Genomic DNA, 72,089 nt, shown 5'->3' with positions numbered 1-72,089 from the left:
CCTATGATATCATGAATCTATAATTATTACTTGTACCACTAAGGTTGACCATCCATATCAAGTCAACATAGGTTGACTTGGTCAACAGTCTTTGGTCAATTGGACCGGACTCGGTGAGTGCACTATAGTGACTCGGCGAGTCTACGCGTTTTAACCAACTCGCAAGGATTTTCCCTTTGACTCGTCGAGTACTCCCCCGACTCGACGAGTTCCACCTGGGCCTGAATCACGGGGCCACCGCGACTCAACTCGCCGAGTCGCAAGGACAACTCGGCGAGTCCCAACTTGACTCGGTCCACCTGTCAAAACCTTTCTAACTCTCTGCGACTCACTGAGTCACCCACAACTCGGTCAGGACTACACACTGGGTGGTCTCAAGGACAATCTTCAAGCGACTCGTCGAGTCTGTTCTTCAGACTCGGCGAGTCCATGCCATGCACCAGCTAAAACTGGCTTTTGCGTCAGATCCGTTCCATACACACATAGATCTGGCCTTCCCAAGCTTATTTATCACGTAAAGTCCCAGTCTTGGTCGCCATGCAACGCATACAAGGCTCATTTTGGAGAAATAACCTCTAATATGGCAACCCTAGCTTCTAACTCAAAAGAATGGACATAAAGCTTGTCATATGGGGCCTCCTGGACCTGCTAAGGTCCAGATCTATGTTCCATATCTCCATGGGACCTTTCATACTTCCAATTTAAGCCAAATAAGGCAAGAAGAAACCCTAGATTTGACACATCAACCCAAAATATGAGGTTTAACTCTATAAGTTACCTCAAGAAGGTTCCCTTGATGAAATAGAAGCAGATCCAAGCTCCCCAACTCTTCAAGCTTGATCTTCTCCCTCCTTACTTGCAATAATACACAAAATGATGAACAAATGGCCTCCTAACACACTCACAAGGGCTCACAGTCGTATGGGTGCTCTTAGGGTTCAAGGTGGCCGCAAATGAAGGCCATAAGGTCCTTTAAATAGGGCTTACGACCGGGAAATTAGGGTTTCATTAAATAGTGCAGACTCGCCGAGTCCATCCCTTGGACTCGCCGATTCCGGATGCAAACCTCCTCCCAAAACCGCGACCTGACTCGGCGAGTTCGACCTCCAACTCGCCGAGTCCCCTCACAGAATGTCAAAAATATGAAAGTAAAGATACCTGGGGATCCAGGCTGTTACAATTCTCCCCCACTAGAATAAGACTTCGCCCTCGAAGTCCCGCTAGGCAAATAGCTCCGGATGCTGCTCCCGCATCTCACGTTCCGGCTCCCAGGTCATCTCTGATCCCTTCCGATGCTGCCACTGAACCAATACCAGGGGTACCTCCTTGTTCCTCAAAACCTTGATCTTCGGATCTCTGATGGCTACTGATCTTTCAGCATAATTCAGGCTTGCATCCACCTGAATATCCCCTAATGGAACCACCGCCAATTCGTCGGCTATACACTTCCTCAACTGCGACACATGGAAAGTGTCGTGAATCTGTCCCAACTCTGCTGGCAAGTCTAAACGGTAGGCTACCCGGCCCACCCTCGCGATCACATGGAAAGGACCAATATATCGGGGCCCCAATTTACCCCTCTTCCTGAACCGAATCACTCCTTTCCAAGGAGAGACCTTCAGGAGTACAAGATCACCAACTTGAAACTCAAGCTCGGACCGTCGTCTGTCTGCATAACTCTTCTGTCAGCTCTGAGCGATCAACAACCTCTGCCTGACCAGCTAAATTTGCTCGGTCGTCTGAAGCACGATCTCCGTTGTAACATCTCAAATTTTCAAACAAATTTTTCATTTAAAACAAAACATCATTATTCGACAAAAGGTTTATTCCAAGTTTATTTCAAAATATAACTAATAAATCTCCAGGATCTTCAACAGTGGCAGTGTGTACGTGTCACGCCGGCGCCTTTCCACGGTCATCACTAGTACCTGAAAAACATAAACACAACTAGTAAGCATAAATGCTTAGTGAGTTCCCCAGTATTCGACTTACCCACATACGCCTTCCGGCCCGGACCTTTCGGTCCACATAACATTGCCTTCCGGCCCGTAACATAATCGCCTTCCGGCCCATAATATATATCGCCTTCCAGCCCGTATTAAATTGCCTTCCGGCCCATAGTATTTTGCCTTCCGGCCCATGATAGTATAAAACATAACAGATGTAACATAATACACATAACACATAAGTCATACATCATACCGTCCTTTCTATCACATAAAGTCTCGCCTTCCGGCCCGTATAAGCATACATCACATATAAGCATACCTCACATATAAAGCATCTACCTCTCTAGACATAGCATGAATATAACACATACGACCTTCCGGTCTCACAGTCAAACCCTTCCGGGTGAAGTATAGTGAGAAGACTCACCTCGTAGTATGCAAGCTATAAACCCTTCGAGCTACTCGCACACGATCCGCTAATCCGTAGGTTCCCTATAATACCACATCCTTTGTTAATGATCTTATCAAACAAGACAACTGACCCTACTAAGTTATATACAGGTCAACGGTCAATCTTGACCGGACTCGTCGAGTGCAAAGGGTAACTCGACGAGTATAGACACCCTGACACCACTCGCCGAGTCTGAAGAACAACTCGACGAGTTCCAGTAGATCTTCAAGCTACTCGCCGAGTCTGAAGAACAACTCGGCGAGTCCTAGTGAACCTTCAAGCTACTCGCCGAGTCTGAAGAACAACTCGGCGAGTTCTAGTGAATCTTCAAGCTACTCGCCGAGTCTGATCATTGGACTCGGCGAGTCCTCGCCATGCAGTCAATCCGTTGCCTCCTGTATTTCGCATGATTTCGAAGTATATAGATATGGGGCTTCCTGGACTTTCACATATACTATTACAGGGGTTTTTAACACTTATAACAACAATATAATCTAACAAATCCTTAAATGGGTTTCCTAAACCCTAAACTCGCATACAACGTAAAAGTTACAGATTTCGATCCGAAGATTACCTGGAAACGTGTTCCCTGTGTCTCCAAACCTCCAGTACTCGATTCCTTTGATCACCACCTTGCTCCTCCTTGTCTAACAATCTCTTCAAGCCTCCTCAAGTCCTCTCTCTTGCTTCAGATGCTCACACACTCCCAGGGTGTCTTCAACCGGCCAAAAGACGCGACATGACGGCCATAAGATCGTTATATACGATCAAAAATGAAACGGCTAGGGTTCAGCTGAAACAGCGTCGACTCGCCGAGTCCCTACTTGGACTCGTCGAGTCCAGTCGCGTATCTGCGACTGCGACCAAGACCATGGCCCTACTCGGCGAGTCATGCACCTACTCGCCGAGTTCCCTCTTAAATGTGCCCAAAAATAATTTAAAGAAATACCTGAAATTCCGGGCTGTTACATCTGTGCTACCCATAACCTGCTGTCCCACCTCACCCCAACAGATGGGGGTGCGACACCTCCGCCCATACAACAGCTCAAAGGGTGGCATGCCAATGCTCGAATGATGGCTGTTGTTATACGAGAACTCTGCTAAAGGTAGATAGGTGTCCCAGCTCCCTCCGAAGTCCAACACACATGCCCGAAGCATGTCCTCGAGTGTCTGAATCGTCCGCTCACTCTGACCGTCTGTCTGGGGATGATATGCAGTACTGAAATGTAACCTAGTACCCAACTCCTCATGGAACTTCTTCCAGAACCTGGAAGTGAAACGCACGTCACGATCCGAAATAATCAAGATCGGCACCCCATGCCGAGATACTACTTCCCTCACATATAACTCGGCCAACTTCTCCGCAGAAGAGCTCTCGCTAATGGCTAGAAAATGAGCGCTCTTCGTCAGCCGATCCACGATCACCCAAATCGCATCGACTCCCCTCTCCGTTCGCGGTAACTTGGTGATGAAATCCATAGAGATTTGTTCCCACTTCCATTCGGGAATCTCTAGCGGTTGCAGCTTACCATGCGGTCGCTGGTGCTCGGCCTTGACCTGCCGACAAGTCAAGCACCTCTCGACAATCCAAGCGACATCGCTTTTCATACAGGGCCACCAGTACTCCTTCATGAGATCCAAATACATTTTCATAGCACCAGGATGAATCGAGAATTTTGATCGATGTGCTTCCTCCATCAAAATAGTGTGCGCACTGCCCACAAACAGCACCCAAATCCGACCCTGAAAAGTCATAAGCCCTCGACCATCCGTGACAAATCCTGATAGCTGACCTACAACCCGCTCCTTCTTCTGATGTTCTGGCTTTGCAGCCTCCACCTGAGCTCCTCGAATAATATCCAGAATCGGGGTCAATACCGTTAATCTCATACAAATATCTCGGATCGGGGCGCTATCCGCCCTACGGCTCAACGCGTCGGCTACCACATTAGCCTTGCCCGGGTGGTCAGGATATCACAATCGTAATCCTTCACCACATCCAACCACCTTCTCTGTCGCATATTCAGATTTGGCTGATCCATCAAGTACTTCAAGCTCTTATGGTCTGTGTATATCGTACACCGAACCCCATACAAATAGTGTCGCCAGATCTTGAGGACAAACACCACCGCCCCCAATTCCAGGTCGTGCGTGGGATATCTCGACTCATGAGGCTTTAACTGTCTCGAAGCATACGCTATCACATGACCCCTCTGCATAAGCACCGCCCCCAAACCTGATATAGAGGCATCACAGTATACCACAAAATCCTCCATCCCTTCCGGGAGTGCAAGCACTGGAGCCTCGCACAATTTCTGATGAAGCGTCTCGAATGAGGACTGCTGCTCCGGTCCCCATGAAAACGTAACACCCTTCCGGGTCATCCTAGTAAGTGGCACAGCGATCTTGGAGAAATCCTTGATAAACCTGCGATAATATCCAGCCAAACCCAGAAAACTCCTGATCTCGGTGGGCGATCTCGGCACCTCCCACCTCAACACCGCCTCAATCTTGGCCGGGTCGACCAATATCCCTTTCTGGTTAACAAGATGCCCGAGGAATTGGACCTCTCGTAACCAGAAATCACACTTGGAGAATTTGGCATACAGTCTCTCCGATCTCAAAACCCCAAGAATCTCCCTCAAATATTCCTCATGCTGATCCCTAGTCCTCGAATACACCAACATATCATCGATGAATACGATCACCGACCGATCCAGCATCGGTCGGCACACCCGGTTCATGAGATCCATGAATGCGGCTGGGGAATTGGTGAGCCCAAAAGGCATCACCACAAACTCATAATGTCCGTAACGAGTCCTGAAAGCAGTCTTTTGGATATCTTCCTCGCGAACCCTCATCTGATGATATCCCGACCTCAAATCAATCTTGGAAAACCAAGATGCCCCCTTCAACTGATCGAACAGATCGTCGATCCTAGGTAACGGATATCGGTTCTTAACCGTCAACTTGTTCAACTCCCGATAATCGATACACATCCGGTGTGAACCATCCTTTTTCTTGACGAACAAAATCGGCGCTCCCCAAGGCGAGCTTCTCGGTCGAATGAATCCCTTTCCCAACAGCTCCTGAAGCTGCGAGGATAATTCCTGTATTTTCGGGGGAGCGAGACGATAAGGCGCCTTGGCGATGGGCACCGCTCCCGGATGCAAATCGATACGAAACTCCACTTTCCTCTCCGGAGGCACACCCGATAACTCTTCGGGGAACACATCCGAAAACTCGCATACAACCGGAACGTCATCAATCGAATTGGGCCTCTCCGCGGTCACACGAGTATCCATCACATAGGCTATGAATCCATCACAGCCCTGCTGCAAACTCTGCCTTGCCCTGGCAGCCGAACAAAACGCCGACCCACACCGGGTCCCCTCACCATAAACTATGAGCACTCCCCCACTAGGGTCTCGAATCATCAACAGCTGTCTCTCGCAGTCAATGACTGCTCCAAACTTACTCAACCAATCCATGCCCACGATAACGCAGACATCCCCCATACCTATAGGGACCAAGTCTATAGGAAATTTGACCCCAAAGATCTCGAGCACGCATCCTCGAATCACCACGGTGGTGTATACCGCTTTCTCATTTGCTATAGCAACTCGCAGGGGTCGACTCATCACCTCCCGATCGATACTGATGTGCTGGCTAAAAGCCAAAGAAACAAAAGACCGACTCGCACCCGAGTCGAACAATACCAAAGCAGGCACATGATTTACAAGAAAAGTACCTACGCATATAATAATATAAGCACAATATCCCAGTATAAATGTAAATACATGAAAGAATACATACCGGCCACGATCAGGCGCCGCGCGGACCTCCTCCACAGTCAACTGGAAAGCTCTCCCACGAGCCTTCGAAGCCTCGGCCTTCACTGGCCGAACCTCGGGAACCCTGGCAGCAGGCGTAGATCCCTGGCGAAGCTGGGGGCACTCGGCCTTCCGATGTCCAGTCTGGTTGCAATGAAAGAAAACCATGAATCCCTTGGGGCAATCTCTAGCAATGTGCCCCTCCTTGCCACACTTGTAGCAAGCACCCGATCGACATGCCCCCTCGTGAACCTTGCCGCACTTCCCGCAAGTGCGGCTCTTCTGACCTCCGGATCTCGAATCAGCGGACTTGATCCGCTTGGCTGCCGACTGAGACTGAGCCGGTCGCTGATCCACCCGTTGAGACTCGGCCTCCTCCCTGGCCTGGGTCTCCAACTCAATCTCACGCTTCCTGGCATTCGCCTGAAGCTCAGCAAAAGTCTGATATGACGAGTTCGATACGAACTCCCGGATATCCCTCCTCAGCATTCCCAAATACCAACTCATCTGAGCCTGCTCCGTGGACACCTGCTCAGGGCAAAACATTGCCCTCTGATGAAACTTCCGCGTGATCACCGTAACAGAATCATTACCCTGCTTGAGGGTCAAGAACTCCTGAACCAACCGTTCCCTCTCCACCGGGGGAACATACTCGTCTCTGAACATATCAGTAAACCTCTCCCAAGTCACAGCTGAGACCTCTGCCAGAGTGAAGTTCGCCATCACGAACTTCCACCAATCCTTTGCTCCCAGGTGGATCAGGTTCAGGGCGAACCGAACCCTTAGATGCTCCGGACATGAACAAGTATAGAAGCATCCCTCGATATCATAAATCCATCTCATCGCAGCAATCGGATCCTGCGTCCCGTCAAACTCTGGTGGCTTCGTATTGCTGAACTCCCGGAACAGCAACAAGTCACCCCCCTATGGTCTGGCAGCGGCCACAGCTGCGGTAGCTGCAGCGGCGACAGCCTCAGTCAACGCGGCGTACCGCTCATCAAATGTCTCCATCAGCGTGGTCTTAATAGACCCAAAGCCCGGATCGCTGCAGCTACCTCCTAATGAATCATCTGACGAAGCTCCTCGTCAGTCACACCACTTGTACCAGGTCTATGTCGTGGTCCAGCCATAATGTCTCTGAAATACAACATAAAAATATCAGAGACTCTATCGGGCATAATCGCACTCGATAACGCAGTCCTACTCAGTCTCCGATACCCAGGGATTCTTACTTGGGCTGCCCACTGACCCGGTGTCCTTGGTAGTACGGGCCCCATACTACCAATTACACCGCGTCGGTATTCACCCCAAGTCCTCCTCCCCAAACCCCGAATCCTGAGTACTCTATTGTTGTCATACACTAGTTACCCACTCGCTCTCAAGCACCTCACAGAAGCAGGTTTCCCTAGACTAAGGCATAACAAAATCAGGCCACTCTAGTCCTAATATGTATACCTAGTCTACTAGCATGCGTATCATATCATATCATATCTCATAACACATATTGTAAGAGTATTTTGGGGATTTTACCGTTCGGGCGCTGGCTGACCGTACACACTCTTTCTTCTTTGGTTGTCTCAAAATCACTTATCAAATTTTTATTGATTTATTAATTAAAATTTTCTCAAATCCCCGTTTTGAGTTCAGTTACGCCCGAAGGTGTACCCGAATCCCTCAAACCAAGGCTCTGATACGAACTTGTTGTTGGGTTATGAGCATTCTAACACTCCTAAGTGTACATGCAACCCTAAATACCTTGGATCTATGTTTTCTCTATTATACATGCAAATATGAACATCCAAGGTATTATCCTAAACTAGCATACAAAATATCAACATAACAAGATAGAATACATACCTCTTCAATGGTGCTTGTCTTCATGAAGCTTGAGTGCTTAGTGCCCCAAGTGTGACACCTCAAATGGTTCACACAACACCATAAGCACTTGGAATAACTTAGAGAGAAATAAGAACACTTCATGAAATCGTGTAGCCCTCATACATACACATAGTGTTAGTCATAGTCACGATTTCTTGAGCCATGGGTTTCTTTTATATGGTGGCTATTAGGGTTACACCATGTAACTCATGACTTTACCCATTCCTTATGCTCCATGGATTTTAACCTCCATGGAGTATCCATGGGTCACCCCATGGACTTAGTCCAACATAAGGAATCTTGGATCACAAGCCCACATATATAAGAATGAATGATTTACACAATCAACCCATATATTTAATTAGTCTTCTTTTGATCACATAATTAATTCTAGATTAATTCTTGATCAATACTAATTAAATAATCTCATTATTCTTATTATTAATATACTAGAACTTATAATATATTAATAACCGTAAGTGTCTTATTTCTCTCATTATAGTCTATCCAAGTGCATGATGACATGCAACCCAAATGGACCATGCCGGGTCGGGTCAAGTCTTACCAATTATAGTTATCGACTTAGACATTAATCCAACAGTCTCCCACTTGGATAAGTCTAAAACTATTATTGCGTATGACTTCAGGAACCAACTAGCAATCGTAGCTCTCAAAAGCTTCTGTCGAACTCTGACCTTGTAGATGAACTCTGATCTTTGTCAACGACTTGTCCATTAGATAAGGGATCATATATTCCTCCATTCTAGATATCATATAGACTGAGACATGGATTATAATCATTCTCTCTGTCCATTTGTTGTTTCCCGATTTCCGATTTATGACGACTGACTAATTGAACAAATCAAATCAGTCCTGGCCCGGCCGAGCACTTCCATTTGTCATCATCAAATCATCGAGGGGCCCACAGATATCGCTTTTATCCCGAAGGTAAAAGGAATGGATAAACTTCGACTCATATGGCTTGTTCTACTACTTGTTGAATCATACATAAAGACACGTTTTATAGCACCGAGTTACCAAATGCGGTTTCGTGCAATCAATGTACAACCAACTCATAGTAACAACTCATATCTCTAGGTTTGAAGAATATAAGATATTATCGTCTCATGATCACTCGTGATAAAATCCATGAAGTAATTCCAATGAGCGCGGGTTGAATCCAATACTCAGAACTTATGAGCACTCATGAGTGTTGTAGCCATTTGTCCAACAACTTAGACCTCTACAAGCCAACCCATGACAGTCTTGATTCATATCTACTTCCAACATATGACCGACTGTGGATGGTTTGAATAACTTAGTCATTCCGGAAGAATAACCTAGTTTATTCGGGAAGTCAAAACATGCAAAGTGAAACACAATAATAATTGAATCCAATATGGTCTCAGAACTTATGAATATAAATAAAACTCCTTTTATTTATCACCATATGATTACACATTATTCATTGTATATTGTTTCAGCTATCAACATTATTCTTGAATTTAAAACAATAGTTGTCCCATGCTCCAAGCATGCACACTATGTTTTCTAAACAATAGTCATGCTATACACCAAGTATGCATACTATGTTTGTCTATGATCTTTACCTTGTGAACTAGATCAATTGAACATAACTTCAATGATTCTCTTTTCACACTCCCAAATCCTTACTGCAAATGCAAGAATTCCAAATTCATGTCATTTACTGAAATCTGTTAGATTCTAAACTTATATGCATCGATCCTCTTGTAATGATTATGCACAAAGTCAGAAAGACTTAACAACAATCATTACAGAGCATTCCAAAGAAGATCAAGTCCTTGGAACCATCCTTCTTGCATTAAGTTTCCTTAATCTTACACAGATTGAAAATTCTAACTTTGAAACATTTCCAGATTCCATTTTGACTATCACTTCTGAACAAGAGTTGCCTCCTTACAGATTATGTCAATATGGTCCTTCCAGAATTATCACTACACTTCCAACTGTCCTTGAGAAACCAATCTTTGGTAAACCTTAGATTGTCCTCGACAATTGTTTAATCCTTTTAGTCATATCCAGTTCTAAACATTTTCCCTTCTTAATGCCCTAGGCATTTGGAAAATTTTAGAAAGGATGAATATAGCACAAGTAATCGGTCCTATATCCGTAGCATATGGGACACGATTCATGATGTCTCACATAAAGACTAAACTAGTCTTTTGCTATAACATTTCCATTTCTATTTGCCAAGTTCTCATAATTCAGATTATGAAAAGGGATGCCGTAATCATAATCGAATTTAAGAACGCAAATAATGGACCCATATATAGAATTTCCTTATGTTGAGCCATTCCAACATGAAATTCATATATATTCTTGACTAAATGATTAAAACCTCACGATCTAAGCTTATAGATTTGAGATGAAGTATAATTTCCTCTCCCTTAATTATAGCAAAACAACTTTTTCCCAATTGAAACCTTTTGTTTTCTATAATTAACATTGCTAGCTTGCAATACTTATCATAATTATCATGCTCCCACTAACATGATGATTATTAGCATAACACGTATGCTCCCACTTGCTTTGACATGTACTCAGAAAGCTCGACTTCTAGAAATCAATACTTTATTGACTTTCTTACCAAAGTTCAGATTTCTGATACTAGATTGTTTTGATAAGACTTTATCAAAAATATACACCTTCTCTTAGATAGCTCATGGGTGTGTCAAAACAATTTTAAGAACTATGAAAAGGGATGCCGTAATCATAGTCTTGATTGTTTTGACCTTTGTTATTTCTCACAAGTCCAAGTTAGTGTGCCGGTAAACCACACACGCTCCACTAACGACTTTGAGAATGCAAATATCACAATTGCTATCTAGCTAAAATCTACTTAGTGGAAGTGTTTCCTCACCATCATTTTCATGAATCAGAGAGAAACCTTATGACACTTAGATTTATTGGTGTATGAGTTCCTACCCATATGAATTTGTCAAAACCATAATCACAAGACAAGGATAATGACAAATCCAAAACCATATGGATTGAACTCAATCTTAATTTCTTGCCTCTTGGTAGCTCAAGGGCCTACCATTGCTTCCAAGTTGTTGTGCAACACATTGAGAGCTCTAAGAACTCATATGCAAAGCCAACTTTAACTGGAATGGGCACATAATATGTCAACACGATAGGTTATAAACCTTAAGTCGTGTGCTAGTGAAGAACTTTAGGTTTCATTCTTGATTAGTTCTTGAGAATTTCAAGACCTTTAAGACTCCCACTGTCCTCTTGACCTATAAGACTCCCTTGTCAAACATCCAAGAGATAGTGTGGATTCTAATCAAGACAAACACTTCACACAATTGGCCGAAGTTGGTCTTTGTTTTATCCAAAACATCACAACTTACCAATTTCAAATGTACAAGAGTAGAAAACTTTTACTCTTACATTTGTCAAGTGTTTTAAACCTTATTTAAGACATGTCACTCAAATTACAATCTTGGAGTATGACTCCAAGACTTGTATTGGAACGAAGTATGACTCATCTTCTTGATTTAACCATTTCAACAATTTCAAGATCCCTTCTTCTTAGTCATAAGAATGCACTAAGACTTTCTTAGAGAACAAATTTTGATATGGTTTCTTAATCATTAAGATGATCACAAAGCTGATACTAAAGTACTCTCCCATCTTTTCAGATTTGAGAAACTTTTATCCTTCTGCCTCAGTTGATTCTTCTTATTCGCTCTGTCATACATTGGAACCTTTTTCCAATGTCTCAGAGTTACACTTAAGCTTGTAAGTATAATCATATTTACTGAGCTTTAGTAAACTATGACGAATAGTCTTATTAATCTTTTGTGGTGGACTTAATCAGTGCACATGACTATGTACTCGATCCCTTAGTCCATTACTTGACTCACACATCCATGTGAATAAGTAATTAGTCTTAATTTTTCCAAGACTTGAAAGTTCTCATTCATCATGCTATACAACTCGCATGATTCCAAGTTCCGGTCCAATTGAGACTTGGGTGATGAGAATCTTTCCTTACTTGGTAAATTTAGACATTACCACAAATGAAGAATCAATTTCATATTTCCACTCTTGCTATTAATGGAATCGTATAAGCAACAATTTTTCCTCAAATGCCATTGTAAGGATATTTTAAAATAAATACAATCAAAATTTTCTTTTTATTTTAAAACTATGCGGAAAAACTTATCCTTACAATCCATACGAAAACTTGTTGTTGTCTATTCCTTAGCAATATCTCATAACTCCTAAGAAGTAGCTCAAGAATCCGATCTTCAAACTACGCGATAGAAATCCATCTATGCGATCAGATTCAGCATATTCTTTCTTTAAGTTCCTTTACTTTTCTTTGATTCTTAAAACATTACCATGTGACCCAGCCACATCATGTATAAGGAATCTCAGAATAGAAACTTAACAGAGTTAGAGTAGTGGACTTTTACCTGAAGTAGAGTCAATCATATTGACTTTAACATCCTTAGGTAAATTAGGCAGCTTCGCAACTAATGACCCTTACTTTGGCAATATAAACATATGGACCCTTTGATAATGGTACACAGGACTATTACAGACTTAGCTTTTCTCTTTACCATTTGTTCAACCGAGTTGACTATGGCCGATCCCTTTCCATTGGGAAGAGAATGCTTTCCTGGATTTCCTGTGTCACCATTGTCAATGTCCATAAAGTTTCAGGAAGTTGATCTTAACAATGGATAAGATCATTAAGGGTCTTGTCATAGTCTATTTCATAGGTGTCCCAAAAGAACTCACTATGTGACTTAGAAAGTGATTGAACCACCAACTTTCTCAAGACTTTGACACCCTTCTCTCCCGGCTTGTCAAAATGTGACTACATCTCCAAGATGTGACCACACCAAGACCTTTACTTGCCAATAGGGCTTGAGTGACCTTAAACTTTTCAAGAACTTGTGGGTTAGGGAGAATAATTGGAGGAGGAGAGAGAAGTATGATATCCATGGGACATCATCTTCATTTAGGAAAGCTTGTTTCAAGAGATTTGGGAAGATCATAAATGTCTAAACCAGACATGTTTTGGGAGATATTCAAGATAGTTGATTTAAAGTCCTTAATATGACACCCAATATGAAATATTAAGGCTAGGACCTAACAGATTATTTTATAACTTAGAAGAGGTATGCCGTAATCCAAGCTATAAAACAATTTGAAGGTAGGTGAATGACGATTCACCAATTTCCACCAAGATAAACGAAATGTATTATTAGGTTTTAATTGGTTTTGAAACTCCTAGATCTTTTGAGATTCATTGAACTGTTCAATGGCATGTTTCAATCTCGAGTGTGCCCTTCAGGTTTTGTGACTGGGATGCCGAGGATCACAAAACAAGGTGTGAAGTAACCATGCAAATTACTGGGTACCCTTAAGTGTTTATCCCTCAATCGATGTGCCGGTTAACCACACACGCTCCATCGATACTATGATAAACATTAAGTTACCCTTTGCCTACCTTGTTAAATACGAGTTAGTGTGCCGGTTAACCACACGCGCTCCACTAACCGACTCAAACAAAGTGCAAAGTGTAATTTCGTGGATTAGCACCTTATTCACATTTTTCTAAGTAACTAAGATTGGGTATTATTAAAAGTTTAGTTACTTAGTATTTATCATTAATACTTTTAATGAAGGGAGAATTATAGTCATGTCAAACCCGTTCGGCTAACGACCCTCCACCAGTCAAGCGAGCGGTGGGTGAGAGTGAACACCCATTAAGTTGCCATTTTATAGGCAACAACCTTATACCCACCTTATAGACCGGCTTCGTGAATGAGGTGTACTAGCGGTAAGACCGACTTTACTCTTATACATACAAATATTATTAACTTATAATATTATAAAGTATAAGGGTTGAATTTTAACTTTTAAAATTCTAAGGGCTAACTTGGAATTAAAGTATTCATAAGAGAAAGCTTTACAAATTCCAAAACTTGAGGGCAAGTTTTGAAACTATTCAAAACTAATTAATTCCATAACTTATATGTTCAAAGTAGTTTTAATCCAAAAACTCTTCAAGTTCCATAACTTGAGGACAAATTATGGAAGACTTTAAACTAATAAAGAATTAACTTTTTCTTTATTTTATAACTTATGAAATTAATTAAGGTTACATATTTTATTTATTTATTTATTTATGAAGTGACTCTTGAACCTCCATAACTTAAGGACAAGACTCTTCATCTTTTTGTAACCTTTGCCAACTTTATGAGTTTTATGAGTCTTTAATGTGACTCTTCATGTAACTTAAGGATAAGTTACACAAACACATTTTATACTCAACTCTTAGATTAATTTGGATTGAAAACAACTTTTTCACTCAACTTTTCTATTAATCTAAGCAACTCATAAGAACAAGATAATTCAAATCAAACTTTTTCATGTAATTAGTCTAACCTTTAAACTAATACAAAACATGAATCTATTGACAATTATCTTGAAAATGGATTAGCATGAACATTACCACATTTAAAAACAAGTTTATAAGATCAAAACAACTTAGGGTAATGTTCCTAGTCCATTTCTAGCCAAAAACCTCGAAGATATGCTGTCTGGGGTCCAACTCGTCGAGTGCATGAACACAACTCGGCGAGTTGGATGCATTTTGCCTTGGACTCATCGAGTCCCTTCATGGACTCGGCGAGTCAGCTGGGCTGACAGCATCAAAACTCGATTTTTCAGCTTCTATTGCAGGTATAACAAGAAAACAAGCCTAGGCTCTGATACGAACTTGTTGTTGGGTTATGAGCATTCTAACACTCCTAAGTGTACATGCAACCCTAAATACCTTGGATCTATGTTTTCTCTATTATACATGCAAATATGAACATCCAAGGTATTATCCTAAACTAGCATACAAAATATCAACATAACAAGATAGAATACATACCTCTTCAATGGTGCTTGTCTTCATGAAGCTTGAGTGCTTAGTGCCCCAAGTGTGACACCTCAAATGGTTCACACAACACCATAAGCACTTGGAATAACTTAGAGAGAAATAAGAACACTTCATGAAATCGTGTAGCCCTCATACATACACATAGTGTTAGTCATAGTCACGATTTCTTGAGCCATGGGTTTCTTTTATATGGTGGCTATTAGGGTTACACCATGTAACTCATGACTTTACCCATTCCTTATGCTCCATGGATTTTAACCTCCATGGAGTATCCATGGGTCACCCCATGGACTTAGTCCAACATAAGGAATCTTGGATCACAAGCCCACATATATAAGAATGAATGATTTACACAATCAACCCATATATTTAATTAGTCTTCTTTTGATCACTTAATTAATTCTAGATTAATTCTTGATCAATACTAATTAAATAATCTCATTATTCTTATTATTAATATACTAGAACTTATAATATATTAATAACCGTAAGTGTCTTATTTCTCTCATTATAGTCTATCAAAGTGCATGATGCCATGCAACCCAAATGGACCATGCCGGGTCGGGTCAAGTCTTACCAATTATAGTTATGGACTTAGACATTAATCCAACACTTGTAACGTCATAAATTTCAAAACCAAAAATTTTTCATTTTTACAATCATCAAAACATTGAGTAATAAGTTTAGGTTCCAATGTAACAATTTAGTCATGACCGATTACATAACAAAAGATCACAAAATGGTTTCCCCGAGTGTGTGTACGATCACGCCGGCGCCTTCCCACGGTCCTCGCTAGTACCTGAAACACATAACACAACAACTGTAAGCATAAATGCTTAGTGAGTTCCCCAAAATACAACCTACGCACGTACGCCTTTCCAGGCCTTGACCTTCCGGTCCATGTGTCTCAGGGGACTTCCGTCCCGACTGGGTAAACCTTTCGGTCCTACCCACGTCAACCTTACAGTCCATATGACCACGCCTTCCGGCCCATAACATGTTGCCTTCCGGCCCAAATCAAGCATATCATACTTGGCACATATAACGAATAACTTAACACACATAAGGCATATATATCATGTCATATTCGACCTTCCGGTCACACAGTCAAACCCTTTCGGGTACAGTATAGTGAGAAGACTCACATCGTATGCCTCGCTAATCGTGAACCCTGGAATCACTCGTACTCGACCCCTCGAGCTGTAATCCTCCTATGATATCATGAATCTATAATTATTACTTGTACCACTAAGGTTGACCATCCATATCAAGTCAACATAGGTTGACTTGGTCAACAGTCTTTGGTCAATTGGACCGGACTCGGTGAGTGCACTATAATGACTCGGCGAGTCTACGTGTTTTAACCAACTCGCAAGGATTTTCCCTTTGACTCGTCGAGTACTCCCCCGACTCGACGAGTTCCACCTGGGCCTGAATCACGGGGCCACCGCGACTCAACTCGCCGAGTCGCAAGGACAACTCGGCGAGTCCCAACTTGACTCGGTCCACCTGTCAAAACCTTTCTAACTCTCTGCGACTCACTGAGTCACCCACAACTCGGTCAGGACTACACACTGGGTGGTCTCAAGGACAATCTTCAAGCGACTCGTCGAGTCTGTTCTTCAGACTCGGCGAGTCCATGCCATGCACCAGCTAAAACTGGCTTTTGCGGTCAGATCCGTTCCATACACACATAGATCTGGCCTTCCCAAGCTTATTTATCACGTAAAGTCCCAGTCTTGGTCGCCATGCAACGCATACAAGGCTCATTTTGGAGAAATAACCTCTAATATGGCAACCCTAGCTTCTAACTCAAAAGAATGGACATAAAGCTTGTCATATGGGGCCTCCTGGACCTGCTAAGGTCCAGATCTATGTTCCATATCTCCATGGGACCTTTCATACTTCCAATTTAAGCCAAATAAGGCAAGAAGAAACCCTAGATTTGACACATCAACCCAAAATACGAGGTTTAACTCTATAAGTTACCTCAAGAAGGTTCCCTTGATGAAATAGAAGCAGATCCAAGCTCCCCAACTCTTCAAGCTTAATCTTCTCCCTCCTTACTTGCAATAATACACAAAATGATGAACAAATGGCCTCCTAACACACTCACAAGGGCTCACAGTCGTATGGGTGCTCTTAGGGTTCAAGGTGGCCGCAAATGAAGGCCATAAGGTCCTTTAAATAGGGCTTAGGACCGGGAAATTAGGGTTTCATTAAACAGTGCGGACTCGCTGAGTCCATCCCTTGGACTCGCCGAGTCCGGACGCGAACCTCCGCCCAAAACCGCGACCCGACTCGGCGAGTTCGACCTCCAACTCGCCAAGTCCCCTCACAGAATGTCAAAACTATGAAAGTAAAGATACATGGGGATCCGGGCTGTTACAAGATGCTTGAGAGAACTTTGCGGTGATCTTCCACCAGTGTTTATAATTATGTTTGTGTTTGTAAAACTGCTAATAAGATATGGGATACTTTGAAAGAAAAGTATCAAGGATGTGATAAGACTAGACAAAGTTTTATTAAGATATGTCTGGTTGAATTAGGTGAATTCAAACGGTAGGAGATGGATACCATTGAAATGTACTATGATCGTCTGAATGAATTAGTCTTCAAGTGCAGTCGTTATGGAGTTAATCGCTCAACTATGTAGTACAATCTTACTTTCTTGATGGGACTTTGAAAGGAATGTAGGAACATAAGTTTGATGATAAAGACGCAACAAAGCTTAAACAACTTTTCACTTGGTGATCTTTATAATGTTCTGAAAGCCCATGGGAGTGAGATTAACGAGATTGCTGAAGAAGGAAAACTAAGTTTGGGCGGTCCTCTCGCACTGGTTCGAAAGACTCTGGAAAAGAAACTGAAATCGAATCTACTGGTGTTGATGATTCTGATAATGAAGGTTTTATCATGAACTCGGATAACAAAGTTGTGGCGTATTATTCGAATAATAAAGTCAATAAATTTTACAAAAAGCCATTCAATCTGAAGTTTAAAGGAAATGATTTCATGGGAAACTCATTTGGGAAGAATGTGAGAGAGGAAACGAAGTCGGAGAAGAAAGAGAGAAGAGAAGAAGAAATTAAATGGTGATTCTGGTTTTGATTGTCATTACTGCAATGGTGCGAACCATATGGCAATCGATTTTATGTTGAGGAAGACAGAAGAGAAGAAGGAAAAAGTAAAGGACGAAGCCTATTATGTTGAAAGGCTAGAATAAGTGAGAACTAGGATGAAGGGGATGTCTCTAGTTGCAAAAGGAAGTGGTGAAGGGGATCATACTTACCAAATCTCGTAATCTGGATCAGATGATGAGGAAATGTGAAACCCCATACATGGAGCCATGTATGCAAATTTTGAAGATGGAAGTGAGGATGAGGAAAAGGTGACAGGAAGGTGCTTCATTTCTACTGGTGCTAACAAGCCTCCAATCACTTTGAAGGTACGTTCTCTTCTCGAATACTTTGATATTCCTTTCAGTTCATATGATGCCATTTTATATGACTTCGATGATACTCTATCTTAACTTAATGACATACTTATTTCTATTAGTAGTGAAGCTGAGAAATCAAAATCTCAACTGCTAGAATCTCATAAAAGGTTGGAGTCGAAGAGAAGTACAATAGATAATCTAGAATTGCAGTTAAAGAATGTTACTTGTGATAGGGATAATTTGATATTGGATAATTATACTTTGTTAAACAACATAAAATCTATTGTAATTCGGCCAAAAGATCGTATGCTAAGTTGACTTCTTTCCATCATTCATCTGACATAAGTAAGGAACAAAATAGGAAACTTTTTCTCTATTTGACATTCGAAAGGGAGAAAATAGATTCAAAGTCCTATGACTATGAGAAGAAGATTTCTGAGTTTGATAAGGTTCCAAATGATTTATATGCATATGGTATTGTTAAAATAGATGAATGTTTGGATGCTAAGGATTTGGTTCCTATTGTGAATGAGACCATGACCAAAACTAAACAAATAAAGATTTTGAAAAAGATTGAGAATTCAACATCTGGCTCTCAACACAATTTTGTGACAACCTGAAATTTCCATTATGTACGAACATTATCAAGTCAATAGAAGTAAGAACTGTTGCAGTAAATTTTCAGACTTTTCCGTATAAGTTTGAGTATTTCAGGGTTTACACTTACGGAGATATCAGGAGAGTGGATGCACTAGGGTTTTGTGCAACTCTGTTATTCCAAAACTCTATTATATTAGAGTTCATTTCGAGAATAAAGTACTTTCTGCCAAAAATCTCAGGACTATATATAGAATTCTGAGCCATATCCATTCATTAGTTACATTCCAACTAGAGAAAAGCCATTTTCTCTCTCACGGATCTTCGGGTTTTCATCCCAAATCGTGAGTACCTCTTTCTAGTTGTATTATATGACTTATAATGTGTTTAATAACATAGATTTCAAAACAAAACAGCAAGATTCAAGAGTTTACCGTCCAAGAACACCTTGGGGAGTAAACTCTTTTATAAGGGTTAATTGATGCCTAGTCCTTTCCCCGTGATATGTAACTACCTTAGACTTGTATATTAGTGTATATAAGACTAGAAATCATCCATGAACACCAAGAGTAAGGTGTTCACAGCCCAAGAAGTTCTTGGATCGTGAACTCCAAACTCAAGGGCCAAAAGGTGCCTTAATCACTCCTAAAGCCTTGGACACAAGCATATATAAGTTCCTAGTTAATTTAGGGACTTGGAATTACCAAAAACCCATCCCCATGAGAGATTACGACCATAATCTCTAAGGGAAATGGTCCCAGGGCCGTGAACTCCTCAAAGGAGTATATTAATGCCCTAAACCCTTCCAAGTATTAAACCACTAAGTGGAATTGCTTCTAGGGATCATGTAACACTTCAAATCACCAAATGACATTAAGCTTAGGAGTTTACAGCCGTAAAATAAAGAGTTTATGACCGTAAACTCCTTGTGTAAGGTTTATTGGAGAGTAAACTCATATATGGGGTCCTTTGGAACCCAAAACCCATTAGCCTTGTCCCACAACAACTTAGATACAACCCTTAGGGCTTATAACACTTATATAAAGTGTTTATAATGTTCTAGGGTGTCTTAACATTTTCAATTAGTAGTTTAAGACTAATTGGGTGCATATATGTGTGATTATATGTTCATTAGGATCATAGTGTGTGTACAAGTCCTCACTTGACACCTAACAATCCTACACCGTTCAGTTCATCCAAACCACCATCTTCAGGTGAGTTCATACCCCTTAATCAATGTTTTAAATGATTTTAAATGCTTTAATGGAGGGGGGATACAAGTAGAAAACAGTATGTAATTAAATCACTCATATGTGTTTTATAACTATGTTTTCATCCAGCAGATTTCACATACTTCAAAATGTGATGCATGAAATGGTTTTCTATCTTAAAATACTTTGTTATCAAATGTATTAGTTTTTGAAATGTTAATTAAAATGACATCAATTCATTGTTAATTGTTGTTCAAAACTCTTAGATGTCTTACAAAAACCATTGTTACCTTCTTGAACAAAACTATATCCATACACTTATGTTCTTATATATGTATTGATGTTATAGTTTTCATCCTTCATTCAGTTCCCACACTCTTGTGTAGCAAGGGTGTATAAACCTGCTTGGACAACCAATTACCTTCCATTTAACAATTATAGGGATAGTTAGAAGATACAAAAAATTATTCCTATTACAAGGAAGTACATCAGAGTCAGTTCATTCATGAGTCTGTACTATACATTACATGTTACATGACTACACTTACATGAGTACGCTTACATGGATACACTTACATGAGTACCTTACATGAATACATTATATGAGTACCTTTACGTAGATACGTTTACCTGTATACACTTACATGAATACTTGTATCTCGATTCACAAGGATGATTTATTAGTACCTTCTGTGTAAATTGTCCTGCTTATCCCAGTTCAACGGGATATCTAGACGGGACTAACCATTCTGAATCCCAGTTGTTAGCACCAGTGGTTGATGAACATCTACGAATGCCTACGGTTATTACTTATACCAGGAGTACCTTTACGGGACTAACTATTCCTTAGGCCTACTGTTCGCTACAGAGGTTGATGAACATCTACGGATGCCTATGGTTAATACTTATATTAGGAATACTTTTACGGGACTAACCCTTCCTCCCACCTGCTGTAGCTACATAGGAAAATTGAACAATCTACGGATGTTCAAAGGTTATACATTTCGCTAATCGCGATGTCGTGTTAATCCTAATACAAAAGGATAACAATTACATTAGTACATTTTCCTGTTACTTTATTTTGTGATACATTCAAATAAACGATGAGTTAGACTAAGTACTTTTAGTAATAGTCAAAAGAAAGGAAAAACTATCATTTTCACTTACAAAACCTTCGGGTCTTGGTAGAAGACTACATTTCATAATGGTAGGAAATAAGGGATTTTTTAGTGTTTTAATTTCTTACATCAATTGATTCATTCAAAGATTTACAAGGCATTCATAACAGTTTTCCAAAACAAGGCAATGACACTTAAATACTTATGAATTCACCAGCTTTAGGCTAATACTCGTTTTCAAAATAACTTGTATTCTCAGGTCACTAGTAGACATGTACGATGGCCAGGTTTTGAGAAGACGGAGCACAAACAAGACTCGTCTTTTATTTTGATTGTATATTTTGGTGTCTTATTACATTGAAAGAACACACATGTATTAAAACTTTACTTTTAATACAATGGATGATGTTGTTGCTTGTTTACTACTTTACACTGTTGTGATACTGTACATGACGTCCTCCACCCCGGAATGCTTCCGCCGTTATTCATTTTGGGGTGTGACAGATTGGTATCAAAGCATTGTTTATAGTGAATATAGTATATCAACCCATAAAAGATATAGTAACTATAAATACATTGGGATTAAAACACTCTATCTAAGAGTCATACTTTTAAATAATAAAATATTTAAGTAAGTATATGTGCCTGCATTCATACTAAAACCAGTGTCACAATGACAAGAACAAAAGTATTACGATTGTTGAATATCACAAGTAAGCCTGTGGATATATGGTCAGTCTTGGGAATGGCATAGCCTGATCAACTATGCTAGTCCAAGGAGCAATTAGCATATGCCCAAGAATGGTTGTGATGTGGCAACAAGTGTAAAAACTTACCAACACCTCCATAAAGAAATACCATAGGAGTAATTGGTCTTACTGTAATTAACTTAGCCAGTTCGTCTATTTACCTATTTCTTATATCCCTTTTCTCGCGTAGATTTTAATGGCTGGATTTCACCATGGCGACCCGTACTTCCCAAACCAAGGCAACGCTGGATGACTAGAGGAAGAACCAGAAGATGATCACCCAATCCCTTCGGATGATCATCATGCTGATTGTTTTTCTGAAAGTTCTGACTCGGAGCCTGAAGTCAACAACCTACCCCCAGCTGCTCAAAACCCAAACCTGAACCCCCGTCCCGCATTTCAAGGATCCACACCTCTGTGGGCCACTAACTTGAGTACATGGAGTCAGCAACAGGGTCAACCTATCCCCTACAATGGAGACAGAAGCTTCTACAACCTCACTGAGGGAGGTTCAGCTGATAGGGTCCTACCCATCATGGTGTTGGGTTTTAAGCATTCTAACACTCCTAAGTGTACATGCAACCCTAAATACCTTGGATCTATGTTTTCTCTATTATACATGCAAATTAGAACATCCAAGGTATTATCCTAATCTAGCATACAAAACAATGAGTGTAACAGGATAGAATACATACCTCTTTGATGTAGAAAGTCTTCATGAAGCTTGAGTGCCTAGCCCCAATAGTGTGGAAGCCTCAAATGTAATCACAATCATCAAAAACAATTAGAATAACTTGAGAGGGTTCTACATTTCATGAAATCGGCTAGCCCTCTTCTTCACTTTCTAGTGTGATTCTAGTGGCCGATTTTTGTCAAGAATAAGATCTTTATATAGTGTTACAATTAGGGTAAATCCTTAATTGTCATGGCTTTCCATTTCCTTGGATCCATGGGTTCAAATACACCATGGAGCATCCATGGACCATCCTATGGGTTTTAGCCCAACTTGATTATCCATGGAGCATTAGCCCACTATATAAGTATGGATGATTTACACAATCAACCCATATATTTAATTAGTCTTCTTTTGATCACTTAATTAATCCTAGATTAATTCTTGATCAATACTAATTAAATAATCTTATTATTCTTATTATTAATATACTAGAACTTATAATATATTAATAACCATAAGTGTCTTATTTATCTCATTATAGTCTATCCAAGTGCATGATGGTATGCAAGCCAAATGGACCATGTCGGGTCGGGTCAAGTCTTACCAATTATAGTTATGGACTTAGACATTAATCCAACAGTCTCCCACTTGGATAAGTCTAAAACTATTATTGCGTATAACTTCAGGAACCAACTGGCAATCGTAGCTCTCAAAAGCTTCTGTCGAACTCTGACCTTGTAGATGAACTCTGACCTTGTCAATGACTTGCCCATTAGATAAGGGATCATATAATCCTCTGTTCTCATGATATCATCCGGACAAATACATGGAACAACGTCGTACTTATTGTCCAGCAGTTTGTTTCCCGATTTTCGATTTGTTTGACAAAGAACTTAATCGAACACATCAATTCAGTTCTGACCGGCTGGTACATAGGTCACAACAAAATCATCGAGGGGCCTAGATATCGCTTCTATTTCTAGAAGGAACAAATAAACTTCGACTCATATGCTTGTTCTACTACTTGTGGAATTGTACACAAAGGCACGTTTTATAACATCAAGTTACTGATGCGTTTACGTGCAATCAATGCACAACCAACTCATAGGTAACAACTCATATCTCTAGGTTTGAAAATTTATATGATATTACCGTCTCACGATCACTCGAGATAAATTCCATGAAGTGATACAAGTGAGCGTGGGTTTATGCCAATACTCATAACTTATGAGCACTCATGAATGTTGTAGCAACCATTGCTATGTCTAAACACATTTAGCCATCTACAAACCCGATTCATGACAGTCTTGATTCATACCTACTTCCAACATATGAACGACTGTGGAGTGTTTAAATAACTTAGTCATTCAGAAAGAATAACCTAGCTATTTTGGAAGTCAAAACATGGAAAGTGAAACACAATAATAATCGAATCTAATATGGTCTCAGAACCCTTTTGAATATAAATAAAACCACCTTTTATTTATCACCATATTGATTACACATTATTCAATGTTTCAAATAATCAACTTAAGACTTGAATAAAAACAACATCCGTCCCATGCACCTAGCATGCACACTTTGTTTTTCTAAACAATAGTTATGCCATACCCTAAGTATGCACACTATGTTTGTCTATGATCCTTACATTGTGATGTAGATCAATTGAACATGATTCCAATGATACTCATTTCACAATCCCAAATCCTTATTGTAAATGTGAGAATCCCCGATTCCTATCATTTACCAAAAAAAAAACTGTTAGAATTTAAACTTTTATGCAATGTTCCTCTTGTAATGATTATTCACAAAGTCACCAAAACCTTGTCACTAGTCATTACAGAGTATTCCAAAGAAGGTCAACTTCTATGGAACGAAAGTCTCATATTCAAAGTACATTGCTTTGAACATCCTTCTTGCATTAAGGTTTTCTAATCTTACATAGATTGAATAACTTCCATCTATGGCGACATTTCCATAATCCCATTTTGAATATCACTTCCGAACAAGAGTTACTTCTTTTCAGAAAATGTCAATATGGTCCTCCTAAAATTAACACTATACTTTCAAATGTCCTTGAGCAACCAATCTTTGGCAAACCTCAGATTTTCCTCGATAATTGCTTAATCACTTTAGTCATATCCAGTTCTAGACTTTTCCCATCTAAATGCCCTGAGCATTTGGAAAATTTAGAAAGGGTGAATATTATAGCACATGAAATAGATCCTATATCCGAAGCATATGGGATACGATTCATGATGTTTGACATAAAGGCATGATACTAGACCAGTCTTTTGCTACAATATTTTTATTTGCCATGTTTTTCAAAATTTAACTATGAAGAGGGATGCCGTAATCATAATCGAATTTGAAAACGCAATATATATAGAATTTCTTCAGGTTGAACCATTCCAACACAAAATTCATATATATTCTTGACTAAAGACAATTAAAATCTCAATCTAAGCTTTAGAAGTGAAATGAAGTATAATTTCCTCTCCCTTAATTATAGCAAAACAACTTTTCAACCCCTGCAACTTCACGGATTGAAACTTTGTTTTCTATAATTAACATTGCTAGCTTGCAATACTAATCATAATAATCATGCTCCCACTAACATGATGATTATCAGCATAACATTTATGCTCCCACTAGCTCTGACATATTTTCAGAAATCTGCTGGACTTCTGAAATTTAGATTCATACATCCTTTCTTAGATAGCTCACATGTGTGTCTAAACAATTTTCAGAACTATGAAAAGAGATGCCGTAATCATAGTCTCAATTGCTTAGGCATTTGCCATTTCTCACAAGTCCATGTTAGCGTGCCGGTTAACCACACGCGCTCCACTAACGACTTTTGAAAATGCAAATAACACAATTGCTATCTAAGTAAAATCTACTTAGTGAAAGTGTTTCCTCACCATCATTTTCATGAATCGGAGAGAAACCTTATGACACTTATATTTTATAGTGTATGAGTTCCTATCCATGCGAATTTGTCAAAACCATAATCACAAGACAAGGTTAGTGACAAATTCAAACTCATATGGATTGAACTTGTTCAATCTTAATTTCTTGTCACCTTGGTAGCACAAGGCCCACCAATGCTTCCAAGTTGAACTCTGATAACTCACATGCAAATTCAACTTATTTGAAGTAGGTACAGAAATAAGAATTATGTCAACACGATAGGTTGCAAACCTTAAGTCGTGTGCTAGTGATAAATTACAGGTTTCACTCTTGATTAAATCTTGAAACTCGTTCAGGATCTTTAAGGCTCCCATTGTCCCCTTGACATATAAGTTTCCCCAGTCAAGAATCATTCCTTGAAAAAACAAATATTCAAGGGATAGTGCGGATTCTTATCAAGACTAACACTTCACACAATTGGTCTTAGTTGGTCTTTGTCTCATCCAAGACATCACAACTTACCAATCTCAAATGTACAAGAGTAGAAAACATTTTACACTACATTTGATAAGTGTTTTAAACCTTACTTTATGTCACTCAATGTTACAATCTTGGAGTATGACTCTAAGAATTGTTTTGGAACGAAGTATGACTCATCTCCTTGATCTTAACCAATCCAACAATTCATGAGCTCTCTTCTTAGCCATAACAATTCACTAAGACGTCCTTAGAGTATGAATTTGTGATATGGTTTCTAAATCATTAAGATGATCATAAAACTGATACTAAAGTACTCTCCCATCTTTTCAGATTTGAGAAACTTTTATCCTTCTGCCTAATTTGATTCTTCTTATTCGCTCTGCCATACATTGGAACCTTTTCAATGTTACAGAATTATACTTAACCTTATAAGTATAATCATATTTACTAATCTTTAGTAAATCATGACAAATCAATCTTTGTGGTGGACCTTGGCCAGCGCACACCCAGTGTACTTAATTCCTTAGTCCTTCAATTGACTCACATATACATGTGATCAAAGAATTAGTCTTAATTTTCAAAGATGAAAATTCTCATTCATCATACAATACAACTTGTCTGATTCCAAGTTTCTGTCCAATTGAAACTTGGGTGATGAAAAACTTTCTTCATTTGGTAAATTCAGACACAACCACAAATGAAAGAATCAAATCCACTTTCCAATATTGCTATTACTGGAAACAAATAAGCAACAATTTTCCACAGATGCCATTGTAAGGATATTTTTAAAATAAACAAAATTAAAACCCCTTTTTTTCCTTTTATTTTAAAACTTTGCAGAAAAACTTATCCTTACAATCCACATGAAAACCTTGTTGTTATCTATTCACAAGCAATATATTATAACTCTTAAGCAACAGCTCAAAATTCTGATTACCGAACCATGCGATCGAAACCGATCATTGCAATCAAAATCAGCATATACCTCTTTAAGCTTCCTATCTTTTCTTTGATTCTTAAAAGACATCAGCATGTGACCCATTCACATTATGTAATAAGAATCTCCAAATAGAAACTTAGCAGAGTTAGATAGTGGACTTTACCTGAAGTAGAGTCAAACTTATCGACTTTAACATCCTTAGGTAAATTATGGCAGCTTTGCAACCAATGCCCCTTTCTTTGGCAATATAAACATATGGACCCTTTGATAATGGTACACGGGACTATCACAGACTTAGTTTTTCTCTTTACCATTTGGTCAAATGAGTTGACTATGGCCGGTCCCTTTCCATTGGGAAGAGAATGCTTTTCTGGATTTCCTGTGTCACTATTGTCAATGTCCATCAAGTTTTGAGGAAGTTGATCTTAACAAATAGATAAAATCATTAAGGGTCTTGTCATAGTCTTTTTCATAGGTGTTCCAAAAGAACTCACTATGTGACTTAGAAAGTGATTGAACCACCAACTTTCTCAAGACTTTGACACCCAACTCTCCTGGCTTGTCAATATGTGACTACATCTCCAAGATGTGACCACACCAAGACTATTCTTACCAATAGGGATTGAGTGACTTTAAACTTTTCAAGAACTTGTGGGTGAGGGAGAATAATTGGAGGAGATAGAGGAAGTGAAGCATGATGTTGAGGAACATCATCTTCAAGAGATTTGGGAAGATCATAAATATCTGAACCAGACATGTTTTGGGAGATATTCAAGATAGTTGATTTAAAGTCCTTAATATGACACCCAATATGAAATATTAAGGCTAGGACCCAACATAATATTTTATAATTTGGAAGAGGGATGCAGTAATCCAAGCTATAAAATATTTGAAGGTAGGCGAATGACGATTCACCAATTTCCACCATGAAAAATGAAATAATTTATTAGGTTTTAATTGGATTTGAAATTCCTAGATCTTTTGAGATTCATTGAACTTTTCAATGGCATGTTTCAATCTCGAGTGTGCCCTCTCAAATTTTGTGACTGGGATGCCGAGGATCACAAAACAAGGTGTGAATAACCATACCAATTCACTTGGTACCCTTAATATTATCACCTAATCAATGTGTCGGTTAACCACACACGCTCCATTGATCTATGACAAACATTAAGTCACCCTTTGTGATCCTTACTAGTCCAAGTTAGTGTGCCGGTTAACCACACACGCTCCACCAATGACTTGGTAAGGTACAAAGTGTGAATTCCATGGGCTAGCACCAAATTCACATTTTTCCTAAAGTAACTAAGATTGGGAATTAAATAAAATATTTAGTTACTTTATAATAATCATTATACTTTTAATGAGAATTTAAAGTCATTGTCCTACCCGTTCGGCTAACGACCCTCCACCGATCAAGCAAGCGGTGGGTAAGAGTATACACCCATTAAGTCGCCATTTTATAGGCAACAACCTTATACCCACCTTATAGACCGGCTTCGTGAATGAGGCGTACTAGCGGTAAAATGACTTGTTCTTATACATATATATAATAATTAACCATTAATGTTATAAATAGTATAAGTGTTGAATTTTAACTCTTTTAAAATTCTAAGGGCTAACTTGGAATTAAAGTATTCATAAGAGAAAACTTTTCAAATTCCAAAACTTGAGGGCAAGTTTTGAAACTATTCAAAACTAATTAATTCCATAACTTATGTGTTTAAAGTAGTTTTAATCCAAAAAAAACTCTTCAAGTTCCATAACTTATGGAAGACTTTAAACTAATAAAAGAATTAACTTTTCTTTATTTTTATAACTTACGGAATTAATTAAGGTTACACTTTATTTATTTATTTATTTATTAATGAAGTGACTCTTGAACTTCCATAACTTGAGGACAAGTTATGGAGTCATAAAAAAAAAAAAATTCAATGACACAAGACTCTTCATTTTGTAACCATTACCAACTTTTATGAGTTTTATGAGTCTTTAATGTCACTCTTCATGTAACTTGAGGACAAGTTACACAAACACATTTTATACTCAACTCTTAGATTAAAATGGATTGAAAGCAACTATTTCAATTAACTTTTCTATTAATCTAAGCAACTCATAAGAACAAGATAATTCATATCAAACTTCTTCATGTAATTAGTCTAAACCTTAAACTAATACAAAACATGAATCTATTGACAATTATCTTTGAAAATGGATTAGCACGAACATTACCACATTAAAAAACAAGTTTATAAGTTCAAAAACAACTTAGGGTAATGTTCCTAGTCCATTTCTAGCCAAAAACCACAAAAATGTGCTGTCTGGGGGTCCAAGTCGTCGAGTGCATGAACCAACTCGGCGAGTTGGATCGAATTTGATCACATTTTAGGCATGGACTCGCCGAGTCTCCTGATGGACTCGCCGAGTCTGATGATCAGACAGCAACAAATTTGTTTTTTCAGCTTATATTGCAGGTATAGTAAGAAAACAAGCCTAGGCTCTGATACCACTGTTGGGTTTTGAGCATTCTAACACTCCTAAGTGTACATGCAACCCTAAATACCTTGGATCTATGTTTTCTCTATTATACATGCAAATTAGAACATCCAAGGTATTATCCTAATCTAGCATACAAAACAATGAGTGTAACAGGATAGAATACATACCTCTTTGATGTAGAAAGTCTTCATGAAGCTTGAGTGCCTAGCCCCAATAGTGTGGAAGCCTCAAATGTAATCACAATCATCAAAAACACTTAGAATAACTTGAGAGGGTTCTACACTTCATGAAATCGGCTAGCCCTCTTCTTCACTTTCTAGTGTGATTCTAGTTGCCGATTTTTGTCAAGAATAAGATCTTTATATAGTGTTACAATTAGGGTAAATCCTTAATTGTCATGGCTTTCCATTTCCTTGGATCCATGGGTTCAAATACACCATGGAGCATCCATGGACCATCCTATGGGTTTTAGCCCAACTTGATTATCCATGGAGCATTAGCCCACTATATAAGTATGGATGATTTACACAATCAACCCATATATTTAATTAGTCTTCTTTTGATCACTTAATTAATCCTAGATTAATTCTTGATCAATACTAATTAAATAATCTTATTATTCTTATTATTAATATACTAGAACTTATAATATATTAATAACCATAAGTGTCTTATTTATCTCATTATAGTCTATCCAAGTGCATGATGGTATGCAACCCAAATGGACCACGCCGGGTCGGGTCAAGTCTTACCAATTATAGTTATGGACTTAGACATTAATCCAACACATGGTTCGTAGGATTTCTCGGAACATGATACTGGGTCAATCAACTATCAATCGAGTCTTGGAGATTGACGCCAACTCTGGCATTAACACCGTCCGCGTTCGCCAACTAGCGTCTACTCATGAAAGGACTCTGGTCCGCAATGCAGCTCTGCAGAGGGAACTTGCTGAAACTCAAGCCGAAGTTAGGGAACTTCAAGCTCAGCAAGTGAGAGCTAACAGGCGTATGAGGGACATAGAACGTCTGCTGTCGGGATCAAGAACTCATGCTAGCAGTTCTCGTTGCCGATAAAATCTCGACGACTCATCTTTTGGTTATAACCTAGTTTATGTAAAAACTTTGGTTTGATTTACTATCTTTGTAAATCTTAGACCTGTTAGGTCTTCAACTAGTCATAGTTCTGTCAAAATTTTCCTATATTGGTTGATGTAAGGCCTACTTCTAGGCCATTTTTCCCGAACTTGTTACATCTGTAATCCCAGTATTATTGACAGATATCTAATCATACGGAAATTATTATCCAAAATGCTATCATCTTCATTTAGCTATACTATTCATTTTGTTGTTGGACTATGGAGAGCTATTCCATGAGATGCACTCATTATTCATTTGTTCTTATCCATGTCGTCATCTTTTAAACGTATAGTTAAATATGTCGCCACGCAGGAATCCCAGGCGTAACCCTAACAACGAAACACCGATACCACCACCTCCACCACCACCTCAACCTCCTCAATCACCATCTCCTTTTGATGCCACTATGTTTCAGGAAGCCTTTACAGCAGCAGTAGCAGCTGCTGTGTCAGCCATCAATGCTCATGTCCCTAGTGGATCGGGAACGGGTGCACCTCCCTCGAACCACGGTGAAAGCCATGGACACCCTCGGGAATGCACCTACAAGGACTTCACGAACGCCAAACCCCGCAGCTTCAATGGAAATGGGGGTGTTATGGTGTTGAGACAATGGATTGAAAATATGGAATCCATCTTTGAAATATGTGCTTTCCAGGAGGGCAACAAGGTCAAGTTTGCAGCTTGTACCTTCTCTGACAGAGCACTAACATGGTGGAACGGCCATGTTAAGTATCTGACTTTAGTGGTGGTATATTCCATCAGCTGGGAACACTTGAAGGACATGCTGATGAGAGTATTGTCCTCGAGGTGAAATACAAAAACTCGAGCAGGAGCTCTAGGGTCTGCAAATGGTTGGATCCGACATAGGAACCTATACAAATAGGTTCTCTGATCTGGCAATCCTATGCCCTGATATGGTTGCTCTCGGGAGCAAGAAGATAGAGAGATATATCTGGGGACTGTCACCCCAGATCCAGTCAAGTGTGTTAGCTTCCAAGCCTGTCACTTTTGATAGTGCCAAGGAGCTGGCACAATCTCTCATAGATCACAGGAAACCTCAAAACCCAACAATCCCTGCACCCGAACCACAAAAGGTCAACGGCAACAAAAAGGGGTGGAACAAGAGGAAAAGAGGGGCTTCGCAAGAATCCTCCAAGTGACAACAACTTGTGGCAATTAATGCCGCCACGGTAACTCCTGTTGTCCCTGCGAACCCCTTACCAACAAAAACTTATGCTGGAACTCTCCCGAAGTGCAACAAATGCAGCTTCCACCACCACGGACCTTGCAGGGAGATACAATGCTCTAACTGCAACAGGAAGGGGCATACAACCCATTTTTGCAAGACTCCAACAGCTCAGGCCACCCAGGTTCCTAACGTCGGTATGGGCCAAGCTTGCTATGGTTGTGGCGAAGTGGGCCACTACAAGAGGAACTGCCCTAAAGCGGGGATGGCTGGAGGATTAGGAAGAGTTATGGCCTTGGGACACGAGGAAGTGGTAGCTGATCCTACGATAGTTACTGGTACGTTTCTCCTCGATAACTCATATGCTTGCATACTTTTTGATAGTGGAGTAGAGAAAAGTTTCGTAAGTCACAAATTTGCACACCTGCTTAAACAAAAACCATGCGCATTAGATAACACATTCATAGTAGAAATGGCTAACAGGAAACCGGAGAGTACTAACTGCATATACGTAGGTTGTACTTTAACTTTAGATGGTCATACTTTCAAGATAGACCTCATGCCGGTCCCAATTAAAGGTTTCGATGTTACCATCGGCATGGATTGGTTGAGTCTTCTTTGCGCCGACATCATGTGCTTTGAAAAAACAGTTCGTCTTAACATTCCTAACAACGAAACCTTAGTTATCTATGGCAACAAACCTAGTACGATCCTTCGTATCATTTCGTGCATCCAAGCCCAGAAGTGCTTGTGAAAGGAATATCATGCATTCCTCGCACACATTATCGATACGAGTGAAGAGGTGAAAGACATTCAGAAAATCCCCGAAGTACGCGACTTTCCCGACATTTTCCCAAAAGAACTTCCCGGATTACCACCACAACGCCAAGTCGAGTTCAGAATCGACTTAGTGCCAGGAGCTACTCCTGTAGCCAAATCTCCTTATCGTCTGGTGCCGGCTAAGATGCAGGAACTTTCCAGTCAGCTTAACGAACTTCTCAACAAGGGATTCATTAGGCCAAGCTTCTCACCATGGGGAGCACCGGTCTTATTCGTCAATAAGAAAGACGGATCGTTTTGCATGTGCATCGACTATAGAGAACTCAACAAGCTTACCATTAAAAATCGTTATCCTTTGACCCGCATTGACGATTTATTTGAATAACTTCAAGGAGCCAACTACTTCTCGAAGATAGATCTACGATCCGGATATCACCAACAACGAGTGTTAGAGGAGGATGTTCCCAAGACAGCCTTCCGAACTTGTTATGGGCACTACGAGTTTGTAGTGATGTCGTTCGGATTAACTAACGCGCCCGCAGTATTCATGGTTCTGATGAATAGGGTGTGTCATCCTTACTTGGATCAGTTCATCATTGTTTTCATTGATGACATACTTATCTACTCTCGAAGTAAGGAGGAACATATTCAACATCTCCGTAGAGTCTTAGAAACATTGCGAGGGAGAAGCTCTATGCAAAGTTCTCCAAGTGCGAATTTTGGATCCGACGAGTCGAATTCTTGGGCCATGTTGTTAGTGAAGAAGGAATACATGTGGACCCTTCCAAAATCAAGGCCATTAAGAATTGGTCAGCACTGAAGACACCTACATAAATTCGTCAATTTCTAGGCCTCACTGGCTACTATCGCAGGTTCATTCAAAACTTCTCCCGCATAGAGAAACCTCTTACAACCTTGACCCAGAAAGGCGTGGCCTTTGACTGGGAAGAGAAAAAGAAAGAGCGTTCCAAATGCTCAAGCGAGCCTTGTGCACCGCACCAATACTATCCCTCCCCGAAGGGATAGAAGACTTCGTTGTCTATTGTGATGCATCAAATCAAGGACTCGGATGTGTTCTGATGCAGCGAGGTAAAGTCATAGCCTATGCCTCGAGACAACTGAAGACACATGACGTTAACTACACCACCCATGATCTTGATCTAGAAGCAGTTGTGTTTACTCTGAAGATCTGGAGACACTATCTGTATGGTACAAAAAGCACGATCTTTACAAACCACAAGAGTCTACAACACATTTTCGACCAGAAGGAGCTCAACATGAGACAACGACGGTGGGTCGAGGTACTCAGTGATTACGAGTGCGAAATTCGTTATCATCCGGGTAAAGCCAATGTAGTAGCCGACGCCCTAAGTCGGAAAGAATATGCTGGTCGTAGAGTCAAATCTTTGACTCTAACTATCCATTCACACTTGTCCACGCAAATTAAGGAGGCTCAGCTCGATGCTTTGAAACCTGAAAACGTGGCAGGTGAATCCCTTATAAGGATGGATAAGAACTTGGAAGTCAAGGGTGGCGGAGCCTTATACCTCATGGATCGGATCTGGGCACCGAAACACAGTGGCTTTAGAGACTTGGTCATGACTGAGGCTCACAACACTCGTTATTCCGTCCACCCAGGTTCAGATAAGATGTATCTGGATCTTAAAAAGTTATACTGGTGGCCTAACATGAAAGCAGATATTGCTACCTTCGTAAGTAAATGCCTTACTTGCGCGAAGGTAAAGGTCGAATACCAGAAACCCTCTGGTCTCCTACAGCAACTGGAGATACCAGAATGGAAGTGGGAGCGGATCACTATGGACTTCATAACCAAATTACCCAAGACGACGGGTGGACTTGATTCCATATGGGTCATCGTCGATAGACTGACCAAGTCTGCACACTTCTTGCCAATCAAAGAAACAGACAAGATGGAGAAACTTACAAGAAATTACATTAGGGAGATTGTAAGAATGCACAGGGTACCATTATCTGTTATCTCGGACAGAGATAGTAGATTCACCTTGAGGTTCTGTCAGTCGTTAAAAAGCTCCCTAGGAACTAGGTTGTACATGAGTACAGCCTACCATCCACAGATCGACGGGCAAAGTGAGAGAACTATCCAAACCTTGGAAGATATGTTGCGAGCCTGTGTGATAGACTTCAGGAAGGCATGGGATACTCATTTACCCCTTTTCGAATTTTCCTACAACAACAGTTACCACACGAGCATAAAGGCAGCTCCATTCGAGGCCCTCTATGGCCGAAAGTGCAGATCCCCTCTGTGCTGGGCTGAGGTGGGTGATACCCAGTTAGCTAAGGTACGAGTTCCCGAAACCACTCTCACGGGTCCGGAAATCATTCGGGAAACGACAGAGAAGATCGTTCAAATTCGTGAATGATTGAAAGCCTCTAGAGACCGACAGAAAAGCTACACTGACAAGTGAAGGAAACCGTTGGAATTCCAGGTGGGCGACCGAGTTCTACTGAAGGTCTCACCCTGGAAGGGCTTGATACGCTTCGGAAAGCGTGGGAAGCTCAATCCAAGATACGCAGGGCCTTTCGAGATCCTTGTCCGAATCGGCCCCGTAGCTTACAAACTCAATCTACCACGCGAACTCAATAACATACATCCTACCTTCCACGTCTCGAACTTGAAAAAGTGTCTGTCCGACGAGACTCTTGTTATTCCACTCGACGAGATCAAGATCAATGAGAGCCTCAACTTCGTGGAGGAACCAGTAGAAATCATGGACCGAGAGGTCAAGCAAACAAAGAAGATTCGTATCCCAATAGTGAAGGTTCACTGGAACACCAAACGAGGACCTGAATTCACTTGGGAACGAGAAGATCAGATGAAACTAAAATATCCTCATCTTTTCGCTTAGTTATATTGTAACTACTTATTTGCTTAAATTCTAATTTCGGGACGAAATTCCTTCTAACGGGGGGATGATGTGACAACCTGAAATTTCCATTATGTACGAACATTATCAAGTCAATTGAAGTTAGAACAGTCACAGTAAATTTTCAGACTTTTCCGTATAAGTTTGAGTATTTCAGGGTTTACACTTAAGGAGATATCAGGAGAGTGGATGCACTAGGGTTTTGTGCAACTCTGTTATTCCAAAACTTTATTATATTAGAGTTCATTTCAAGAATAAAATACTTTCTGCCAAAAATCTCAGGACTATATATAGAATTCTGAGCCATATCCATTCATTAGTTACATTTCCAACTAGAGAAAAGCCATTTTCTCTCTCATGGATCTTCGGGTTTTCATCCCAAATCGTTAGTACCTCTTTCTAGTTGTATTATATGACTTATAATGTGTTTAATAACATAGATTTCATAACAAAACAGCAAGATTCAAGAGTTTACCGCCCAAGAAAACCTTGGGGAGTAGACTCTTTTATAAGGGTTAATTAATGCCTAGTCCTTTCCCCTTGATATGTAACTAACTTAGACTTGTATATTAGTGTATATAAGACTAGAAATCATCCATGAACACCAATAGTAAGGTGTTCACAGCCCAAGAAGTTCTTGGATCGTGAACTCCAAACTCAAGGGCCAAAAGGTGCCTTAATCACTCCTAAAGCCTTGGACACAAGCATAGATAAGTTCCTAGTTAATTTAGGGACTTGGAATTACCAAAAACCCATCCCCATGAGAGATTACGACTGTAATCTCTAAGGGAAATGGTCCCTGAGCCGTGAACTCCTCAAAGGAGTGTATTAATGCCCTAAAACCTTCCAAGTATTAAACCACCAAGTGGAATTGCTTCTAGGGATCATGTAACACTTCAAATCACCAAATGACATTAAGCTTAGGAGTTTACAGCCGTAAAATAAAGAGTTTATGACCGTAAACTCCTTGTGTAAGGTTTATTGGAGAGTAAACTCATATATGGGGTCCTTTGGAACCCAAAACCCATTAGCCTTGTCCCACAACAACTTAGATACAACCCTTAGGGCTTATAACACTTATATAAAGTGTTTATAATGTTCTAGGGTGTCTTAACATTTTCAATTAGTAGTTTAAGGCTAATTGGGTGCATATATGTGTGATTATATGTTCATTAGGATCATAGTGTGTGTACAAGTCCTCACTTGACACCTAACAATCCTACACCGTTCAGTTCATCCAAACCACCATCTTCAGGTGAGTTCATACCCCTTAATCAATGTTTTAAATGATTTTAAATGCATTAATGGAGGGGGGATACAAGTAGAAAATAATATGTTATTAAATCACTCATATGTGTTTTATAACTGTGTTTTCATCCAGCAGATTTCACATACTTCAAAATGTGATGCATGAAATGGTTTTCTATCTTAAAATACTTTGTTATCAAATGTATTAGTTTTTGAAATGTTAATTAAAATGACATCAATTCATTGTTAATTGTTGTTCAAAACTCTTAGATGTCTTATAAAAACCATGTTTACCTTCTTGAACAAAACTATATCTATACACTTATGTTCTTATATATGTATTGATGTTATAGTTTTCATCCTTCATTCAGTTCCCACACTCTTGTGTAAGAAGGGTGTATAAACCTACTTGGACAACCAATTACCTTCCATTTAACTATTATAGGGATAGTAAGAAGATACAAAAAATTATTCCTATTACAAGGAATTACATCAGAGTCAGTTCATTCATGAGTCTATACTATACATTACATGTTACATGACTACACTTACATGAGTACGCTTACATGGATACACTTACATAAGTACCTTACATGAATACATTACATGAGTACCTTTACGTGGATATATTTACCTGTATACACTTACATGAATACTTGTATCTTGATTCACAAGGATGATTTATTAGTACCTTCTGTGTAAATTGTCCTGCATATCCCAGTTCAACGGGATATCTAGACGGGACTAACCATTCTGAATCCCGGTTGTTAGAACCAGTGGTTGATGAACATCTACGGATGCCTACGGTTATTACTTATACTAGGAGTACCTGTACGGGACTAACTATTCCTTAGGCCTACTGTTCGCTACAGAGGTTGATGAACATCTACAGATGCCTATGGTTAATACTTATATTAGAAATACTTTTACGGGACTAACCCTTCCTCCCACCTGCTGTAGCTACATAGGACAATTGAACAATCTACGGATGTTCAAAGGTGATACATTTCGCTAATCGCGATGTCGTGTTAATCCTAATACAAAAGGATAACAATTACATTAGTACATTTTCCTGTTACTTTATTTTGTGATACATTCACATAAACGATGCGTTAGACTAAGTACTTTTAGTAATAGTCAAAAGAAAGGAAAAACTATCATTTTTACTTACAAAACATTCGGGTCTTGGTAGAAGACTACATTTCATACTGGTAGGAAATAAGGGATTTTCTAGGGTTTTCATTTCTTACATCAATTGATTCATTTAAAGATTTACAGGGCATTCATAACAGTTTTCCAAAACAAGGCAATGACACTTAAATACTTATGAATTCACCAGCTTTAGGTTGATACTCGCTTTCAAAATAACTTGTATTCTCAAGTCACTAGTAGACATGTACGATGGCCAGGTTTTGAGAAGACGGAGCACAAACAAGACTCGTCTTTTATTTTGATTGTATATTTTTGTGTCTTATTACATTGAAAGAAAACACATGTATTAAAACTTTACTTTTAATGCAATGGATGATGTTGTTGCTTGTTTACTACTTTACATTGTTGTGATACTGTACATGACTTCCTCCACCCCGGAACGTTTCCGTCGTTCTTGGTTTTGGGGTGTGACAAATTTTACTGATATCGAAGATGATTATGACAATATCAGTGAAATTGAGGCAGAAGAAGTTGTTGATTGTTCTCATTTATCTGTCATTAATGTCACTTTAATGGCTAAGGGTAAAGAAATTTGTAATGATTCATTGGAAAAGGTTAACACTGACTTAACCAAGTGACTGTTGAAGATAGCCAAAATGATAGTGAAAGTGACGACAACAACATTCCAATCAAAACAACTATTCCCAGAATTATTGTTGATCAAGTTTATGAGGAAACATAAAACTTCAAAAAAAAAGAGATGAAGGGAAAAAGGAACTCATCATCTCGAATTAAACTCGGTTGTTTATCCAAATTTCAAGTGTATATATGATGTATTGTTTCCAAATCAGGTGTTTGTTACATCTGGAAATGGAGACAAAGTGAATCCTGAGAACAACAAATTTGTTGTTGAAGATAACAAAGGAGCTTCGAAAGAAGGGTTTTTCTCAAACCAAATCACGGTTGAAAATACTCTTAATAAGAATTTATCTACTTTTCAAAGGCAAAAACCAAAATGAAATTGGGAAGTTAAGAAAGAAAAAGCAATTGTGGTTGAACCAACAACTGAATCAGTTTCTCAAAAAAAAATACGAAAGCTCAATTTTCTAAGAACAATTTCAAAAGCTTTCAAAAGAAGATGGTATTTCGATGTCCAAAGCAAGAAAAAAAAGTTTATTGGAAAAATGTCGAGTCTCGTAAGAAACAAAAGGTTTTGTCAACAAAATCGTTTGAACTGAAAAAGGTTGAACAAGTTAAGATTTCTTCACAAAATAAGTCTTTTGTTCAGAACAAACCCACTGAAAAACAAGATGATTTAGCAAATAGTCATTCAAGAGTTTCTAAACCAATTCAAAAATCGAATGCTCAAAAACCAAGAAATGAGAATTTTGTTCAAAACAAACAACAAAGGAATTTATTTCCTAATAATCAAAATGAAGGTTTTCACAAAAATATTTTCATAAAATGGTTTTCATCAAAATGAACAAAGAAATTTTCATCAATTTCAAAATCAAAGACATTTTTCGAATGGATAACAAGTTTATAATCGAACATCTTTTGGTTATAACAAATTTTTTCAAACCCATTTTCAAAATCATGAAAAACAATCATTTCCAAACAGAGATTTTACAAAGTTGGATGTTAAAAACAAAAGACACACCATTTAAACCAACACCACCTTAATTTCGCAATGTTGTTTCAAAGCATCTAGTCAAATCTTCATTTGTAAAAGGGAACTCTAACACAAAGAACATCAATTATTTGCTCGAAGGAAAAGGAAAACCTTGTCAGTCTAGAAAGTTTTATCAAGAGGAAATCAAGTCTACTTACAAAAGCTACTTGAATGAGTCCCAGACTGGAAGTTGTTCATCATTAGACTCCAATCCTCCTATTCGAAAATGGAAAGAAGTTCCCAAAGCAAGAGTTTACGCAAAAAGGACTACTGATGAAAAAGGGAAAGTCTATGTTGAACCTAACCAATGAATGATTTCATTTTGATACCTAAGTCTATCGAAGTTGATTTAATAGACAATTTGAAATCCAAAGTTCGAAATGGGGTCTTAGGTTCTTCATTTCATAATGCATTTCACTCTAATCACCCAGGACCCAAAAATCCTTGGGGACCTAAATTCTTTAATTGATTGCAGGTGTTAAGTGACGAGCAATATGATGATCAATAGTATATCGATAATGATTTCTCTCGTCACATGACAAGTCGAAAAGGAAAATCTACGAGATTATCGAAGTTTAGAGAATTTTGGAGTTGTAAAATTTGGAAATAATAAGAAATGCAAGGTTAAAGGCTATGGAAAAGTTACAAATGGCAAGTTCATAGTAAATCGAGTGGCATACATCAAAGGTATTAAACATAACTTGGTTAGTGTTTCACAACTTGTTGTAGGCATTGGTAATCAAGTAGTCTTCGATGAGGAAGGTAGTGTCATTTCTAAAAAACAAACCAAAGAAGTATTTCTCAAGTCTAAGAGGAAAGGAGATATTTTTACCCTTGACATCAAGCCAATTGTTGGTGTTCCATCAGTTTGTTTACTCTTGAAGGCGTCATCTGATGTGAGTTGGTTGTGGCATGGAAGGCTATCTCATTTGAATTTCAAAAATCTAAACAAATTTGTGGTAAATGAACTTGTTCGTGGCTTACCTATTTTAAAATTTGATAACGATTCGTTGTGTGTAGCGTATGAACAGGGGAAACAACATCATCAAGGTCATCCAATTGTAATCAATTCGAAGATCATTGAACCTTTGGAACTTCGTCACATTGACCTTTGTGGACCTTCGACTGTTGAAACTTTCAACAAGAAGAAGTACATATTGGTTATTGTTGATGATTTTTCACGGTTTACTTGGGTTTACGTTGTTCATCAGAAGTCATAAATAGCTCAAGTAATGATCAATTTCATCAAACATGTTGAACTCAGTTTGTGCAAGAATGTTAAAAAAATCAAAAGTGATAATGGTTCTGAATTCAAGAATCAAGTTCTTGACTCTTTTCTGGGTGATCGTGGGATTACACATAATTTTTTATCCTTACACACCACAACAAAATGGTGTTGTCGAAAGGAGAAACACGTCTTTATGCGAAACAGAAGGACGATGCTCACCTATGCGAATCTTCCACAGTATCTCCGGGCAAAAGCGGTTTCGACACCATTTTTCACTCAAAATCGATCGTTTATTCATCGTCATTTTAATATCACCCCATATAAAACCATAAAAACCAAAAACCAAATGTGAAAATTTTCCATGTTTTTGGTTGCATGTGTTTCATAATGAATCTCAAAGATAACATTTCGGATTTTCAGTCAAAAGCTGAGGAGGGGATATTCTTGGGATATTCGATCGACTCAGTTGCATATAGGGTGTTGAATAAGAGAACAAGGAAGATTGAAGAAACTTTGAATCTAAGGTTTTATGATCATTATGTCAAACATGTCAAAAAGTCTTTTCAAAAAAAGCCTATCATCATTGAAACAAATGAAGAGTCACAAATTACGAATTCTTTGGATTTTGATTATGACTTAATCTTTAGTGTTCCTGATAGGGCAATAGATGCAAAAAAATTAATGTTGATGATAATCAGATTCTTGAGGCATCGAAGCATTCTAATGATTCGAAAATAACTCAGGAGAATGTTGCTTTAAATTCCACATTAAACTCTTTAATACATATCGACACATAATTGATGATGCAAGGTGATCAATTGGAGGTGGATCACTTGAATTCAAATATTGATGTTGAGGGGGAGCATCAAAATTCAAATGTTGATGTCGAGGGGGAGTATGGATGTTTGACTGTTGATGTTGAGGGGGAGCATCAAAATATCAATCCAATTTTTGAGGGAGAGCAAATTGGATTTATTCCTTCTAATTCGAATGATCAAGTTGATGTTTTTCATGAGATGACTAGTAATGTGTCTAATGCAGGTAAAGGTTTAGAAACGAATGAAATGTTCGAAGATGCACCATTGGATTTTGATCATGCATATCCACCAATGGAAAGATGGACCCAAAATCATCCAAAAGAACAAGTTCGTGGTGATCCTTAAGCTAGAGTATTAACAAGAGCTCAACTTCGTGCTAAAACTGAGGTATTAAATGTGCATCAAGAATTTTGTATGTTTAATGTTTTCATTTTGAAAATTAAACCAAAGTCAGTAAAGGTTGCTTTGGAAGATCTTGATTGAACTGTTTCCATGCAATCTGAACTTGCTGAATTCGAAAGAAACAAGGTTTAGAGACTTGTTCCAAAACCTGATGATGTCTCGGTTATAGGCTTAAAAAGGAATTTTTTAAATAAAACTGATAAAGAAAGTAATGTGGTTCGAAACAAAGCAAGGTTGGTTGTTAAGGGATATTCGCAACAAGAAAGTATTGACTATGATAAAACATTTTCCCCTGTCGCGAGACTCGAGGCTCTTCAAATATTTCTTGCTTATGCAGCACACGAAGATTTTGATGTTTATCAGATGGATGTCAATTGAGCTTTTCTTAATGGAGTGTTAGAAGAGACCATATATGTTGAGCAACCACCAGGTTTCATAAATGATAAATTTCCTGATCATTACTATATTATCGATTAAGCTGTTTATGGTTTAAAACAAGCATCTCGAGCTTGGTATGCAACTCTTACCAGTTTCTTAAAACTCTTGAAATTTAAATAAGGATCTGTTGATCCTACTCTATTTCAAAAGAAAGTGGGGGATCACTTGATGCTCATTCAAATTTACGTAGATATTATTTTTGGTTCGACTGATCCTTCGTTATGTAGTGAATCTGAGAATATAATGAAAAGTCAATTCAAGATGAGTATGGAGGGTAAGATCAACAATTTTTTGGGTTTGAATATTCGTCAAAGTAGAGATGGTATTTTCATAAATCAAGAGAAGTATTCTCGAAACCTGCTTGAGAAGTTTGGAATGATGAATAGTTCAAAATTACGAGTATCAATGGTTGTTAGCACACTCTTAGGGCTTTCGTTGGACAAGACTGTTGTCAATATTACTTTGTATAGGAGTATGATTGGTTTGTTACTATACTTAACTGATAGTCGACCTTACATTATGTTTACTGTTTGTAATTATGCCAGGTATCAGCCAAATCCCATGGAACCCCATCTAATATTTGTAAAGAATATTTTTCACTATCTTAAACGGACAGTTTCGTTAGGTTTATGGTGCCCTTCGAAAACAGGTTTCTTTATTCAAGCGTTTTCCAATGCAGATCTTGGTGGATGTCAACTTCATCGGAAAAGACTAGTGGTGGATGCCAACTTTTGGACGGGAAGCTAGTTAGCTGCCAATCGAAGAAACAAACTTGTTTTTCGATTTCCACAACAAAAGCAAAATATGTTGCTATTACAACTTGCACTTCTCAAGTCATTTAGATACAAAGCCAACTTCGTGATTATGCAATCAACATGAAAAAGATACCTTTGTATTGCGATTCACAAAGTGTGATATGTATCTGCCATAATATGGTGCAACATTCAAAGACCAAGAATATATCACTTCAATATCATTTCATCAAGGATCAGGTCGAGGATGGAAATATCGAGGTTCACTTTGTGAAAACAACAGATCAACTTGTTGACATCTTTACCAAACCTTTGGATGAAAAGTCTTTTATCAGGATCTTGTCTGCATTAGGAATGATTGATGCAACTGTTGTTCCCAATTTAATTTCGTCATGAAATAAAGAAGAATTGAAACATCATTGAATGATCCATAAGTTACTGATCACGATTCAACGTTCGACATGCTTCGATTTCGATATTCCTTTGAATAACGCAGAACATACTTCGTTGTTTGAGCAGACTTGATGTTTCGAAGTCTATGTCTCAATGTCGCTGATCTTCATTTTTTTTTGTCTGATAACAAATTTTTTATTTATTTTCATAGTGTTTTTATAAAATCAAAATACCACAAGGATTTTCTTATTTTTTTTTATTTTTCATTTCAAAAAACAAAAATACCAAAAAGAATTTCCTATTTTTGTATTTTTCATTTCAAAAAACAAAAATACCAAAAAGATTTTCTTATTTTTGTATTTTTCATTTCAAAAACAAAAATTCCAAAAAGATTTACTTGTTTTTGTACTTTTCATTTCAAAAACAAAAATCGAAACTTTTTTTTTTGTTATTTTGTGCCTTTACTAATTGTTTGTGTAGTGTTCAATCAAAATACTTTGGTGGATTTCGCCTTGTGACAATGGGGGGAGGGTATAATTTCAACTTTTTGCACCAGTTAGGTGTCCCTTGAAGCATGTTGTTGTAGGTCGGCCCAAGTCTCATAGACTCAATGTGTTTCAAAGCCTTAATGGATACCTCAATATCAGTGTTCCTTCCCAACTAGGCTATATTCGCATTAGTCGACGAGCTACCTTTCTCTTCTCATGTCGAGTTAAGAGATTTCTGCATAGTCCTTATCATTTACAGAGGTACACTTTGATTCTTAACCAATCTTTTTCATCAACTTACTTCATCACGATTCACACACTTCACCTGCGTATCCTCAACATCTCTGGTATAAACCAATCAGAATGTAGATACTGCACAAGTATGTGTTAATGATCTTGATTCATGAGTCCGTGATGATTGTGAAACCCAAAATTCCCAACTTGTGAAGGAATTGACAGTGAACGTTATGTTCAAGAATCTAACAAAACACGTGTTTTAGTACCACACTTCGATATTCAAAGTCATATTCTTTCGTTATGAGTGGTCATCATAAAATGTTCTATACCCAAGACATTTTTGCCCAACAAGGTCCAGTACTTTATTTTTTTAATATGATTTCAGTCTGAATATCCATTTGATCTTTAGTTACTTTTAAAGTCTGTCTAACCACACTTGTCCCTTATTGCACTAGTCATACAAGTAATTTTTTTATCATATTTTAGTCACACCTATGTTAAGTTGTGGTAATGAACAAAATCGTGCCTGCCTTCGAAGCCTATCTAAACAATGCCCATCGATATTCCTGTACGAATATTTGATTGCAATTCACGGGATACCACACAAGTTGTTCGACACCTCTCTTGATGTAGAACAAAGTGATATTTTCCCGGGGTCTTATGATTTTATGTCAATTCTTTAATTAACATCATAAAACCAATTTATTTGTATTTTTTCTCATCTCACTCTTTAGCACACATTTGCACAAGAAATCCTTAAGGTCTTGAGTACTACCAACTCAAACCTAGATTTCAAAAATATGGGTATGATTTTGTTTCTCATACCAAAAGCAGATGAGCCATGCCTCAAAATGAAGGGTCAGTGACGATTCTTATCCTCTTGGGGCAAGCGAAACGATTGGTTGATGTGATGGTTTGGTTACTTCATGGTTTTCCAGGAAAAAGCGCTTATTACTTTTCATACGTGGCGATTTTTACAATCATAGGCCCATTTTTCAAGGATACATGTTGCATGATCTTATTGATAACCGCTTCAAATTCAAACTGTGTACTAAGTATAAAAGGATTTTGGGGGTCACCAATTCAAACTTTACGTATCATGGTTGAAGATTTTCCCCAAATTATCTTTCCTTATACTTATCTTTTCTCTCAAACCTTCAAACCCTAACAATGGTGGTGACCAATGTTCATGTTGATCCTTCTCAAAGCACTGATGATGCTTCATATCAACCTCTGTTGAAGATCCAGAGTTCCAATTATAGGGTTCAACCAGATCTTTCGAAATTCCCAGAAGAACTGCAGATGTTGATTTTTTCTCTCAATCATTCAGTTCTTTCCACTTTGATGACCGCTTCTTTCTCAGTTCTGATGACATGGTTATCATTGGCTGGTTCTACAGCCATGTTCAAAAAAAACTTCAAAAGTGGTCACATTCCAGTTAACCAGTGACAAGAAGTATAAGCTCACCAAGAAGCAGTTCTCTCAAATCTTGAACCTTCCAAATGTTGGACATTTCTATGAGGTTACCAATGAACATGTTGTTCACATGTTTAATGAGATAGGTCATCAACCCCTGGTCACGAAACTCAGTCAGTTTAAAAAGCCTTCTTTACCGTGTGTTTGTATAACTTTCTGTTTGGGATATTTCTTCGACGCTTGACAGGTCGAAGTGTTGGTCTGCATAAAGCTAAACTTGAAGTTTATGTTATGATTGTTGGATAATATTATGATCTGAATGTTGATTACGCTACTCAACTGTGGGATGAGTTTGGTGCTAGTATCTCACACACCAATGTTGCCAAGGGTGTGTCGTGTGCTAGATATTGGAGTCTGATTCTGCAAAAAGTGTACGATAAGGAAGGGATTCTTGTTTCAGCTGATGTTCCAAAAATTGAATTTGGGATTTATCAACATCCAAAGAATTTTAAAAATGACTCCGCAAATTTTCCTAATGTTGCAAGAATTATGGATGCTATGCTTCGCAAGGTGGATCCAAATAACCATGTTCTTGTTGCTTATCTTGCCACAATCAACCCTAATTTCAAAATAAGAGTGTTGTTACCATAGGGAATTGTAGGAACTTCAAAAGGTGGCAAAAGCTCCAAGAAATAATCAAGGGTTGAAAACCCTAAATCGGATCCTTATACAATCGAGAAGGAGTTAACGAAGCCTACTGTTCAAGAACCTATTATTAAGGATGTTCCAAAGGAAGTGGTGCCATCGAAAACTGGTGTTTTAAAAAGAACGAAGAAGCTAGCTCATAGACCTCATCATTCACCTGAAAGGAGGCCTATTATCAAAGCCGTTAATGAGAAGTATATTTCATCACCTAAGGAGGTATTTGTTCTTAAATCAAAGAGGATTTGCAAACCACAACTAAGTCGAAAGGGGGTGGTTATTCTCGAAATCCTACCTCCAGTTTCTCCAGCTTCAAAGAAACGTAGAGCTCATGCCACGATGAAGAAACTCAAGAAGAAGCAGAAGATATTACAAGATCCATTAGATGAAGTTGTGGTTGAGACAGAATTCAGAGATGAATGTGATTAGTCTCCACTTCGCAATCATAACATTGGCTTCGATTCAACTCCATCCATTGCTGAGCAGACCAGTGTCATACCATCCGAAGTCTCGATTGTTGAATCCGTTTCGGAGGAGGTTCGAATTTCAAGCATCACTGTGGACATATCCAATATGGACACAAATGTCAACATGGGTGATAGGATGTTGACTCATGAAGGCAAATGTAATTCGAATGTTTTAACTTAATCTATTCTAGTTTTATTCTTTCATACACAATAGAAACACCCAGTATCTACACTTCTAATTCCTTACCTCCATTTATTACACCTATACCTGCTTCGTTACAAGATTCCACTACTTCACCCACTTATCACAACATTATAAATCGACCTATTACTTCTCTTTTCCCTTCTCAATCAACCGAAGGTGTAAAGTCTACTCCATAGGTTTATCAAGATGATGATGAAGTTATGGTATCTTTTGTTGATATCCAATTTGATCCTGAGGAGGATAACTTTCCTGATCACATGCTTATGTCAGGAAAGCAATTCAAGATCTTGAATCGTAAGTTGAATTCCTTACTATAACTTTAAGCGGGCTCTGGGAGTTGAAATTCCGTGTTTGGGATCGAAGTTGATGTTCTGTTAAGAGCCCAAGAAATTTGGTTGTGAATGTTAATGAAGCAAACTAAATCGCAACATGAAGCATGTTTGAAGCGTCATGCTGATAATTTTCAATATGAGGTTAAGGATCTACGAGCAGTTGCTAAAGAACGTCATATTATGTTCATCGAAGAGGTTTAGAAAGTTGAGAAGGTTGTCAAGCTCCAAATCAAGGCAATCAAATCAGACATGTCGAAGGAAATTGCTAAACTTGATTAGAATTACTCACACCTTCCTTCTAAGGTTGATATAATTGTTGATGCAATTATAAGGATTGTTGAGTTGTTCAGTTTACTCATCACTAAGATAGATTCGAAGACAGAGTTTGATACCAAGGTGTTTTCTAAGCTGGAAGAATTCTTGGGGAGCTGGAAGGAATCTCTTTCGAAGCTTCATGTTTCTCCTCCTTCTTCGATTTCTCAGGAGTCTCTTTCGAAAATGCTTTCTACCTTAGAGAATAATCTGAAAGTCGAACTTGCTCCTGTTCTACAATTAGTGAAATTGATGGCAACAGATGCCCCATTTGTTAAAATATGGGTGCAAGGGGGAGAAAAAGGGGGTTGGCTCTGGTTCATCGAAGGATACTCATGGGGGAAAGGTTGTTGGAAAGGTGATGAGGCCTTGGACGATTTCTAATCTGACTGCTTAATCCCTAAGCTAGGAAACCCTAATCTGACTGCTTAAGCCCTAAGCAGCCCATGGATTCCTTTCTTAAAGGCCTTGGACGATTTCTGATGGGTTTCCCCATAGAATTCGTCCAACCTTATATAATAAGGTAATCCATAGCCCAATTGCAATTATCTTATAATTACAATTCCAGTCCCTTAAGTTTAATTAATCTCTTTTAGCCACAAACTTAATTCTTATTAATTCTTGACTAATATTAATTAAACAATATGACTTCTCCTTTAATATATTATTCTCATAATATATTAATAAATTATATTTAATCCTTTCTCTCCATAATTCATCCTATCAAGTTGCTTTGGTGAAGGCAACTTAAAAGGATCATGCACCATCGGGTCAAGTACATACCAAAATAGTTATGGACTTAGACACCAATCTAACAATAGGGACAGACTTAATAAGAGTAAGTATACCTCCAATTGGCAAAATTTTCTCCTTTCACCATGCCAAGTTAAACTTGAATCTATCAATAATAACCATCCATGCTTGGACCCGGTACATCTCCTTACCAACCGGAAACCGAAGTACATGAAAGGAAGTTTAATAACAGCGCACTTAATCACTCCATCCACATGCTCAACATTTATAAAAAAAGACCCAGTTCCAAACAATTTACTCTTTAGTAAGTTGATCATAAGGTCTGAAACAAGAAAAAAACAACATAAAATCCGCAATATACGTCTAGCATTTTCTTAAGACCAATCACAATGGAAAACCGTATGAGCACCATAAAAGAAGTTTGAGACATCACCTCACCATCACCTAGCTAGCTGAAACTATAACATCAAAATTTTCAACATAAGTTTTTTATTTTTATTTTTATTTATTCAAATATATCATAGTATAATTACATTATGCGGAAGATGTGATGTGAATGTGCATGTGTCCAGTCAAGTCATGCCCTTCTCATGATTCGAGGAAATACCTGAAAACATTTATAATCAACCAGGTAAGCACAAAGCTTAGTGAGTTCCTCAAAATACCATACATCACAATATATATACAGCCCAGGTACACCACACCTACCTACCTAGGTACCTCACACCTACCTACCTAGGCACACCGTGCCTATTGGTAGTTGGAAAGGATGGCTCTCGCGTGTGACACATGGCGGCTTCTAGCTGGTCGATGCAAGTAAAATCTTCAATCTTCAAAATGTTGTATCTTTCACATACAAGCTTCGTTTTTGACATTTTTTATATTCACGCGTAGCTATAGACAAGTACTACAACTTTCATTTAGTCATTTTTGGCTAATTCTCATTCGATTTTAATCTTAATAGTCTATGAAGATTACACTGCAAAAAACCGTGTAAAATTCATATATTCTTCATACGGACTATGTTCTCGACTGTATTTATATCGATGGATTGGTATTTATGATATCTTCAACTCTCTTTTACACTGTTTTGGCTAACACTCAACCAATCTTAATTTTAATTTCTGTGTCGCACACTGTTGCACTGAAACTTCAAAATATCATAACTTCCTCATACGAAGTCAGATTTGGATGTCCTTTATATGCATGTTTTCGCTTTTACAATTACTACAACTTTCTTTTATATTGCTTAGCCTAATAAGCGACCTATCTCCAACTCAATTTTTACGATACGTTTTATCATATAGAGCTGAACTTGGAACTTCAAAGAATCATAACTTCTTCACACGAAATCAGATTTAAGCGTTCTTCATATCTATAAAATTCATATTGACGTCTTCTATATGTTCATGATGATTACTTTGGCTAAAAAGTAATATATATCTACTTAGAACTTTATAAACAAATGTTTATATTAATTTCTACTATAAAGGGAAAATGGGGTGTTACAGAAACCCATAAAAGGTGTTGGTCACCTTAGCCGTATGCAGAGCAAGGTGTACTCGTTCCATGGCTAAAATGAAAAGAAAAGGCGAAAGCGGACCACCCTCTCAAAAACCATGTTGAACCATGAACTCGGGGAACTGTTCACTAGAGCAGACGCTCCAGCCAACATAAGAGGAGATATAATCTAGTTGAACACCTGTGCCAAATATTATCGAACCCCATAATCCTTAGACTCCGAAAGATACTCCAAAGACAACGAATCTATACCTTCTTAAAATCAATTTTGAACACCATTAATTGTTTCTGTCGTGCCTTACAACGTCCCACTATCTCTTTAATCATTAAAGGACCATCAAGGATCTAATGACCTTTAATGAATGCTAACTGCTCCAAACTGATCACCAAATCTATCACCTCATACAACCTATTTGTAATTTGGTCAGTATGACCTATATCTATAAGCAGGAACCGAAGAGCTCTTATTCATCATGCACATAGTTTTTCACATGTTGCATTAGGAAACTAGCTATGAATATTATAAATGTAAACACAGTTCATATGGTGTTGGGGAACATAAGTAATAACTCCTGAAATATTTGAACATGTAACAAAGTCAGGTTGAGTCATTCCACTGGTACGTTCTTCACCAGCGTATTTTAGCAAACTATAACTGATAACGCTATGAATCGCCTCCATTTCGTAAAATTAGAATCACGATAACTAGCAACACCACATAAACTTATCAGATGAGTTGAAGAAACTTATCAGATTCCAAAAAAAAAAGCTGCAAACTAAATCCAAATATGATCGTGACATCTTTCCGGTTGGCTTGATTTTTCATTTTTTTTCCATTCAATTATTGGGTGAATTAATTTGATGCCAGTGCATTGTTGGTGGGTTTAAGTAAGGCATGCTTTGAAGATTATTTACATTCAAATAGAGATTTTGGGCTGATGTTTCAATGGAAGAAGATGAAATTCTAAGAAGCCAATTTTGCTGCCTACCAAGTGTTTGATAAAATGCCTAAACCAGTTTTTCTCGTGTTGCAGCCTTGTTGTTCAAGATAATGTAGTTTTCTTAGTTTGGATGCTTCTTGTGCACATCAACATTGTGTTGGTGTGCCATTTCCTTCCCTTCCTTGTTTAATATTGCTTCATAGTTTTAGCTTCATCTTGAGGCTTGTTCTCTTATATGGCTTCTTATTCCACAAGTTTGAGTGATATGTGTCTGTGCCCGTTCAGAAGCTTCAATTATTGCCCAAACGGTGAAGTTGGAAGTAAAGGGATTCATCGTATGATTTCACACATCAAAAGACATCATTTACATACCGAAGATCGTAAAAGTGTGTTACGTGAAGCTCTTTCTAGGGATGTTGGTCTATTTATGGCAGTGGAAGAAACTTTGAAGGCCTTTGGTCAATAGATGTGTGGGGAGTGTATGACTTTGCAAGCTCTTAGCCGTTATTGTCATCACTTGGATGGTCGTGTGAGGTTTGTTATAGGGAATGACGGTTCGAGTCGTTATATTGTCGCTATTCCAAAGCCGTCAAATAAAGAGTTGGTGACAAATGCTCTTGGAGGTTTGGTTTTTGATGTTGCGCTCCTTGATCGTGTTTTTAAAGAGCCTATCACTATTGTCAAGAGTATCCCCCATAGTTGTTGTCTTGCTTTCTCTCAGGCTTTGAAGACCGCTCTTTACAAGGTGATTGCCCAACCTGGCTCGGCTAAGGCATGGATGTGTTTGTTACATCTCCCTCGATGCACATTGCAGGTGTTTAGACCCGAAAATAGATAAGAATGTAGGTCTGGGAATAGAAAATATTTACAGCAAAGCTCCATCCTGAAATCCGTGGATACATGGGGGAAAGAGGGTGGTATCACGAAGTTAGTTCAAAATATGTTAGACAATCCTGAGGTTGGAGCTATAAGACAGGGTGGAGGTATCCTTCAGAAGGAGGCTACATCAAGTAACACCAACATCAGACAGTGCCTCCGTAAGGTTGCACATGGTCATTTTACCGCAGCAGTGAGAGTGTTATGCTTATTGGGTGTTGCACCATATAATGGTGATACTATTAAAGCTTTGGAGGACAAGCACCCTTTCAGACCACCCCCATCCATGTCGAGCCCTATAATTTATGAACCTCCCCTTGTAGCAGACTTTGATTGTATATTTAGTTGCATCAAATCCTTCCCTAAAGGAACTTCTTGCGGGAGAGATGGCTTGAGGGCTCAACACTTACTAGACGCCCTTTGTGGAGAAGGGTCTGTTATTGCCACAGAGCTCATACATGTTATCACTTCAATTGTTAATTTATGGTTAGAGGGAATATGTCCAACCATTTTGGCAGAGTTTGTTGCATCCGCTCCTCTCACACCTCTACTTAAACCTGACAACGGGATTCGTCCGATTGCAGTAGGCACTATATGGAGACGTCTGGTTTCCAAGGTTGCCATGAAAGGTGTGGGTAAAGAAATGGCCAAGTACCTTAATGATTTTTAGTTTGGGGTTGGTGTATCTGGCGGTGCTGAGGCTGTGTTACACAGTGCTAATAGGGTGTTGAGTGAACATCATGCTGATGGGTGTCTTGTAATGCTGACTGTGGATTTTTCGAATGTCTTTAACCTAGTGGATGGTTCAGCATTGCTCCATGAGGTTAAGAAGATGTGCCCTTCCATTTCTTTGTGGGTGAATTTCTTGTACGGGGAAGCAGCGAGACTTTATATCGGAGACCAACATATATGGTCTGCCACTGGGGTGCAGCAAGGTGACCCTTTGGGCCCTCTTCTTTTTGCCCTTGTTTTGCACCCCGCTTGTGCACAAGGTTAGAGACAATTGTAAGCTCCTTCTCCATGCTTGGTACCTAGATGATGGGACTATCATTGGGGATTCAGAGGAGGTGGCTAGAGTGTTGAACATAATTCGGTTGCATGGTCCAGGTTTGGGTCTTGAGTTGAACATCAAGAAAACGGAGATTTTTTGGCCCTCATGTGATGGTAGGAACAAATAGGGAGACCTTCTTTGGGGGTGAAACTCCTTGGGGGGGGGGGGGGGGGGCTATTAGCAGAGACACGGGGTTTATTAGCAGGCTGGCCATGAAAAGAGCGGTCAATGCTGTTGATTTGATGGGCCTTCTTCCACAACTATGTGACCCGCAGAGTGAGCTCCTTTTGCTTCGATCATGTATGGGCATTGCAAAACTTTTCTTTGGTTTAAGAACATGTCAGTCGATAAACATAGAAGGGGCAACGTTATTCTTTGACAAGGGATTGCGCAGGTCTATCGAGGATATGGTGATATGTGGAGGCCCCTTCTTTGGAGACATTCAGTGGCGCTTGGCTTCCTTACCTATTCGTTTCGGTGGTTTGGGTTTGTACTCGACCTACGAGGTTTCCTCCTACACATTTGTAGCCTCGAGGGCCCAATCTTGGGCATTACAAGACCACATCTTACGTGACAGTGGCATATGTGGTATGGACTCGGATTATCTATGTGCTATGACTCGTCTCCGTGATACGATTCCGGGATTTGACTGTAGCGGTTTCACTAATAAGGACACCGCCCCCCTAAATCCCAAAAAGCTTTGGCGTGTGCCCTTTTTAGCAAAATCGTCCAAGATATGGAAGTCAGCTTCGATATGACTGTCAGACAGAAAGCAGTCTTTGAGTGTCTGCGGGCACCTCATGCTCAGGATTTTCTGCTAACTATCCCTATTGATGGTCTTGGCCAGCATATGTCTCCTGTGGAGTACCGAACTATCCTTCGTTACCGCCTCATGATTCCAATATTCCCAATTGACGAGATATGCCCGTTTGTCGCAAGGCATGTTTGGATACCTTTGGGGAACACGCGGTTCATTGTAGAGAGCTCCCTAGTTTCAAGTATAGACATGATATGATTCGGGATGTTCTCTTTGATGCTTGTCGGCGTGCTGGTATATCTGTGAAGAAAGAAGCATCAGTGAACTTTTTGACGGACCCGCAGGATGGCAGGTCCACACTTAGACCGGCTGATATTTTGGTCTTTGGATGGATAGGAGGGAAGCATGCGTGCGTGGATCTTACTGGTGTTTCTCCTCTTGTTGGTTTGGGGAGCGGAGGTTTCGCAGCTGGGCATGCCGCTTTGAAAGTCGATGCGTGCAAAGTGGTAAAGCACAAGAATGCATGTAGAGAAAATCAACATGTGTTTGTTCCTTTTGCATTCGATACATTTGGTTTTTCTCGCACCAGAGGCGGTGGATCTCCTTAATAGAGTCCAACGGGTCATGCATTCTAATGTCATATCTCCTAGATCCACAAATGTTGTTTTCAAAAGAATTGGTTTTGCCATCCAGAAAGGGCTAGCGGCGCAGCTTGTTGCCTGTTTGCCTTCAATCGATATGTATAATTAAATATTATTTAATATATTCTAGAAAGACAAATCATATCCGATATTGACATCCAATCAAACTAATATGATGGAAATCCTTAATGGATTTCATATTAAAACCTTTGAAGTTAGAGAGATTACACTCATTAGTTGCATGAAAGCAACCAATCGAACTCACAGCATCCTCTACAATCAACTCCCAATAGCGCTTAAAGAACGCAAACATGAAACCATCCACCTTCTTGATATCCTCATGTGAGAAAAGTTACTCCAAGAAAATATGTTGCTCCTAAGACGAGTCTTAAAAAAAACAAAGGACTAAAAGTAGATCGGGTACCATTCAGGGCTGATCCAGACGGTGGGCAACCCGGGCGACCGCGCAGAGCCCACGACTCCAGGGGGCTCAAAATTTATGGGATATATATATATATATATATATATATATATATATATATATATATATATATATATATATATATATATATATATTAATATCTAAATGATTTTAAAGACTTAGGTGCTGTTTGTTTTTTCTGAGGCAAAATGTCTGCAGTCTGCGGACCACATCTGTAGACCTCTGCAGTAGAAGAGGTGGACCAAACGTCTGCAGTCTGAAAAAAGAAGACTGTTTGTTTTTTTAACATCTGCGAGCTATTAAAATAAACTGAAATCTAAATAAACTGATTTTTTAAAACTTCAAAGCGAATTTTTTATATATTTTTACGACTTTATTATAAATATATAACGAATCTAGATCAACTTTTATGTATTATTATATAAAAAATAAAAATAAAAATGGTATTAATTCATATACATATTTGATAAAAACCAACAACTTTGATTGCAAAGTTATAACTAAACATTATAATTAGTGATCAAAGAATTTGATACATAAATAGATGGAAATAAACTTCGATTTTTTCAAATAAATCTATTAAAAACGTACGATAAATATTTTCTCGAGAAATTGATGATACTCTATTAAATAAAGTTTTACAAAATTTTGGCAAAAAAATATAAGAATATATTATGATTTTTGTTTCATATTTATATAAACAACTTCAACGACTATTATTATAATAAATTTTTATTTATAAATTTGTTAAAAATATCATGTTTGTATCGTCAAATGTTTTTTTTTTAAGTTTTGTAATTTTTTTTTCATATTGTTTATCATTAATAAAGTTGGAAAAAATATAAATTAAAAAAAAAACTTAAAAAAATAAAGATATATATGTTTTTTTAAGCTAGAAGATGTCTGAAGATGTTAGAAGACTCTGGTCCACATCTGCGCCAAGAAGAGGGCGCGCAGACATTTTTAGGTCTGCAGTCTTCAAAAAAACAAACAGTCTGCGAAGACTAATGTCTGCGCGTGGTCTGCGCGGCGCAGACAGAAGACGTCTCGCAGATCTGCAGACAAAAAACAAACACTACCTTAAAGTTGGTTGAAATTCAATTTAACTCAAAAGATAAACAATTTAGTTTGCTTTTTATTTCTAATTGAAAACGTCTATATTAAAGAGTAATGATATTTTTTTGAATCTTTATTATATTTGTATTTGAGGGGTCCTATTTTTCTTTTCGTCCCGGGTCCCATATATGTTTGGACCGGCCCTGGTACCATTGTGAATAAATATGAAACAAAAGAATAGGACATCTGTGAGTAAATAAGAAACAAAAGAATAGGACATCCGTGATTTGAACTCGTTTTCGATGATTATTAATGATATTTTGTGAACAAAAGTAAATATTTCATTATTTTTATCGTATTATTTATTAAATCAATGATATTTTACTAAAGAAAATAAAGAAACCGTGTGTTACCTATTTATGATTTATGATGTTAATCTTGACTTAATATATAAATAACAAACTTAGAAAGGTTTTAAATCCTAAATCTGTAAAGATTTCCTCTCATTTTGCCTTCATTACGTTTTCTTTTTCCAAATATCTTATAAAACCTCATTATTTAGACAATAATAATTATTAAAAAGAGGATAAAAATGAAACACCGATGAGGGTCGAGAGGAGCAAATAAAATAGTAATTATCTAATAGCAAAAAGCGTTGTTTGTCAAGAATGGGATTCGAACCCATGCCCTTTCGGACCAGTACCTGAAACTGGCGCCTTAGACCAACTCGGCCATCTTGACATTTATATTATTTCCAACCTATAGATTATTTGACTTTTACATTTTTGGATTTAATTTATTTATTAACGAAATCTAGTACCACCGATCTTAGACCACTTATGTAGATCACTATGGGAAACTTTATAAGATTGGATGAAAGTACACATCAAACAATTGCAACCAGTAAAATCTCAACATATTACAAACAAAACATCCAAATTTTAAATTCAAATAAAAATAGAATTGGTTCAAGTAAGTCATTTATAAGTATTATAAGATATCAAAATTTGAACCCCAATAAGGCTAGCTAGGATAAATGTTCTAATTATTGAACCATAAAACTTACAAAAGTTGTTATTACGAAGATAATGTTAAAAAGATAAGATAAAAAGAACATTAATTCGAAAAGTTATTATGGAGATAATGTTAAAAAGATAAGATCAAAAGAATATTAATTCGAGTTTATTCTCAAAGTATCATAATTTTCTATCAGGAATAACTTTCTAAATCAATGTAAAATCATAACTAAAAAGAGGTAAATAGTATTGGAAAATTAAATTTACTAACTTTCAAAAATGGACCCCCCCCCCCCCCCCCCCGCCCCTCCAGTTTTGACCATGTATTTCAGACACTAAATATAATCAAAATGGATTAATGATTATATATTCATGTTCTCCTTCATGATACCTTCGTTTCGATATACCACACATCCAAAACAATTTAAAGATGAATCAGAAATTACTTATCAAAGTAGGTTACTTGGAAGAGATTAATAATTGGTTTAAATGACTTTTATCTCATCCTACATAGGTGAGAGTATGAAAAGAAAATGAGTTGATAACAACAAAGACTTATTAGCTTTGTAAGACTTATAGAACCAATGATCTCTCTTGTACGCCGAGTTTGATAAGCAAGGGTATCATACTCAAGGGGAACGATATAAATTAACATTAGAATATTTGGCTATAAGTTATACTAATAAAAGAAAGCAATAAAAAGGGGGTTTTGATTATGAAAGTTTAATTAAATCAATAGCTACTGTAACTAGATAAACTGACTGGAAACGAATCACTTTAGGTACTTTGGTTTAGATTGGGTTACATCTCAAAATTATGGTTAAATTCGTTAATAGTGCAATTATTAGTTGGTTACTGAATTCTAATGTGACTAGTTATCTTGATTGAATTTCATAGTACTAATAATTAATGAACAACTCACACAGTTATCATATAATTAGTGAACATATAATTAATTTAATGTAAATTCATAATATGAAAGATATAATCTAGTGATTTTTCATCAATGGTCATGACAATCAATCGAAGCATAACATTGATAACTAATACTCTCTAACACAGTCAAAGTCAACAATTCATAGCACTTAACCTTAGGATTTGATCAATCTCTAGTCCTAACAGATTATAATCATAAAACAGTTAAGATTCAAGTCAATGTAATCATATTGGTCATCTAAACTACACATAACTCAAGAATATGTAATAAAAATCATAACTTTAACATGATATGTGATGCGATCAATCATACACAATTAATAACCAAAGTAATAAAATATGAATTACTGAATTCAACGCATAATATCAAGGTTCATCTACTACAAAACGAAAGAAAAAGGTTTTAACACCCTAATTCAGATAGTAAAAACAGAAGGAACACAATAGGAATACTAATTGTGATCAGAAAAGCAAACCGAAATATTCCCATCGTAAATCCGCTCTCGAATCCTTCATATTTTCGCTCCATATATGCTTAAAGACCCTCCAACCGCCTTATAGACTCTCAAAATTGTAGCTTGGGGTTTATAATAGCATAAATCGAACTAGGTTGTATGATATACCATTACGTTTAATTTCAGCTTTATTTATAGGTGTCGGTGTCACCACGGCGTGGTGAAAGTCTTCCTACGTCATGGAAACTAAAATCCATAACGTACTTGAATGCGTATACCTAGCTGGGTTTTTTTTCGTCATTTTTGATCCACCATGTCTTGGTAATTCCTTTTCCACGGAGTGGGAACTGGAATTTGTATTTGGCACAACATGAAAGTCGTCCGAAATTTTGTCTAGGTTTAGAACATCTTGAATCTCCTTAGTGGGAGTTACGAGTCGTTAGATATGGCCAAAATATTGAAGAGATGTCAATATGTCCATCAATATCCTTTTTGCGTCTTTTCAGCTTTGTTCTCTTACTTTTGTATCCCAACTTCGATTTTAACTATAAGTTAACATTTCAAAGTATATTAAGTATCATATTTTTTAAGATATAACATTTTTACTCAAATATATTAGCATAATGACCTAAAATACATAGTTAATTAGGCCATAAAAACATATAAACTATAATCCAATCATAAACACATTTATCCATAAATTTGATGAGATTTAGGTAAAACAAATAAACTTAAAACCCTTAAGTTCACATGCAACATAAATGATATATGTTTTCACTATTGAACCTATAACTATGAACATCAAATAAGAAACCCTAAGAACCCTAGGTAATTTTCGAAAATCATAACTTAGGGTTTAGGATTACATACCTTAATTGTTATTGTAGTAAATAACAATGATTATGCAAAAGTAGATCTCTTGGAAGCAAGCACCACAAGTGTACGTCGTGCCTCTAATGGAATCACATCCAAGCTAGCAAGAAGATGACTTAAGAGGGAAGAGAGGGGAGGCTTGAAATTTCGGTTATCTCTCTATGGAATACAGTGGCCAAATTTTGGAGGGCTTAGGATCCTTATATAGTGGTACAAGGAAGCCTCAGATAACCCTAATTGAAATATAATAATAATATTTCAAATTGGTAATTATCCAAGTCCTTATATATCCACATGGGATATTCTAGAAACCATATACTATCCCCTTCAAAACCGTCCACCACCTTTGTGGAAGGTTTTGGAGCCTTTTGTTCAATTATTGAATAATTACACTTTATGATGGATATTATGTATAGACTAATAATCCTATGTGTGCATGCAACCCTAAATAATTTGATCTACTTTTTCTCTAATTGAACATACAACTCGAATAACAAAACAAAAAACTCTATCATGCTACTATATATTTTGAAATTCACAAATACAGTTAGAATAATCATACATTGATCACCATATAGTAATTGCAATTCAAATCCTTGTCACGACCACTACAACTTCGTTAAGATTATTCATTCTAAATAATCTTCTATCAAAAAGTCATTTTTGATGCTCATTGTCTCTAAATTGACTAGTCCTGATCTACGGACGTTACACATTTGTAAACATTTTTTGAAACATTCATATTATTGTCTCAGAACTTGGTTTAAACCATAAATTGATTTATTTAATTTTTAAACCTTAGATTCGAAATTCAAACATTTTCCAAACTTGAATGTTGATCAATAAGATTATTTCTCAATAAAACCATTTAAAACGCACAATAAATGATTTAACAAGTTTTTTTTTTTTTTAAACGACAAACTAACTAAACTACTCCTAAATAACCACCAAGTCTCCATCGAGACTTGAACCCATGACCTCTCATATTAGAGGGTCACTCTTTACCGCTAGGCCATTGATCCTTTGGTAAAAAATGATTAAACAAGCATCTTGAAAAACAATAACAAACATTTTAATTTAGGGCATTTTTGTAAAACTACATAGTAGTTAGAAGCTATATATTTTGCTTGTGAAAAAGTATTCGATCTATTAACTTTAGAGAGAGAGAGAGAGAGAGAGAGAGAGAGAGAAAGAGAGAGAGTTTGTTTTAAAGGGAAATGTTCGAATATGGATGACATCTATTGTGTAGATGTATATGAACAATGCTATTCTAAGATAATAACTAATGTGTCGCTTGATAGTTGCTAAATGAGTTAGAGTTAACTAGGTTAGAAGCTGAGTGGATTAGAACTTCTGATTGAGTTAACTTCTGACCGAAGCTTGCTATTTGATTTGCATCTGATTGACTGTGCAAAATAACTATATTACCCTAAAAAAAACATTTTTTTTAATAAATCAAGAATCAAATTTTTCTTTATTTTATATCACTAACCTCCATCATTTGAGTTCATTACAGTTTTCCAAATGATTCACAAGTAATATATAATCCCAAAAAGATAACACATGAAATTCCAAAATGATTCACAAGTAATATATAATCTACATTGTTTCATTCAACTCATCTCTCAATTCCTTATAACAAACACAAAAAATATGAATATATCAATGTGATATATAGTAACAACGTTACTGGTAGATTATGAAATATAAAAACAGAACACAAATTGATTGTTATTTATTAATGGTGATACCACAATAGTTATCCATTTAACTAGTTATCAAATACAAAAAGGTTCCAACTGAATACCCAGAACAAAAGCACCTGTCCCAAGTCGAAACAAAAGATAATGACATCGACAACCTTCTTGAATCTCTAAACAAAAACTATAGATTTAGTGAAAGAAACAGTGAATTGGATTACCATTTTTAGGAAGTTAAAAATAAGCAAAATTGAAATCGATTTCATTGAAAATAAGAAAAACTGAAATCACAAACAATCAAACCTCAATTTATGAAATTGATTAAAGAGGAAGAGGTGAATGACATTGGAAAGGATGATGGTAGAGGAGGTGTCCGGTGATCGATTTCATAAGAACGGGTGGTTGTGGAAGGAGAAGTTATGAGTTGGCTTGAAGGAGAACCAAGTTCGGTGTACGAACTACGAAGAAGGAAGCATGGAAAATGGTATATATGAGAACGACGCACAACAGACTCGGTCAACGGGTATTTTTCCTTGGACCGAATTAACACAAAAATTGTAACACTTGAATTCTTGGTATGTTATTTATGGTCCTTGTGTATTTATTAATTTGGAATTTGGTCCTTATGTTGTACACGGGGCGTACCGCAAGGTAGGCTTAGCATACAAGCTGTAAAGCGAGTACACGGGGCGTACCAAGTGGTACACTTAGCGTACTCATGCAAAGGCTTGGTTGGGGTTCTAGATGCGTACGTGGGGCGTATAGCCTTGTACACGGGGTGTATGCAAGGTTTGATGAAAACCCTAATTTTCAAGTGTAGACACTATATAAGCATCCTTATGGATTTTTAAAACCCTCATTTCTCAGCCTCCACAGACCCTTAAGCATCATATTTGAAACCATAAGCCTCTCCCTTGCATTTTGTGCTTATAATGTCCATTTTGGTGTGTTTTGTCCCATTTTCAAGAAGGATAAGGTTTGAGAAAGGTGCTGGTTCAAGGAAGAGCTTGTAGATTCGGATTATCTGCTCCATTTCTGGCTTGTTTGAGGTATAAAGTCTCAATTTTTCTCTTTAGAATCTTAGATCTCCTTTGTTTGAGTTTTGGACCCTTTTTGGTCCCATAGATGAGATCTTATGGTTAATATCACTTCTGAAACTTAGAGTTGCCACTCTTAGTGTTCTTTTGGTCCTAGATTCATAAAGTTGTCATCATTGAAGCTTAGATCCATCCATGCATGAGTTATGGCCTTTTTATAAAAAGAGAATGTTATAAATCGAAGTTGGGATATTTTAGGGCATGCAAAGTCACCAAGTTAGTGACTTTATGGTTCTAGATACTCTTTAAGACTCAGATCTATGTTTTGTATCATTGGGCTTAAGCATTAAGAGCTTAATGGAAAAGTTGGCTTAATAGAGGAGTATGTGAGGTTGAACGTATTCACAATATCAAACAATGTATTCCCTTAATTATTCTCATAAAGTAAGTATCACTGTCTAAATATCCACACAATAAATGTCTATCCACATGTGAACCAAAAAATCTAAAAAAAACTTTCAAAATGTCGGCCGAGCCTTAGTGTGTACCTAAATCTAACTCTATTAATCGCACAAAATAGTGACAGAGTTACATTTAGCGTTGTAGGTACTACAACATCCCCAAAAAAATTGTTATATATATAAAAATTACCTACAACATCCCTAAAAAAATTGTTATATATATAAAAATAAATTATTTGTAAACATATTCTATGTTATTATACCTTAGGTAACTGCATTGTACCATGTCTTTAATGCATGAGATTAAATAACTATGTAAAATATATATTTTATGATTGTTATAATAAGTGTAGAGAGAATAAATTGAGAAATAGCATGGATGATCAATTTTTAAACAATTGTCTAACCACTTTTATTTAGAATGATGGGTTTCTACAAGTTCTTGGTGACGATATCATTGATCGATTTCAAGACATGAAGCGTTGGCGGATTCGATTGTAATTTTGCTTAAATTATATTTTTTCTCATTTACGGATTTAAATACTAAGAAACTCTTTGCATTACTATTTTCAATCTTAATAAAATTTGTATCTCCGTATCAAAATTCATGGCTCCGCCACATGCACAAACAAACAAAATGTGAGATTTACTCTTCAAAATCAATAAAGAATCTTAGAAACATGTATAAAGAAATCTTAATGACCAAAACTATTATTTCAGCACTTGATTTAACGAATGATATTCGCTATAAAATGAACATGATCGTGTGTATCAAATTAAGGATGATATTGAATCAGAATTGGAGAGAGAAAAAGGCTATCCATGGCCAATAACAACTGGGGTTAAAGAATCTAACAAAAGGGTCACCCAGGCCATCATCACCTTCGTAATCATAATCTTCATCAAAAACCCAAATTCCTCTTCATTTATTGAACACCAATCTCATATCCCCTCTGCATACCATACCCCACCGACATCACCATAATCGCTAATCATATGTCACACGAATCTACACTCCCTCAGTCCATGTTTTAATCCAGCGAAGTCCTCAAGATCTCCACTATCGTCTTCAAGATCCGTAAGATTCTTCTCACTTCGATCCGCTTTTCCCGTCAATCTATTTCCATATACGTCATACCTAATTGGGTTCACCTCTGTTTCATTCTTAATCGAGCGACTACTTCAATCGGTTCTAATGTTTTTATCTGCTTTATACTCCATTCCGTGTGTGTTTGACTGGTCTGTTTACTTGGTTCCAGATCTTTAAGCTAATCATGGATGATGGAATATTTTCCGAGGTTTATGGGATCGTTTATTTATGTAGTAGCGCTAGAATGCTTTCAATCACAGAACTTGATCAGCTTCTTAGCTGCTCTGAACACAAAGATCTCGCCTTTCTACACCTTTGTCTCTCTATCCACCTACAAATTCTCTTCTAAAATTCTAAATATAACACAATGAGATATCTAGTACATCATAACAATAATGAAAACATGCTTACAAATGTTTGATTAAACGTCTAGTCATGCAAAGTCGCTTCTTTTTCAGTCGATTTGACATGTATCAATGGCATTTTGATTTCTCGAATCAATGTTTCAGGTCATTCATGGCAACGAAAGGGAATCCAGGAGACAATAGAACACGAAGATCCTTTTCAATATTCATAGTCGTGGGTCTCTGTTGCTTCTTCTATCTACTTGGAGCATGGCAAAAGAGCGGATTTGGTAAAGGAGACAGCATAGCACAAGAAGTAACAAAAACAGCAGATTGCAGTGTTCTTTCAAATCTAAACATTGAAACACACCATGGAGATGGAATCAAAAACCTCCATGATCTACAACAAACCAAGGTTTTCCAACCATGTGCTGATCGATTCATTGACTACACACCCTGCCATGATCAAATGCGAGCCATGACTTTCCCTAGAGACTTCATGAACTACAGGGAAAGACATTGTCCTCCTGAAAATGAGAAGCTTCATTGTCTGATTCCAGCTCCTAAAGGGTATGTGACTCCATTCCCATGGCCTAAAAGCAGGGATTTTGTCCCTTTTGCTAATGCACCTTACAAGAGCTTGACAGTTGAAAAGGCGATTCAGAATTGGATTCAATATGAAGGTGATGTGTTTAGATTCCCAGGTGGAGGGACTCAGTTTCCTCATGGAGCAGATGCTTATATTGATCAATTGGCATCTGTGATTCCAATTGGAAATGGAATGGTTAGAACTGCATTGGACACTGGTTGTGGTGTAAGTATATTTAATAATCCTTATTTTTTTCTAGGGACAATTACATGAAATAGATATGTACTTTACTCTTTTTACCAAGGGTTAATCTCGTAAAAGAGTAGAAGACCTTATATTTTGTGTTTTTCATGATAAAGACCTTGCAGTTTTTCAAATTTTCTGATCTGGCCCTTTTGGTCATTTTTTTCTTCTGAAATAAAGGGTTTTATGCAGAGAAGTCCCCATTATTTTGGGAAAATTTTTGGTAAAGCCCTAATTTTTTTTCAACAACAAAGTCCCGATTATTTAATATTTTGCCCAAATTAACGAAAAAAATCCTTATTTTTATTTTAACAGGAAATGATAGATTATTGTGTAAAATTAAATAATTGGGACTTTTCTGTTAAAAAAAGGACTTTATCAAAAATTTTCCCAAAATAATGATACTTTTCTGCAGAAAACCCCGAAATAAATTGTAAAACATGAGGGTTTTTCGGGAAAAACTAAAAAAGTTGAGGATTTATTCGGAAACATTTAGAAGGTTGTTGATTTTTTTCGAAAAAAAAAAAATGCAAAGTCGAGGGCTTTTTCGGAAAAAATGCAAAAATACAAGGTCCTTTTCAGACAAAAAAATAAAGTTAAGGTTTAATCCGGAAAAAACACAAAATATAAGGTCTTTTATGAGATTACATGTTTTTATCCCCATAAATAGAAAGTAGAAACTCCTTTTACCATGACTATAAGTCAATAAGTTATGGTTCTATAATGGCTAAAACTTAAAAGATAAAGTATTTTCTGCAATTTGCTCTTAATTTGTAAATAAAAGTTGTATTTTTTGTAAAATATTTTGGAATATAGGTTGCAAGTTGGGGTGCATACTTATTCAAAAGAAATGTTATAGCCATGTCTTTTGCTCCAAGAGATTCACATGAAGCACAAGTCCAATTTGCCCTTGAAAGAGGTGTCCCTGCAATTATTGGTGTTCTTGGAACTATAAAACTTCCATACCCTTCAAGGTCTTTTGACATGGCTCATTGTTCTAGGTGCTTGATTCCATGGGGTGGAAATGGTAATTTCATTAAGTCTAAATCTTTATTTTGAATAATGTGGGAAAATTGTTAAGTAACCATATTATCATATCTTTTCCTGTTTTGTGATTTAGCCACTTATACTTTATTATTTTCAATCACTCCATAAAAGTATCAAGTTTCACACATTTTTCCAAATCAACAATTTTGAGTTGTTATATTCTATCTATTTCCGAAAAAAAAAAAACTCAACTTTCTTAGTTTTTCCCGAAAAAACCCTCACATTTTACAAGTTTTTTCGGAAAAAATAACTAAAAGGGCCAGATTGGAAAAAGGGTTAATCGCATAAAAGACCTTATATTTTGTGTTTTTTGCCCGAAAAAGACAATTGTATTTTTTCATTTTTTCCAATCCGGCCCTTTTAGTCATTTTTTTCCAAAAAGAAAAGTAAAACGTGAGGGTTTTTTCGAGAAAAACTAAAAAATTTGAGGGTTTTTGGAAGCAGTTAGAAGGTTGAGGGTTTTTTTTTTTTCAAAAAAAAAAAAAAAGACAAAGCTGAGGGTTTTTTTCAAAAAAATACAAGCTCTTTTTCAGAAAAAAAATAAAGCCGAGGTTTAATCCAGACAAAACACAAAATATAAACTCTTTTATGAGATTAACCCTTTTTTTCCCGAAAAAAGCCTCACCTTTAACAAGTTTTTCGAAATTAAAAGACTAAAAGAGCCAGATCGAGAAAAATGAAAAATACAAGGTCTTTTTTAGGAAAAAAATAAATCTCAGGTTTAATCCAACAAAACAAAACACAAAATATAAGGTCTTTTATGAGATTAACAAAAAATAAACTACAAGTGGTTAAACCACATAATCACGAAAATATATAATGATTATTATATAATTTCCCTTAAAAAATGGTATGAAAATTTTAATTAAGTAAAATAATATTGGTGTTAGATGGGAAGTACATGATGGAAGTTGACCGGGTATTGAGACCGGGTGGGTATTGGGTTCTTTCTGGGCCTCCGATTAATTGGAAAGTTAATTTCAAGTCATGGCAAAGACCAAAAGAAGAATTGGAAAAGGAACAAAGGAATATTGAGGAAATGGCTAAACTTCTTTGTTGGGAGAAGAAATATGAGAAAGGTGAAACTGCAATTTGGAGGAAAAGAGTCAATCAAGGATATTGTCAAGAACGAGACTCTCGTGTTACTCTGTGTCAATCCACAAATCCCGATGATGTTTGGTACTACTCTACATAACTTCATACTAAATTTTAAATTTTAAATTTTTAACTTTTAAGTTTTAAGTTTTAACATCCAAACACACACACACACACATGGAGAAGATGGTTGTTTGAGTTGAAGTAGTTGCAGTGTGGGAGTTTCAGTTATTTGATTTTATACGATGATATGTTATTTTCTGTTAAAAGAGAAAAATTGACTTTTTTGTTAATTTGAGCCAAAATGAAATAATCGGGACTTTATTGTTGAAAAAAAATTGGGACTAAAGTGAAACTTTTTCGAAAATATTGGGACTTTTCTGACAATTTCTCTTTAAAAAAACAATGTTTCCAAATAAATCCTCAACTTTTGTAGTTTTTCATGAAAAAACCTTCGCGTTTTACAACTTTTTTAGAGAAAAGTGACTAAAAGGAACGGATAGGAAAAAATGAAAAAGTGCAAGGTCTTTTTCATTAAAAAAAAGTTAAATTTGAGGTTTAATCCGGAAAGAACACAAAATATAAGGTCTTTTATTAGCTTAACCCTAGAAATTAAATGAAAAGAAAAAGCTTGTGGTGGGCCATCATAAGGGTAAGTTAGCTTACTTAAACTAACTTTTCACAAGCTTTTTAAAAAATTTCCGAATTTACCCTTAATTATTTATAAAAAAGAAAACATGCTTTTAAGTCATTTTATCTGTGTTTGGCGCCCCACACCCAGCTAACAAGCTTAGCTTATTTTTTGAGCTTGTTTAAGTTATCATGTTTGGCAAGCCAAAAACTAGCTTTTTAAATAGCTACTTAAACTAGCTTTTCAAGACCTTTTTTACAATTTTCCAAATATACCCCTTAATTAATTTTTTTACCAAACATCATTCTTTTACCAACTAGCTTTTCAACCATCAGCTAACAAAATTTTTTATCAACCAGCTTTTCAACTAACAGGTACCGGCTAGCTTCTCAACTACCAGCTAGTCTGCCAAACATAACCTATGAGTTATTGTCATAATAACCTTTTCACAGTGTCAGCTCTGGAGTTGTTAGAAGAATAACTTTTTTTTTTTTTTTTTTTCACACACAGTGTAACGAACAAACATTTTTATTTAGGTACAAGGAAATGGAAGCTTGTGTGACTCCTTATGTGGAAACAAACAACACAGATGAAGTTTCTGGCGGCGAATTGAAACCATTTCCAGAACGACTTAATGACATCCCTCCAAGAATCAGTAGTGGCTCCATTGATGGAGTCTCCATTGAGTCATTCCAAGAAGACAAGAAATTGTGGCAAAAACATCTTAATGCTTACAAGAGAGTGAATAAGATTATTGACTCGGGGCGATATCGTAATATCATGGATATGAATGCTGGGTTTGGAAGCTTTGCAGCTGCTCTTGAGTCTCCAAAGTCTTGGGTGATGAATGTGATGCCGACTGTTGCTAAAAGGGATACTCTTGGTGTGGTTTTTGAACGTGGATTGATTGGAATCTATCATGACTGGTAATTTATGTGACCTGAAGTTGTGTCTTGTTTTTTAGACTGAAAAATGACCGTTTTGCCCTTTGGTTTTTTTTTTAAATGATAAGGTCTAGTTATCGAAAAACGTGTTATGTTTTGGTAAAGAGTTGTTATATTTTGACCAAAATATATCATGACTGGTAATTTATGTACCTAAAGTCCAGTCTCTTTTTTAGACTGCAAAACGACGGTTTTACCCTTCGGATTTTTTAAATAATAAGGTCAAGTTATGGAAAAAAGCATTATATTTTGGTAAAAAATCATTATGTTTTGACCAAAATATATATCATGACTGGTAATTTCTAAAGTCCAGTCTCTTTTTCAGACTACAAAATGACCATTTTACCCTTTTTTTTTTTTTAAAAAAATAATAAGGTTAAATTATGGAGAAAACCATTATATTTTGGTAAAAAAGCATTATGTTTTGACCAAAATATATCATGACTGGTAGTTTATGTACCTAAAGTCCAGTCTCTTTTTTAGACTGCAAAACGACGGTTTTACCCTTCGGATTTTTTAAATAATAAGGTCAAGTTATGGAAAAAAGCATTATATTTTGGTAAAAAATCATTATGTTTTGACCAAAATATATATCATGACTGGTAATTTCTAAAGTCCAGTCTCTTTTTCAGACTACAAAATGACCATTTTACCCTTTTTTTTTTTTTTTAAATAATAAGGTTAAATTATGGAGAAAACCATTATATTTTGGTAAAAAAGCATTATGTTTTGACCAAAATATATCATGACTGGTAGTTTATGTACCTAAAGTCCAGTCTCTTTTTTAGACTGCAAAATGACCGTTTTACCCTTCGGTGTTTTTTTAAAAAAAAATACTAAGGTCAAATTATCGAAAAAACTGTTATATTTTGGTAAAATATCATTATATTTTGAACAAAATATATCATGACTGGTAATTTCTATACCTAAAATCCAGTATCTTTTTTAGAACTACAAAATGACCATTTTACCCTTCGTGTTTTTAAATAATAAGATCAACTTTTATGGCTTGATTGGAAATAATAAAGTATTAGTATTTAATTGCCAAACCACCCAAAATGACCATTTTACCCCTTGTTTTTAAATAAACTCCTATTTCTCTATTTTCTTTTTTAGGTGTGAAGCCTTCTCAACATACCCAAGAACATACGACCTTATCCATGCAAATGGTCTATTCACATTGTACAAAGACAAGTAAGTCTATATGCACTTAATTTAATTTCATTTATTTTTTTAAGTCTACATAACAAACATGTTTTCTAATATAAATAATATTCGTTATATACTTTACAGGTGTAGTTATGAGGACATTCTTTTGGAAATGGATAGAATTTTAAGGCCAGAAGGAACTGTTATAATACGTGACAATGAAAGAGAAGTGATGAAGGTGAAAAGAATTGTTTCTGGAATGAGGTGGGATACAAAAATGGTGGATCATGAAGATGGACCTCTTGTCCCTGAAAAGATATTGTTTGTAGTCAAACAATATTGGGTTGCTGGTCAAAATTTGACTTCTTGGAGATGATGAAAGATTGATTAAGTTGGCTTGTTTTGATCTTTGATTAGATGTAACAAGATGTTGAATTTTAGTTTGAGATTTAGAGGTGAGCTTAGTGTAAAATTAAGAGTGGCCTTGTGTATTTTAATTTTAATTTTTTTTTTTTTTTTTTTTTTTGGGTTCAATTTGTAGTTTTGGTTTTACATTTAATTGATGTTGGCCATGAAAGTGTTAACGGTTTTGTTTGGTTTGATTTTTTTTATTTAAATTATGAATTGCAAATAGAAACGACAAAAATTGATCCAACTTGATATTTTTGGACTATTTTAATTAATGGATAAGCCCAATTGATGTGTTTGTTTGAATGTCTTGGGTTAAGTTTGAAATAGCTAATTATATATATTATTAATTGTTAAAAAGTTGGTGAATAGGAACTTTTTGAAAATATGAATTTGACCACAAGTTTTTTTTTTTTTTTTTTTTTTTTTTTTTGGTTTAACATGATTGCCACATATTTTTTCAATTTTGCATTTACCTCCTTTAAAAGATGGATTTTACATTTACATCTTTTACCAATTCACTCTACACCGCTTATATTGCCCAATCAATTGCATCTGCTTCCACCGCTTTCTTCTACAACTTTTGTCTACACAAGGCACCGTTCGTTTCAAGACATATCGCCTCTCTCATCGTTATCTCTGTGTCTCTGCCGACATTCTTCCGATAGGCACGTGCACAACCTGTCGCCTTCCTCCGGTCTTTTCCTTCTCTTTTTGTGCAGCGCAATGACTTCCTGACTTCCGTTGTCTATCTACAAATCGTTGAATCGCTAACTACCGTCTCCTTTGGCGGCTTGTGGTTTTGATTGCTTCCTTTGACGTTTTCTGGTCTTCATCATTCACTTGTAATTCCTTTGATGGTTCTGTACAAAGATTGAAGCGATGATGAGCTTTGTTTGTGAAAAAAAAATTGCATCGGCGACCATGGGTGAATTTGAAGGTCGTATTTTGGCAAGGCAACTCGGAAGGCATATCTAATTGGAATATGCAACCGGTGTTTGCAGCCATACCGCCTTTCATTCCCTTTTTCTGAGCCTCCTCTCACTGAAAATCACTGTCGTATTTTTTATTTGGGCTTTCACCTAAAGCTGAATTCTGTTTTTATGATTTTCGATTTTGAAAATTCTGGTGGTTTCTTTGGTTACAACATATGAAACAGGCAAGCACATTCACATCCTTGTCCTTTAGTCTAAAATTCCCTTCTGTTTGATTTTTGAAAACTCTGTGATTTACATGTAAACAAAACATGGTAAACTAAATTAAGTACAAATGGTGTTTGATAAAATGTCTGAATGAAACGTGATATCATGGAATACTAGTTTTCATTGATAATTCGGTCAGTTGATTTTGAATTCTGATTTTTGTAGTAATTTATGGACATTGGATCTGTTTTTTTAGTCAATTGATAGCTCAATAAATTGATTTTGATTATTGGATTTCGTAGTCACTGATATTTGTAGTTCAAAATAATTGCATCTTTGTTTCATTAGTCGGACAAGTAAAACTTAATTTAATTTCTAAGTCCTTAGCTTATAATCTATTAGATTTGTTATTTTTAGGTTAGTAATCATTTTTAACCACTGATCAGTAATAACTAATATTTGAATTGTGTAAATTAAAACTAGTCGTTTACCCGCGCAAAGTGGCGGGCGGCGAATAATTTTTTTCGGCAATTAGTTAGTAGACAATGATTAGTTTCAATTCAGCGGAGGAGATTGAATGTGGGTGATGCGAATGGTTTTTTTTGGATAATAGTTACCTATCGGTGATTATATTCTCTCGAAAACATATCATATTACAATAAACATACAATTCATCGGCAAATAGTTTCCTCTATAAAATATGACATTTAAAACACACACACACAATGCAACGGGCGACTATGAGTTTTAGGCTCCAATTACATTAGTTTTGGCAAATGTAAACCAATTTCTGTTCTATGGATAGCCTTTTACGGTAAGTTATTTCCGACCAGCTGTTGTTTCATTTTGGTAAATAATTTTCGAGCGGTGGTTAGTTTCGATGACCGGTCTTTTTTTCTTTACGGTAAATATTACTTTTGTCCAAATTAATTT

At 37.2% G+C, this 72,089-nt stretch overlaps 1 protein-coding gene and 1 non-coding gene across 2 annotated transcripts; one reads left to right on the top strand and one right to left on the bottom strand.

Annotated features, from left to right (window-relative positions):
• Positions 1-56,656: 56,656 nt before the first annotated feature.
• TRNAL-CAG (transfer RNA leucine (anticodon CAG)) lies at positions 56,657-56,737 on the bottom strand. Its single transcript has one exon. It is a non-coding gene; the product is annotated as a tRNA-Leu (tRNA).
• Positions 56,738-63,236: 6,499 nt separating this feature from the next.
• On the top strand, positions 63,237-70,190 carry LOC145043047 (putative methyltransferase PMT2). Its single transcript, XM_078991584.1, has 7 exons — positions 63,237-63,552; positions 64,074-64,722; positions 65,557-65,767; positions 66,678-66,966; positions 68,050-68,439; positions 69,574-69,651; positions 69,751-70,190. The coding sequence occupies exons 2-7, from the start codon at positions 64,081-64,083 to the stop codon at positions 69,980-69,982; spliced, it is 1,842 nt and encodes a 613-aa protein (XP_078847710.1). The 5' UTR covers positions 63,237-63,552; positions 64,074-64,080; the 3' UTR covers positions 69,983-70,190.
• The last annotated feature ends 1,899 nt before the right edge of the window (positions 70,191-72,089 follow it).

The sequence above is a fragment of the Lactuca saligna genome, chromosome 4, assembly GCF_052625555.1.
Source record: "Lactuca saligna cultivar CGN05327 chromosome 4, ASM5262555v1, whole genome shotgun sequence".
In the NCBI taxonomy this organism is placed as follows: Eukaryota; Viridiplantae; Streptophyta; class Magnoliopsida; order Asterales; family Asteraceae; genus Lactuca; species Lactuca saligna.
Note: the sequence above shows the minus strand (reverse complement) of the source record. Positions and strands in the feature narration are given on the sequence as shown.

Coding starts and splice junctions, on each gene's coding strand:
- LOC145043047 (XM_078991584.1), top strand. CDS start 64,081: ATGGCAACGAAAGGGAATCCAGGAGACAATAGAACACGAAGATCCTTT. Junction 64,723..65,556: donor CATTGGACACTGGTTGTGGT/GTAAGTATATTT, acceptor TTTGGAATATAG/GTTGCAAGTTGGGGTGCATA. Junction 69,652..69,750: donor TTCACATTGTACAAAGACAA/GTAAGTCTATAT, acceptor TATACTTTACAG/GTGTAGTTATGAGGACATTC.